This window comes from Hoplias malabaricus, chromosome 12, assembly GCF_029633855.1.
Source record: "Hoplias malabaricus isolate fHopMal1 chromosome 12, fHopMal1.hap1, whole genome shotgun sequence".
NCBI classification, from domain to species: Eukaryota; Metazoa; Chordata; class Actinopteri; order Characiformes; family Erythrinidae; genus Hoplias; species Hoplias malabaricus.
The window spans coordinates 10,277,296-10,344,097 of NC_089811.1; the positions used below are offsets into that span (position 1 = coordinate 10,277,296).

Consider the following 66,802-nt stretch of genomic DNA (forward strand, 5'->3'; position numbering starts at 1 on the left):
CTGAAGTTTCTTTTAGGTATTATCTCACAGATAGATAGAAGATAAGAACTCCTCATTTAGGTGAACTATCAAAAAATGTATTACATACATGGTGCTAATTAATATGCTTTATTACTGTGAAATCCGATGGAGTTCAACCATGAGAACATTAGTGAAGTCAGGTACTGCTGATCGATGAGGAGTTCTGGACCAAGGTTTCAATGGTTTTGGATGGAGCTCCATGAGCTCCATAAGAACGTAGTACACTACAATACCCAATGCTGGAGAGGCCCTAGCTAGACACAGAGCTTGGTATTGGGCCGATATGTGGAGAAGAAGAAAAGATGAGAAGAAACAAGAAGTCCCAAGCCATGAACATTAAAGAGACCTAAAATCAGATCAAATTTCAGTCTGATAAAAATAACACATGCTCTGTATCGGCTTTAAGGTCATTTTTCTCTAGCATGTGTCTCCTCCACACAAGTCTGACCACCAGCCATGGCACTCAGCAAAAAAATAAAAACATGTACTAAGGTCAAAAGGTCAAGTGTAGGCACAACAGCTGTTGGGCAGGCTGAGTGGGCAGCTTTCTCTGTTCTTCAGAAAAGAAAAAAAAGCTTTAATGTTTTCTCCTGGAGATTTAGCTGCTGAGTGCAGCAAGTCTGAAGAAGGACGGCAGCTTGCTAATGATGAGCTCAGAAATAACTCCTTAGAGCAGTGGTCTGCATAACACTCCTCCTGGAGGAGTAGAGACTGCACAGATCAGATACCAACCTGATAGAACTGAAAAGAATGCACTGTATATATATATATGTGTGTGTGTGTGTGTTTTATCAAGTACTCTAACAAACCTGTCCTGAAATAACACTTATTTACACTGTGACCTTATTTTATGTGTATTTGTTTCTATGCAGTTGCAGAGTGAGTTATTTGTGCATGGACCACTACTTTTATAAGCAAACATCTTTGGCAAGAGTTTTAAAAATAGCTTACTTTAAAGCTTAGAAGACTTTAAAGAAGGAACATCAGAATGCTATCTGACATTAATTAGGGATTTCACTAAAGCTTGCAAGTCCAGACATGATCTTGCAATGAAACTGTCTAGGGACGACCATGAGAAATGTTGAGCTAAATCTGGATGGTAATGTTGCCTTATTTGAGCTGGAAAAAACACTAGTGTTCCAAACCTATCCAGTCCTAATGGTTGGTGTGGGTAACATCACTGGATTCTAAACACCATCTGGATTCAATTTACAATTGGGATAAGCACCCTATGCTACACCAATAAAAGTGCTTGGGCAAGACTCCTAACACTGCATTTGCCTACCACTGTAACACAGCTGGTTCAATAAAAATGCTAGGGTTGCGTTGGGTCCGAAGCTTACTTGTAATCATTGGGCACAAGAAGGGTGCACACTCTGGTCAAGATGCCAGTCCATTACAGTGTTTTCTTGTTTGAGCCTTGAGCTGCACTATAGCGTTTATTTCTCCCTCTCCCTGAAACTAGTACTTGGCAAATTAAGAAACTAATTCAAAAAGCATCAAAACGACACTGAGGTACTATGATAAAGTAAAAAAAAAACAAAAAAAAAAACAGAATAGTTTCCTGTAGCCAGTTTGTTTTGCATATAACACTCCACATATATTTTCCACCCAGAAATACAAAGCACTACATTTTTAACTTTATTTCTGTGATTGTATTTTAAATCAATATACACTACTAATATAAATATAATTCAACTGTGTTGACATTTACATTTAAACATCCATTATTAAAAGCTTCTGATTTAAATCAGAATTGTGACTAATCATGATGCCTTTCAGAGTATTTTCTCCCAAATTGATAATAAACACTACCTAAAACCTGCGTGTTTGGACAGTGGGAAGAAACCAGTGCAGACACTGAGAGAACTCATACCATGAGTCACATACAGTGAACAGAGGCTGTGATTGAAGCCACAATCCCTGGAACCCTAACAAACTAAACCAAACTAATGCCACACATTCAGAAGCTCATTGTCCAGAAAATGATGTGGTGCTCCTCTTAATTCACAATTTCCAGAGTCATGGCCAGTGAATCATAACTAAAGTATTCAGGATTCCTAACAAGTGATCCCATTTAGGAATTTGGGAATTTGCAAAGGTTTTTTTTGATTGTTTCTGTAATAAAAGTGTCTTCTCGACAACAATAAGAAATCAAAACATCTTTCAAAACATTTTCATTCCCTTTTCATACAGGTACTGACAGGATATACTGGAGAACTGGAATAGCTTTCGAGGTTCTACAAATCTTCCGAGGTGCACTGGGAACTTCTCTGATTCAGCTTGTTCCTAACCCCTGCTCGTTTCGCTACAGTATCTCAGTGCAAAAAAAATATATATATTCTGACATACGTCAACGTTTTCCCGTGCACAGCTGCACTCGGCCTTGGAGACAAAGCTGGAATCATGGCCACCGAGTCGTAACTAACGGATACAGAATGCGCTAATTAATTTTCCAACCTCTGAGGATTGGGCCAGCTTGTCAGATTGACTATCTGTTGTTTCAGCACTCTCTTTTTCTCTCCCTTCTTCTGCTTTTCCTTCTTCTCCTTCTTCTTCTCTCCATTTTTCCCCCTTACCGATTTCATGAAAGTAAATGAGCAGGAGAGGCAGGCGGTTTGGACAGATGCTGTGGGGTGAACACCAGCATACTGATGGCTTTCTGAAAGACTTCTTCCATTGATATTGTGGTATTTTTAATGACTGATCACATTCAGGGCTGCGGAGGTTATAGGATAACATTGTCTGCGTGGTAGCAATGATGATGAGGATGATACATCATGGCTCAACGTGGCTAGTGGGCATAGAAGGAGTCTTCAATGCACCCCTTCCTGCTGGGGCTGGAACTGTATTATCATGACACACTGACAATAATACAATGTTGGCATATCTCCAAAGTACCATAGAATGTAGTTAACCGACAGAGATGTAAATTAAACTGCCCCTACACGACAGAAACAAAATTGCATTGTAAAAGTGATTTGAATATAAGAAATTGTACTTAAACATTTTGTAAATATATATTACAACTAAACTACTAAAGTAAATATTAGTAACTATAAGCATAGTTACTAATATTATTAGAGGTTGTGTTCAAGTCCTGCTCCGGGTGACTGTGAGGAGTTTGGTGTGTTCTCCCTGTGTCTGCGTGGGTTTCCTCCACTACTTCTTCTGGAGTAGTGTGTTGAAGGGGAAGGAGAAGGAGTTCATTCATTCATTAATTTATTCATTCATTATCTATAACCGCTTATCCAATACAGGGTCGCGGTGGGTCCAGAGCCTACCTGGAATCATTGGGCGCAAGGCGGGAATACACCCTGGAGGGGCCGCCAGTCCTTCACAGGGCAACATAGACACACACACACACATTCACACATACTGACACTTTTGAGTCGCCAATCCACCTACCAGCGTGTGTTTTTGGACTGTGGGAGGAAACCGGAGCACCCGGAGGAAACCCACGCAGACACGGGGAGAACACACCACACTCCTCACAGACAGTCACCCGGAGCAGGAATCGAACCCACAACCTCCAGGTCCCTGGAGCTGTGTGACTGCGACACTACCTGCCACCGTGCCGCCCCAGGAGAAGGAGTTGAAAATACATTTTTATTTAATACACAAAAGAACAGCGTCTTAACAAGCTCAAAAGAAGCTGGAGAGAATATGCCAATTCATCTCTCCCCCTTTAGTCCGAACTTCCCACTTATACTGGCTGCTCTCAGTCCAAACAAGGTCAAAGCAGAGAGAGAGAGCTGGGGGAACTCTGACCTCCAGGAAGATTTATTGTAGTTAACATTCAATTTCCAAGGACTTGGAAACTATATTTGGAGACCCAGAACAGCATTCTTATGTACCCTCAGTAACATTTGTACACGGTGGCACATTTTCATGCACAATACACTTCAGTCCAAAAACACACATTGGTAGGTAAGTGTGTGTATTGCCCTGTGAAGGACTGGCACAAACATATATATATACTTATAGACACTAATAGTTACTTTTTATTTAGTAGTTGTAGCATTATTCCCCATCATTTTAAGATTTCATCCTTTCCCCAAATGATTATTTTCATAAATGTTCATTCATGACAAAGAAATTTCAGCTCCAGCCACTAGGTGGTGTTCCACACCCCGTTTATCTACTGTGCACACATTAAAATAAATATTCATTGCCGGCCCCAGGGCCATTCGTAAATCATCTGTGCTAGTTGGAAGTTAAATGCACACTATTTTCCTCTATCTGCTTGACAAAATAGTTTAAAAAATGATTCCGTGCCCTGAAGCTAGTAAAGCACTTTGCTTCTTCTCCTGCAGTTGCAGCGGTACAGGTGTGTGATTTTGTAGAAACAAATGAGAGTGAGCTGTAGCATAGAGCTAATGCTTTGGATTCCTTCTTCATCATTAGGTTCTTAATGTTCGCACTTGTTCCATGGTTATTTATTCATAAGGCTACAGCATTTTAATGAGCGTTCCCCACTTTCTCTCTCCTGTTAACATGCAAACTCAATTACAGCAATGTTTCTAAAACGAGCGGTGGAAGCAGTGGAAGCAGTGTGTGTTTCTCTCTCTCTCTCTCTCTCTCTGTGTGTGTGTGTGTGTGTGTGTGTGTGTGTGTGCAAGTTTTGGGAGAACACTGAGGCAGCAACAACTCACTCAAAATTTACATAAAATTAGCATTTTCAGGGTAGATGCAAAGACAGATCTGGAGCCAATGTGGTGCTAACAGTTTTGGGAAATTCTGCATCGATTACAGCTTTTAGACTTTGATGATTCTTAGGGTTTTGATGTGTGAGGGAGAAGCGGGTGCTGCTGTAATGACCATGGCATCTTGGGGAAGGAGGATGCTGAAGGCAGGAACAGTTTGGCTCTAAGGCAATTTATTCCCACAGGAAGATGACATTTTGGCTCATAAACGAATGTCTATATCAGTATGTACACAGTTCCAGGCTGAAGTGATTCAAATCTGATTTTCTCCCCTCATGTGACTCAGATGTCATCTTTTTTCATGGCTGTATGAACATGTCAGATCTGATTTGAGTCATGTTGGAAAGTAATTAATTTCATATTAATTCCATATTTTATTCTGATTCTGTTATACTTTGTTTTAGGTTACTGTGAACTCTTTCAGAGTTGTTTGTCTCTTCTCTTCCTTCTCTGCTAATATGTGTTTGCTCCCACTGTCGGTGGGAGAGAGTAACCAAGTCGCGACCAAGAAACATCTATGTAAACTTTTCCATCTCTACTTTAAAATATAACATTTTTACTCTCTTCACACACGCGTGACTTTTTCTAATTCATTCTCAACAACCTCAACCAACACCTCAATCCAACAGTCACTTTCATATGTGGTTCTAGATCAGATACATATCCGTGGGCGTGTGGCATGAATGTGAATGGCCTACATCTGTGTGTTATGCAGTGGAACGTCTGTCAGCACCAGCAGCGTAGAAATACTACAATGGAGGCGAGGCTTGAGTGAGTCCCAAATAGTGCCATGTTCCCTACATACTTCACAGAATGATAATCTTAATCTACTACTAAGGCAGTAGAAAGATTTGAAACTTAAAGCTGATTATAAACAAGTTTTATAACTTGACATACAGTGTACTACATGAGTGCAGAAACTGCTATTTTATGACCTACAGTGTGCACTACAAAGGGTTTAGGAAGATGTTTGGGAGTTGACTGATCACTATGTGCAACAGTAAAAGCTGGCTGGAGTATTTTCACCTTCTAGTCCTAATCACCTACGGTTGACAAGCTGCTTGCTGTCCTCCTGAACACAATATGATGCACACATGAGCTACTAATGCATCTATTTTTCTATGTTTTCTCCACAATATGATTTTGTGGTTGGTGAAGGAGGCGACTTGCATAAATGTATTAGTGTGCATTTGTGTGCCATTTCAGAGACAAATTTGTTCACATTACAGACAGATACTGGCCACTTCCAGCTGAATCAGATCTGAGCAAATATCCAAATTAAAAACTGAAGCTTATATTAGTTTCTCTGTTTCGCCCTCTCCTCAACTCTCTCTGGTCCTTTATACCTATAAGCACACCTTTGCTAGGTGTTTCTAATTGAGAGTGTGCAACCAGTAATCAGGGCCGAAATGAGTGAAGATAGCAAAATGGTCTATAGTGTCAAAGCTCTGGTTCTTTTCTGGTATTATTTTCTCAGTTGCAAGGTGGGACTCAGCCAGCAATGTAGCTTTAAACCCCACTAATCTGCACTCTGTGCAGTGATAGATAATAACATTATACCATAGTACTTGATGTGACGGACTGGGGTTCATTTCTTCACTCAGGCAGGTTCCATCCCACAATTCAAGATTGTATACTCTCCATGTAAAGCATTGGCCAACACAACGGGCCATTCTAGAGAGGGCACACATGAGCATAAAGTCACCATCCTAGTGCCAAGCATCAAACAGAGAGGTATAAAGGCAAAACCAACATGGGACTGTAGAGCAGTGGAACTGTGTTCCCTGTAGTGATAAATTTAATCCACTATCTTTGGGTTGGACATCCAACACCAAAACCTGACCCCAACACTATAACCATGCCAATCTAATTCTTATATCCATGTTCCAATATTTAGCCATCCCAGAAGTGTAGAAGCCAATGCTGCAGCACAAGGATAACCCCCCCCCCCCTTCATAGGCCTGATCTCTGAACAAAAACATTGCATGAACAGGTGTCTGGAAACTTCTGTCCAGCAGGAAATGAATTTTGGAAAGCACACAGAGCTATTACACAGAGACTAACTGCTCCAATCCTTGTGTGTGAATTAAAAACAGTTTAAGCCCTTAAACGGGAAACACAAATCGGCACAATTAGGAGCAGATGGTATGGATAAGTGGATAAGAGGCTAGAGAGCAATAGAGAGAGAGAGAGAGAGAGAGAGAGAGAGAGAGAGAGAGAGAGAGAGAGAGAGAGAGAGAGAGAGAGAGAGAGAGAAAGAGAGAGGAAGCAAGCAAGTGAAAGAGGGCACAGCACTCATTACAGCAAAGCAAGCTGGTCTGAATGGTGGAAGAATGGAGGTGTAAATGGAGTGAATAAAGGGATGAATGGAGATGTAAATGATGGGAGAATGAAGGGATGAGTGGAAGGTTAAATGCAGGAGAAAAAAATGGGTGAATAGTGGGATGAATGGAAGGTTGAATGGATGAGCGAATGAAGAGATAAATGGAAGGATGAATGGTGGGTGAATAGAAGACCTAATGAGGACATGAATCATGGAGGAATATAGAGATGTATGGAGGGGTGAATAATGGGATGAATATATAATATATAGAGGAGTAAATGATGGATGGATGGATGAATAGAGGAATGAACTAAATCTGAATGAATACACGAATCATGGGTGAATAGAGAAATGCATGCTGGGATGAATGATGGATGAATAGAGATATGAATGATGGGTGAACAGAGGGATGAATGGAGGAGTGAATGATGGGTGGACACAGGGATGGATGAACATTCGAATAAAAGGAGGATAAAGAAATTATGATTGGAGGAGTAAATGGAGGGGTTGACGGTGTTGAAAATAGAGGAAGAAATGGAGGGATGATTGTGGATTGAATGAGGGAGTAGATGAAAAGATAAATGAAGGGATGGATATAATAGTGAATGAAAAGTAGAACAATGAAAAATGTAGTGAAGGAAGGAGTGCATGATATGGTAAGTAAGCGTGAATAGATGGATGATGGCTGGATGAAGTGGTGAAAAAAGGACAAATAGATGGTGAGTGGCTTGGTGAATTATGGATAAATGGAAGGATAAAATGGTTCAGCTGCTTGTGTATAATAAGGCTGGTTTTCCGAGCGCCAGTCTGCCTTTCTGTCCATTTCTAATGGCCTTCAGTGTCCAGGCCCAGGTGGAGAGCTGCCCTGAGTGCTGGAAAATGGACCAGAAAAAACATTAGCAATATGGCCACATGAAAAAACCCAAATCACCATATTGACGCTGGCCGCTGGCCTGTTGAGATCAGCATTGGCCGAAGGACTGATGGTCAGAAAGCTCTCTCTGGGTGAGGACTCTACCGTAGTCTTGTTTCAGATCCATCCCACATTGCAGAGGGGCCAGTGGTATAAAATGTTAAATGTGCAAATCTTAAACAAAGGTGTGTAAAGCTCTATTCGTACGGGATTAGTTGTACCTGTTATAAAGTAATTACTACTGGAATACTTCTGTAGTTTTAACCTTCCTCCTGTGTTAGCTTTCTGTTACCAACTCTTATGTTAATGGGTCGGTTTTGACCCGTGTCTTAAATCAGACATAAGACACTCAAAAAACAATTAATTATCAACCAATTTGTTGACCTTGTTAGTTTTCCTTATCCATGAAAGGATTGGTTTTAATTGTTCATTGTTGCAGACTGTAAACTGGAGATGTACACTCTACAAAACACAAACTCTAAACTGACTGGGCCTTACATGTCTGGACATGTCTGTCTTTCCTTGTTTTGTGAAACAGACAAACATAGAAGCCCCTAACTGAAGCTCGAGTGGTTGTAGGAAGAGCTGGCTGTAGACTGTTGGTGTATAGTGTGTTTATGATTCCAGATTTGGCAGCCTAAAAACCTGTTAAGAAAGTATATCCTACTTATCAAATTATTTTTAGCTGCTGCACATGAGCCTCAAAATCACCAGGTCTAATGCCAAATTCCAGCCTGAGGATTATAAAGCCCTACCTCTAACACTGTAAACTCTCAGAAACTGGTAGGTCAACCTGCTCTTGGATTTTAGACTTTCTCACCAGTAGACCACAGAACATCGTTCACTTTTACACTGAACAATTCTGTTCACATGACTGCACATCCATTCATCCCTCTAATGCTATAGTGATGTTCGCTGATGATACCACTATAGTGGGACTGATATCGGGAAATGATGAGACAGGCTGGAATGGTGGCACAGCAGGTAGTGTTGCAGTAACAGATCTCCAGGAGGCTGTGGGTTCAAGTCCCGCTTCAGGTGACTGTCACTGAGGAGTCTGGTGTTTTGTAACTTTGTTTTGTTTTGGAAAACTAAAAACACATTTTTTAGTCGACATTGGCATTGAATATATCATTTGTATATTTAAATTCGACTGGAAGTCTGAAGGGCTACACTCTCAGGATTTTGGCACCAGGAAAGGCTCATTTCAACTGCAACAGTCTATACTACCTCATCATCCCTGGCACATTTCATCTGGGAAATGTAACACACACAAAATGAACTATCTACTTCAAAGGATCCAATCAGCCAATCACTCACCATTCCTGTCAGGCAGCTCACTGTCCACCCCAGCTAAAGCTATAAAGTGGGCTGTGTCTCAAATGGATCCCTACTGCACTATGTAGTGCACTATATAAGGTACTGAAATAAAAGCTTGTACAACCACAGCAAACTATATATCAAATAATTATTTGGACAGCTTCACACACTCACCCAATCACTCAAAGCTGTAGGCAGTTTCACATACACTCACAGAGTCACTCACATACAACTGTGTACACTTTCACACACTCAGCCCAATCACACACTCAAACCTGGAGGGGGCGTCTGTGCTTCACAGGGAGACACACACTCACTCAGACACTTTTGAGTCACCAATCTACCTACAAGCGTATGTTTGGACCATGGGAGGAAACCGGAGCACCCGGAGGAAACCGGAGCGGACACGAGGAGAAAACACCAAGTTCCTCACAGACTTGAACTCACAACCTCCAGGTCCCCGGAGCTGTGTGACTGCGACACTACCTGTTGCGCCATTGTGCCGCCCTAAACATTAAACACTTTTTCCAAATGCCAGCAACTTCATGAACCTAATCTGTTATTACACGCCCCATTTTGCAGTGGACAGGGTGCAACAGACCAAGAGCCCCTGCTTTAAAGCTTATGCAACTTACACCAGGTGCTATAAACATTTGTTATGGACCACGCCCGTAGAGGCTGAAACTGTGAGGTGAACTCAGAAGTCTTTGGGGAGGAGTTTAAGGTGGCTTATGAATGCATATGAAGCTGGACCCTCATGTTGGATACATCCATCCATCCAGCCATCCATTATCTGTAACCGCTTATCCAATTCAGGGTCACGGTGGGTCCAGAGCCCCCCTGGAATTATTGGGAACAAGGCAGGAATACACCCTGGAGGGGGCGCCAGTCCTTCACAGGGCAACGCAGACACACACACACATTTATTCACACACTCACACCTACGGACACTTTTGAGTCGCCAGTCCACCTACAAACATGTGTTTTTGGACTGTGGGAGGAAACCGGAGCACCCGGAGGAAACCCACGCGGACACGGGGAGAACACACCAAACTCCTCACAGAGAGTCACCCGGAGCGGGAATACCTCTCTGCTTCTGTTTCTCTTTCTTGTTCTTTCTAAGATAGAAGACATGTTCCCTTCTTCAAAGACAATACTTTGTGGTCTATAAAACCGACATGCTCTCAGAGGGGGAACATTAGAACAGTTAGAAGTACAGATCTATATCTTCACTCTTCAAGCTTCACACTTTCACTTTCTCTTTTGATTTCCCTCACACACACACTCTCTCTCTCTCTCTCTCTCTCTCTCTCTCTCTCTCTCTCTCTCTCTCTCTCTCTCTCACACACACACACACACACACCCACACACACACACACACACACACACACAACTACAAGATTATTTGGAATGTACGGAAATGGGTTCTTAAGTGTAATGGAGCACTACCCAATATCACTGGGAAGGATTAAGGTGGTGTTTGTGTTCCAAAGCTAATTAACAAACATTTTATCTTCATAAAAAAGTCCTAAAGGTGGACAAACTCCACCCCAGGTAAACATTGACAAGAAGGGGTCTAGAAAATTCTGGAGTATACTGTAGAAATGGCAAAGAAAGACTTTAAGTTTCCTTCTTCCAAGACCATCTCATTGGACTAACTGGTTATTTAGATTGATAAGGCCTGCATTATGGTTTTGCTTTGGTTTTGTTTGGCATGGCGGCATGGTGGCGCAGGTTGTGGGTTCAATTCCTGCTCCGGGTGACTGTGTGTTGCCCTGTGTGTGTTGCCCTGTGAAGGACTGGTGCCCCCAGGGTGTATTCCCGCCTTGCACCCAATGAATCCAGGTAGCCTCTGGACCCACCGCAACCCTCAACTGGATAAGTGGTTACAGACAATCTATCTCTAATAATGAATTAATTAATTGTTTGGCATGGGATTATTTGCTCTAGTGTTGAAAATAGAACATGTAAGATATTGCAGAAAAGTCTCAAAACATGCTTGTTTCAGTCTGTGTTTAAGAGGGTTTCAGTTTCAATTTCTGTGAAGTCAGAGTTTTTACAAGATGCATAAAAACCCCCTCCACCTGTCACAGAGACTTCCTCCCTCCATTTTCCTCCCAGAGCTAAATGTGAAAGTAAAAAAAGCAATGTATATAGACAAGCAGAAATAGCTACACACAGAGCATCAGACAAATGATCAAAACACAGCATCACATTTCACACATGTGTATGTCCTGTGCCAAAACCTCCTAAGACTGAACCATGTAGAAATTTCTGCAGGACTTAAAGAAAGGATGGAAGACATAAAGAAAATATTACATAGTTTCAAAAAATACATAAAAAATATAAGTACAGATGTTATAATTTATCAGATCATGTACATGAAGATCCATGAGAACTGACATGAATCTATATCAAATATATTAAACCTTGTTCCAAGCAACAACCAAACAACAAATCAGACCAAGCCAAATATGTGAGATATGAGATTGCATGACTAGACTGGAACTGGAATTATGAATATAAGGCTTTATACATTATGTAAAAAATAAAATTAGAACGGGAATAAAATGCCCTTCAAAGACTTTCAATTTCACTCAAATAAGCTTCTTCACAAGATGACCCCACCCCAACACACACACACCACTTCCCTGTGTGTCCTTGCAGAGCTTAAAGTGAAAGTGAAAATGCAATGTACATATAAAACCCCAACGTGTGCTGCACTCTCAGAGTTTCAGACAGAAACGAACATACCTCTTGTACTCGTACAGGTAAGTCCTGCTCTAAAAGCTTCTAAAATTAACTATTTATATTTTATAAACTAAAGTAAATACAGCATTGAATGAATACTTGCTTGAAAAGAAACTTGGGGATTTTTTCAGAAGATAAAGGATTAAAAATAAAAAAATATATAAAATTTCAAAAAATATCCTGATAATACAAGTCAGTAAAAATCCCTGAATATTGAAATATGGATTATAGAATCTTACCATTATTAGAACTACAGGGAGAAGGCTAAAGTAGGCTCATTGATCATTAATAATGAACACACAATTCAAACAAAAATGTAAGGTGTAATTGTTTCTTTTGCTTTCCTCATTTACATTTAAAATTAAAGAATTGTAAATGAGGAACACTGACCTGTTTATCCGGATGACATTTAAAAATGGAGACCAACTGTTCATAGATGGAGGGGATCAGACTTTGTCCCAAATAGCGCCCTAAGTTTCTAAAACGAATACTAGTACTGTGCCAGCGCAGTCTGATGTTTGACATGCCGCCTGTAATGCACATGTTCAGACAAGAACGTATTTGTCCAAGTTAAAGCAAGAAAGTAAGGATTTAGTTAAAACCTTTCCTTCACAAAACTGTTAAACACTCGAGCTCAGGGTCAGCCTGATCAGAATCTCTGCCACATAATCAGAGTGAAAACAATGAGACTATCACTGTTAGACAATCAGACTTTTGCTTACAAGTTACAATAACTGGAGAGGGTGTCTGACTGTTGGCCAATGATTCAGATTTGAAACTCTAGGAGTCAACTCAGTTTCAGTTTGCAGTGAAGTTTAAACTTAAAATGTTAGTGTTAAATAAATAAAAAATATATCTGAACAAAATGTGGCTATATACATTCCATTATTATGGATGTTAATGTGTTTTTAAATGTAACATAACTTTTAAGCTATTTTTTTTATTAAAGTTAGTAAATAATACCTCTATTTTTAATGTAATGGACTAAAACCAAAAACTCCACTAAAATTATTTTAGTTCTCATCAACCAAAACTCAACTAAAATTAACAATAATTAGATGTCAAAATATAAGATTAAAATTAATGCACTTTTTAGACTATAACAAACTATATCAAAATCAGCTGCCAAAATGAACTCTCATGCAAGTGCAGGTTTTATTTTATAAGATCTCAGTCAGGTAATAAAAGTGTTGAAGATTCTTTAGAGCATTATGATTTCTGTCATCATTTTTGTTGTATAGAGTTATACATGTAGGGGTGGTTTCCTAGACAGGGATTAAGCCTAGTCCTAGACTGCACAATATTTTGAACTGTGATTTTTTTCATTGAAAAGAGGGTTTAGTCCAGGAAAAGGCTTAATCCCTGTCTGGGACACCACCCCATTGTATATAAAGGATAATAATATTCTTTTTTTCTTCAGTTCCACAGATTCAAACATGGCTAACAAAAGTGAGTGGAAATGATGAAATCTAAACACACATTGCCAGCACAAACACACAGATGGGTAGAGTTTATAATATAACCCACCACCTACATGAACCTTTAATGAGAACTGACATAAATCTATGTAAACATTTATAAAGGCTTATTTCAACAAATTAGATAAAATGGCGACACATCAGACCAAAAGCAAAGCTGTTAAGCAACAAATATCTGTTAGTACAAGCCTTTATAAATGCTCATGTAGGTTTCATAACCAATTAAATTAACTCATGTTGTGTTATTATGGATTATTACAATAAACACACTTTATCTTAACACTGAAATGGAAGAAAAATAGCAGTAATAAGGCTTCAAACATCTGTTATTTGTGATAATAAAACTAAAAAATAGATTAAATGGGTTTATGTAACTGGTAATCCATGGTAATCCATGCAGATAGATAGAACCAATGACAAAAAAAGTTGAAATATTTCGAGAGCATAAAGGCACTGTAGACTATCAAAAAAAAAATATATATATATATATATATATATATGTGTGTGTGTATTGTTCTACATTTTTAAGCACTAATCTATTGGGTGAAAATAATTTTCATAATAAAAAATACAGGATTAATTGTGTAATTGTGATGATGTTATCAGTATTTTCCTTATCTAGTCATAAATATATAAAATACTTATAGTCAATATAATCCAAAAAATATAGTGTGTTTGTATAGTGTAAAAGTGTTTTCCCAGTGCATCACACAAGCAAGAACTGCCACTTGTGCCTTGTCTCGATTCTTGTTCCTGATATTATGGAGCTAAATCAATGACATAAGTAGCACTGGAAATTTGGATTTATTCTGATTTGAAAATAAATATAACTAGATTAATTAGAAAGAAAGAAAGAAAGAAAGAAAGAAAGAAAGAAAAAGAAAAAGAAAGGAAAACTGTATCTAGCAGCAGCAAATTGTTTCACTTTTACCAGGGCAACACACACGCCACCATGCCAGTGTCACTGCATCACTGAGAATGATCCACCACCCAAAACATATCTGCAATATTGGGTTCCTGACCATTGAAGAATAGGGTGAAATAGAGCAAATGATGTATGCAGGGCAACAGACAGACTACAGTCTGTATTTGTAGAACAACAAAGTGCTATTTTATGGTCAGCAGAACTGAGAGAATGGATTATGAGTGTAGAAACAAAGAAGCCTGTGTATATATGTTGCTTTTTTTCTCAGAAAATAAGGCCTGCAACAGTAAAACACAGCTGAAGACCTAGAAACTAATAGAACTACTTTGAAATGAATGTTTTGAAATGAAATGAGATGAGAATATATTACTGGACTGTAATTAGGTCTATTAGTGCATTACTATTTTTGCCATCAGCTTGGTTTACAGAGTAATATGATTTAATATGCAACAAACAACAAAATTATTTTTTATTTTCTGTTCCATAGATTCAAATGCGGAACCTGGTGAGTTTGTATTTAACAATTTTGCATGGCTAGCTTTTTTTCTGATCAGGATCAAAGCAGTTAACCATCCGCAACTGATGCCTTGTTATGTAGCTTTACAAATGTGTTTCTGTAAAATGCTACTTCTAGTGTTATCACCACAAAGTGTTTGAATAAGTTTTCATGAACATTTCCATAGGTTTTATGACAACAGATAGCATAGAGAAAAGTGTAGTAATGGACTACAGAAGATCTGTGATGACACCAACCACTTATTCTGCATTTACAAAACCACAGAGGTCATTAAATAGCTCTAGTGTGCACCAAATAGATAGAGAAATTTGTGATTAGTCTTTGAGGAATGTTTCTTTTTTACACATACTGAAGACAGGGGTGGCATACATATTTAGAAAGGTTTATTGGGTCAACTACAAATTTAAAAATATATATTTCACTCTGCATATTTTTGCAGTCTTTCATATGCACTTTTCTTTGAAATAAATGTTCAGATTGACTCAACATGGACTTATTTAGATAAACCTTTAATGGTTGTATGAGAACATCCATGTTTAATGAAAATTTCCTTCTGTTTCCAATAGACTTTGTCTATGTTCTGGCTGATAAAACTGTGAAAACTGGAGATAATGTTTTCCTTACCTGTGAGGCTAACACAAGTAATGTAACTGCAAAGTGGGAGAAGGCTGGACACAAGCTGCAATGTGTTGAGGGCAAACACAAACTAAGCACAAATGGTACAAGGTTTTCCTTGGAAATCCTGAATGCTAAACCAGAAGATGAAGCGAACTACACCGTAACCTTGCAGAATCAGTCAGGTTCATCCTCTTGCTCTGCCACGATCACTGTTGGTAAGTTTAAATTTAATACAAAATTCAGATTCACTGGAAATACCATTGCTAGCAATATTATTGAACCCCAACTGCACTTATTCAAAATTCACTTATTAAGAAAATGCACAAATCTCAGCTGTCAGACAAGAGCAAATTGAATTTCTCAACACAAGCAATATAACAAGTGTTTTCTCTAAACTCAATAAAAAATGGCACTTTTAATGACTACTGCGGTCTCAGAATAATTCAGCCCCTTCATGACAAGAGCCTTTAGAAGCTGTTAGACTTTCTGCAAATGTTCTTTTCTAAACACCTTAGGCTATCCAAATATATAACCACTTGAGGTTTAAATAACAAACTGATATTTGACATAACCAACATTTTTCCAAATGCTTATTTTTATTTATTTATTTTTTAATGTATAGCCTTCAAATCATATTCTGATATCATGTATCCTTTTCAGAAATCGTTATAGCCTGCCTGTAAGTTGAAAACATAAGCTCTGACAGTCACAAAAGGCCCAGCTTTTGAGCATTATGTTCAGGGCCAATATCCCAAGAGATTAAAACTGTTTTGGTACACTGAATATTTACTTATAAATGTAACTATTATTATTATTTCATTCATTATCTGTAACCACTCATCCAGTCCAGGGTCACAGTGGGTCGGGACCCTACCCGGAATCATTGGGCACAAGGCAGGGACACACCCTGGATGGGGCGTTGGTCCTTCACAGGGCAACACACACTCACACCCACACAAACACGTTCACACCAACGGACACTTTTGACTTGCCATTCCACCTACCAACATGTGTTTTTGGACCGTGGGAGGAGACCCAAACGGACACAAGGAGAACACACAAAACTCCTCACAGACAGTCACCCGGAGTGGGACTTGAACTCACAACCTCCAGGTCCATAAAAATGCTATGAAGTTTTTATTTAAGATTTTATGAATGTTATGTATACAACCTTCATGTAAAAGATTACAGTTTTTTTTTTCACTTTGAACTTGCAAAATATGCTTGTATTGTAGGAACAATGTATCATTTTGTACACTTTGGCTGTGATTTCTCTTAATTTTTGGAAAACTCTCTTGACTTCTTTAATTCTCTTCTCTAACAAATCATAGATACAGATTTTTAGTAAATATTACATTTTTTTACATTCTTTCTCTTGAAAATGGTGTTTGTATAGTATATTGCATAGGCGCTATATGTATATTCATTTCCTATTCACTGTAATATTAATAAAAAATATACATTTCTTACAGAAATCAAGGATTGGAGAAAAATGGAAAAGAAGTTAGTAGACTGTCATTCTTTAACCTCATGATCAAAAACAAACATCAGCAAAAGCCATTGCTAGTGCAGACTATTTTACTATGAAAAAAGCCACCTTGGTAATGACACTTGTTACAAATGATTATGTACACAGTAGTTGAGGGTACAGGTACCTTTTTGTGGATAGTATATGTGTAATGTAGCCTTATAAACACTCACTATTTATTTAAATAATATAACATATTTCTTGGAATATAAAAGCAATTGTTTCTGTTTAGCATCTGATGAAATAAATATTTGACCTTTAAATCCTTATCATGAAACATGAACTGATTTTTCATTTGCTGGTTTCCCTCCAAGACAAGAGCCAATGATCAAGGCTCTGAAGAACTTTAAAATTTTCAGTGGGGAAGTTAAAGAGCTCCGCTTTCTTCTGCATGGACCAATAGGAGCAGGAAAATCCAGCACCATCAACACCCTCAAAAGTATTTTTGAAGGACATCAGTTCATCAACTGCCTGACGGGTTCAGATTCTACTGGAACGAGTCTTACAACCAAGGTGAGTCCAATTACTGTAGCAAAATCTTCTGAAATGGGGTTAAATTTTAAAGCTACAGTATATGACATTCTGCTGGTGGATAATGTGAGAGCACCAGAATCTCAAACCAAAACAACGATTCATATTCAGCCATACTTGAAATCATTTGATACATTTGAAAACATGCATAATAATAATAATAATAATAATAATAATAATAATAATAATAATTGTTATACTTATAATAATAATAATAATAATAATAATAATAATTATTATTATTATTATTATTATTATTATTAATGTTGCTGTTTATTTACAGTATGAGAAGTTCTCTATTGGACCTTTACCTTTTGTCTTCTACGATGTGATGGGTCTCGAAAGCAATGAAGGAAAGCAATCCCGTGGGGTGCGCATTGATGACATCGTCAACGCATTTAAAGGCCACATACCAGATAACTATAAAGTGAGATCAACACATGCACACACACACACACACACACACACACACACACACACACACACAGAAATATAAAGAAAAAGACAACTCTGTTGTGTTTAAGTTTGATCTTATTTGGCTTTGTGTATATTTTTCTATCATGTTTAGTTCAGGGAGGATATGCCGATGATTGAAGAACACAGAGACTACATCATCAGCCCCACCATAAACAATAAAATCCACTGCCTGGTGAGTGTCATTCCTGCAGACAGACTCTCCATGATGAGTGAAGATGTCATCAATAAAATGAGAAACATCAGAGCAGAAGCGAGTAAATTAGGTACGTTTCACTCTTTGCTGCAGATATTTGTTATTTTACAGTGTTACATTATATGTTTATACAGTTTTCCCATGCATTCTGGGAACTGATATTGGTTCCTAACAGTTTATTGATGAATTTACAACAGGAGACTGTAAGACATTCCCCACAGCCCCTAAATAAATAAGTAATTCATCTATAACTAAGCTTTGTTTAAACTGATATGACTCTCAAAGAAAACAGCACCTTGAATCAAATGTAAGGCATTTACACTTTAGTCATATACAAGCAAGTTAAAGAAATAGATACTGTCCAAATGCACTCATTGTCCATTTTATCAGCTCCACAAGTACAAGACAGTACAGTACAGGAGCACTTTGTAGTTACAGACTGTAGTCCATCTGTTTCTTTACATAATTTCTTATCCACATTTCACCCTGTTCTTCAATGCTCAGGACTCCCACAGAGCAGGTATGTTTTGGGTGGTGGATCATTCTCAGCGCTGCAGTGACACCGACACAGAGGTGGTGTGATAGTGTGTGCTGTGCTGTGCTGCTACGAGTGGGTCAGACACAGCAGTGTTACTACAGTTTTTAAACACTGTGTCCATTCACTGTCCACTCTGTTAGACACTCCTACCTCGTGGTCCACCTTGTAGATATAAACTCAAAGACAGTAACTGCAGAATTTGTGCTGCACAGTTTGTGTTGGTCGTCCTCTGCTCCTTCATCAGTGGACACAGGATGCTGCTGGCTTGGTGGACTATTCTCAGCCCAGCATTGACACTTGGCTTTAAAAACTCCAGCAGCACTGCTGTGTCTGACCCACTCGTACCAGCAACACACACTAACGCACTACCACCACATCACTGCACAGCTGCAAATGATCCCCCATTCAAATCACAAATGCTCTGTGGGGGTCCTGCAGGTCTCCTGACCATCGAAGAACAGGGTGAAATTGATATGCAGAGAAACAGATGGACTATTGTCTGTAATTGTAAAATTACAAAGTGCAAAACTACAAAATTTATGACCAGTGGAACTGATAAAAGAAACAATGGATGTAGATACAAGGTAAGTGTTCCTCCTCCAGTGATTGTTCAGTGTATTAGTACTTATCAAGTAACTGTCTCAGTGTTGTCTACTTATTAATATAATTTAGACAAAATCTCTCTTGTCTTGGTCTCTGTTTTTGATTGTTGCTGTTTGGAGACCAAACATCAGCAGCACCTCATTCGGAAAGAGTTTACTTTGACCTCTGAACTTCAACAGTATGTCAAGATCGAATATAACAGCCCTTTAGCTGCACTCAGGTTGGCTAAATAGGACAGACCTGTCAGTGCTCTTCTCCTTCAGTATCCAATTAATGAATATATTCTATTTATTTAATCTAATGTTATTCACATGATCGTTGGGGCATGTTTACTTTGTCCACCCAATCTGGAATTACACGCTTCACTTATGTATTCATCTTTGTGAACTTCTGTGCTGAACTTATATAAAGTTATCTAAAAACCACTAAATAATACAATGGGAACCAATGCTTTTTTTTCAAATGGATAAAGATCATTTTTATTGTAGTATATTTTTCTAAATATATTATAAATACAGTCAATAAAGATATCACTCTAAATAATCACAGTAACCCATCTAGGATGAGTCTTAAAGTAGTTTGACTTGATGTGTCTCCACTGCAGGAATTCCTCAACTCGTTTTCATGACAAGAGTGGACAGAGTGTGTGAGCTGACAAGTGAAGACTTGGGGAAAATCTACCAAAGCAAGAAGATCAGAGAGAAAGTGGGTGGTCTTTGCTATGCTGTGCTTTTATATTCATTTAAATTCATTTAAATAAAACAAATAGGTTAATATTTATTTAAGTTTAAATATTAAAGTTATATGTGTGGTGCTTTCTTGGATAGCATGATCTTAATTTCTAAGGTGTTATAAATAAATAAAACTGAACTGCCACTGGGATTCTTCAAGTATTAAGTCGGTAAATAGGTGGTACAAATATTAAATGCTGGGAGGGCTCGGAAAAGTGGTCAGGGTACTATAAATATAGTACATGGACAGTAGATAATTTTTAGCAACATATTTGAGATTTTGTGTTCAGATTAAACGTTCAGATATTTTGCAAAATGTGTGAAGATAAATGTTTGTTTAATAATTTTCAGCTTAAACAAAGCCAACTGCTACTGAAACTAGTACAAGACGAGTAGTTTACCTAACAGGAATTTTTATATTCTCTGACTCCTTGTCTTCTCTTTTCTACAATCAAATGCTGAGCTGTGGTATATGAAACTAATGTGCCATTTAGAGCAAAACATGGAAGGCTTATACTGAAAAACTAATGTGATTGTGTGTGTTTGCAGATTACAATGTGCAGTAATAAACTGGGTGTCACTGAGAACTGCATCTTCCCAGTGAAGAACTACCACGATGAGATCAGGGGCAATGAGCAGCTGAACTGTCTGGCTCTGCAGGCCTTCACACAGATCGTCTACTCAGCTAACGACTACATAAAGAATTGGTCCAGCAAACAGAAACAAGTCGAATGATTCTTTTTCATATAGAGGAATCACCAACAATATATCATTGCTATATATAAGATGCTAAGTGACAGATCAGTTAATTTTTGTGCTATGGTATACGCTATGATATATAAATAGTTTACTACATTATTTGAACACAGGAGCTGTCCTTCACACTGTTTGAAAATTTCATGATGAATGGACCAGTAGAAATATTCCAAAATTATCCTTACTGATATGATGATCTATTGACCAGTATCAGAAATGAATTAGGTATGGAAACATATTTCTGCATATTTATTAAGTTTAATTTCACAAAAGTACAATAATTTGCCAAAGGAAAATGTTTTTACACATGAAATATGATACATAAATACAAATGTATACAATTTAGACCTAAAATCATGCTCAGTTTATATTACTGAATAATATATTTTTTTTCAAATTTTAATAAAAAAGTTGATGGATCCTTTTTCAAGTTTCCATCTTAAATAGAACTTTATTTTCCCTCCCATACCACCTGGAGCATTACCATTCTGACTGTGAAAGCATGTCTTATTGTAACTTCTATTATTCCACATTTCCTCAAGAAGGTGCAAAAAATATTTCTTTCCAGGGAGTTTAGTCAGGTCATTCAAGATTAGCTGTGTATAGTATATTGATCACATGAAGTTAAACTTGAAAATACTGCATTAAAACATGGACTATGTAAATCACAATTTGCAAATTAATTAATAATATAATGAAATGCCCAACTGCATACACTATTAAGGCTGTTGAAATATACTCAGACTTCATTTAATATATGCCTTCTCAGTAAGTGTATTGCTTTTTAAATGTATATATAATCACAGTAAATACATACAAATAAGTTTGAAGAACAATGAGTTTGAAGAACAAAGTTTTGTTCAGATTCTCCTTGATTGCATGATGATAACCTCAAATAATATGGACTTCCACAATGTTGGTTGTTATTTGTTGTTTGTTTACTTGTGAATTTAATCAATTAAAACATTAAATCCTGTTAAACACAAGGACATTGTGATAAATCATGATTAATTGCAAGTTAAAATGCTAGTATTTCCTTGGTTTTTATTTTGGAAGGGAGATAATGCTAATAAATATGTAGAGTTGTCTTCATGACAAAGTGGTTAGAGGAAAAAATCTTTGTATTTTATTACAGCATTTCAGAGTAGGTTTTATGATACTGGGATTAGAATCTCTCAATTTGTTGAGTAAATGTTTAATGAAGAGGTTTAATCTATATTACAGCATAAAAATATTTAATCTACCTTCCGAACTCAGCAGGAGTGACACTAATGAAACTCCTAATACTTCACTGGGCTCTGAGTGAGTGAATTAAGGGAGGTAGTTGTGGCCAAATTTTGTAAAATGATTATATTTGGGTTAAAATAAATTAACATGTTAAAATATTCAGATTAATCACATGCATTAATGCTTTACTGTTGACAGCACTTACACACACTCAACAAAAACACACACATATATTTTATTTGTCCCCATATATCAATACAACAATTCAACAGGAAACAAAATATTGTAAAATCATCTCACTCAACACAACATGCAGCCATTACTCCAAATAGATGTTACCATTCATCAAATTTAAGCATAGAGAAAACTTTCCAAATATTCATTCATTAATCATCTGTAATCAATCATCCAGTTCAGGGTCACGGTGGGTCCGGAGACTACCTGGAATCACTGGACATGAGGTGGGAACACATACTGGAGGGGACGCTAGACCTTCACAGAGCGACAGATATTCACACATACATTCAGGGACACTTGTTTTTGTACAGACATTTAAAGAGAACTACAGCCATTCAAAATATGTTCAGCAGACTCCAACTGCTGAGTTACAGTGGTAAAACCATTGGCTCACATTTGAGAAACCTGGGTTTTATTCCAGGTCTGGGTAACCAGTCTGTGCTATACTAATAAGTCCTTGGGCAAGACTCCTAACACTGTGTTGGCCTACCTGTAATACTAGTAACCTTGTAAGTTACTCTGGATAATAGCATCTGCCAAATACCTTACATGTAAATGAGTCATGTAGAAGACAAAATGATAAATGAATGGATGGATGCCAAAGTGCAATATTACATTTGGTTTGAAGAACTTGTAAACTTGCTTTCACACACAATATAAGTATCTCCTCATTAACTGCAGCATTTTTTAAATTAGTATGAAATGCTGAATGATCAACAAATCATAGTTTTCCTTGAAGCTTCAAGCTAGACCAATGTTATCATTTCATATTTCATATCATTATGTTTCATTCTTTGAGTCTCCAGTAAAGTTTTCCTTGATGATTTACTCCGCAGCTGGAGAGAAGTTTCATTGACTTTAACACACGCCTCATCAAGCTGCTATCAATCTGAATTCTGTATTTTTTCTTCTACATAGATCATTCAGATTTGGCAGATCCTTGAACCTGAGTGTCCCCTTTTCCGGTCTCCGATCTTGAAAATCCCAGAAAATTATCCTCAACATATCAATAAGATGTGATTGCCAGGTGGCAGTATGGAACCCCCAGCCCTCCATTTAGCCTACTTTGAAAGATTAAACATGTGGTTTTTCACGTGTTTATTTTGAGCTTTCTCATGACTTACACAATCCTATCATCTATTCCTTTAAGAACTTTTTGTGGTACATGGACTTTAACAAATAGACACACATAGATGCACACACACACACACACACACACACACACACACACATATATATATATATATATATATATATATATATATAAAGAGGTCTAAAGAGTTCCCGGAGTATAGATTAACAAAATTAAGAACGTTATACACTGAGGGTTCACTGAATTCAGAATCTTTGCCTTATAATGGTTTGTAAAAGCCAGGTATGTAGTTCACATGTCCCAAATTGGTTGAGCTGGTTGTACTGGTGTGTGAGCTACTACATTGTGTCATATTGTTGCTGTGATACCAGTGTCAACATCGGACGCTCGCTTCTCAGATCAACTACATGTGGTCGGCCTCTGTGTGAGCTTTGGCTGGATGTTTTTTGATGGCTCTTCCAGTCTTGGTAAAACCATGATATCATGGTATGAGAGCAACCACAAATGCAGGTGTTGCTGAAACACTGGCACCACAACCTGGTGGATCCAGCTATCTGTCCATGGTCAAAGTTGCTCAAGTCACTCCATTTACACAACGCTTGAAAACGTTGCCTCCTGCTGTACAATGAACAGGACAAGTCCTGTGAGAGATGACTGTGATGTAACCATCACAGGTGCCTGCCAGGTGTTCCCACAACCTACAACCTAGGTATTCCTGCAATGAAATACTTTCATTTTGAATAGTGTGAATACTGTCACCAAAGGTTGACACAAAATGGGGTGGCATAAATATTTGGTGGCAAGGACTGAGCTTGGGACTGAGATAAATGTTTGTGTTATAACTTTTAAATAAAGTATAACACATTAAAATAGGATCAAACTACTGGCCAAAAAACACTAATTGTTAGGAGGATTGGCTGTCCATGCATGTGTGTGTGTGTGTGTGTGTGTGTGTGTGTGTGTGAGAGAGAGAGAGAGAGAGAGAGAGAGAGAGAGAGAGAGAGAGAGAGAGAGAGAGAGAGAGAGAGAGAGAGAGAGAGAGAGAGAATGTTTGAGTGTGTGGTTCATTGTAATGGACTTAGCACCCTTTCTAGATTGTGGTCCTGCATTGTGCCCAGTAATTCAGAGTCATCTCAGGAAGCAAAGCAACCCTGAAATCTATAAGCAGTAATATATAATGTATGAATTTAATCAGAATTTCTTCCCCTGCTCTCCTCCTTCACTTTTGGTTTACATAAGAAGTGAAAAAAATAAAACATAGGAAGTGCTTTTTATTTTTTTTTTATTGATGGTTGAAATTGTACAAGTGATGCTAAAATATGTTGTTGGTGACATATAAAAAGTTGAATCTTCATTCTCAGGATTCCCATTTTTTTTGGTCAACTGAAAACGTGTTGTGTTCAGGTTTGAGGGACAAGGGTTAACTCTAGGTGGGAAAAAATGCAATTCAAAGACTTTCAGTTTCAAATTCTCTGAAGTTGGGCATCAACTTGTAAAGAACCTAAAGAAACCCCTAAAGACACCAAAGGAACCCCATCCCATCCTGGCTGCCACCAGAACCACATATATACACAAACCACAAACCTCTCCCCCCAGAGCAGAAAGTAAAAGTAAAAAATATCTTGTAGATATAAAATCCCAGATAGAGCTGCACACACAGGCAAACAAATCTCACACAAATTCCTTACTAATAATAACATTGTCACGGTTGGGCAGGACAGAGAAGGGAGGTGGACGTAAATGCAAGGAATCTTTATTTAACAGAACAAAAAAACAAAACAAACACGATCAAGGGGAAGAGGAAGACTGACAAACAACCGAGAACAGGGGTAGACATGGGAGACGCCAAGAAAGAGAAACACACATCTACACACACAAGAACCGACCAGGGAACACTGAAACAAAGGGACTATATATACACAGATCACTGATAAGGAACACCCGGGGACAATAACGAGAGGGTAGGACTACAAAGGAGATTCAGACGAGATGGTGGAGCTAAGGCAGGACTAGGGCAGAGACAGGAAGAATAAACAGAGCCATGTGCTAAATGAGCACATGGCTGGGAAAACAAACACAGGACGTGACAAATATAGTCACACCTGGGTTTCTTTGCTCAACCTGTTTCCACCACAAACCTGAATTGGACTAACCAACTAAGATAATGATGATAAATTTTCACTGTTGTCATTTTTTTAATATGCTGTTAACCCATGGAGCCATCTCCAGCTCACTGTTTCTCAGGCCTCAGCTAGGAGCAGGAAAAAAAATACACTGTGTAATATTGTTGCTATGATACCAGTGGCAACATCAAATGCTCACTTCTCAAATCAACTACATGTAGTCAGCCTCTGTGTGAGCTTTGGCTGGATGTTTTTTGATGGCTCCTCCAGTCTTGGTAAAACGGTGATAGCATGGTATGGGAGCAACCACAAATGCAGGTGTTGCTGAAACACTGGCACCACAACCTGCTGGATCCAGCTATCTGTCCATGGGCAAGTTGCACAAGTCACTCCGTTTACACAACACTTGAAAATGTTGTCTCCTGCTGTGCAATGAACAGGACAATTCATGTGAGAGATGACTGTGATGTAACCATCAACTGGGAGCACTGCACCAGTAATCATATGCTGCCTGCCAGGTGTTCCCACATCCAAAACTGTCTTTGGTCTGTCGTCATTGCCTGTGATCCGCCCACTGTCCAACAGCACACAAGAGTAAACACAATGTGATTCAGCCATGTAAATGAGCAAATGGACAAACATAACGTTGATCCAACATGATGACTTTTAAGATGGTGGCCATGTTCCAGACATAGCATAAAAGACAGACTCCTCACCATTACACCCTGGGGTATTCAGATGTCTTTTTCACTTTTGTTTGTGAAATAAAAGGGTGTCCTGTGACTCATCTTGTACCATAAAGCTTTTACATGCTAAAATGCTAACACAATCATTTTTCTCCTCAATATACAAAGCTATGTGCTAGTTTGGACATTATCTAAGTCTAACTTATCTAACTACAAAGTCTGGCTGTTGCCGTTAACTCATGGAGCCGTCTCCAGCTCATTGGTTCTCAGGCCTCAACTCCAGAAATACCTCAGCATGTCCACAAGTAACCAGTCAGAAGCCAAGGTCACTTGACAGCACCAGCAAATCCAAAACAGTAGAGGACGAGACTATTTATGGTGGAAATGGAAACTAAAATTTAAATGAAAACTAAATGCAGGGAATACAGCAGTGGCTCTTCCACTTCTTGATATTTGGTAGTGTATGCACTTAAATTAAGTGATGTACATTTGATTAGTGTGTTTTAAACTAAGGATGTGTGAAACAAGAGTGTGTCACAAATGGGTTAAATGTGGAAGACATTTTGTTGTACAGTTTTACAATGACAAATAATTGCACATACACACATAGTACATATATAATTTAGATCAAGGAGAAAGTGGGTTGTTTATGCTATACAATACCTCGCTGATATGTCAATTACTTTTTCCTAGAAAATCATATTTTCATAGTTCTCTAAGTAGTGTTTCTTGGATAACATGGTGCTAACGTTCTTGGTATTCTGACTAAAATAAACTTAGATACTTAGAACAGAAATACTTAGATACTTATGATTGTAAAAGCGTAGATAGCAAAAAGTATCTACAATTTGTGACAGAAAAAGATTTCCTTTCTTCTATGTCATGTTTTGCTCTCTTTGCTCTACTGTGGAATTTGAAGCTTCTGTTCTGTTTGCTAAGCTACCACTGCCTGCTAATTTTGCTGTACTTTGTGACTTAATCAGGACAAATCATGGAAGGATTTAACTGATGAAATAATGTGACTGTATATTAAATAATAAACTGGCGGTCGCTGAGTATTACACCCTCTCTGTGAAGATCTAGCACAATGAGATCATGAGCAAGGAGAAGCTGAACAGTCTGGCTATGCAGGCCTTCACACAGATTGTCCATTCAGTTGATGACTATGTGAAGAGATGGTCAAGGGGTCAAGAACAAGTTAAATGATTCTTATTTATGCAGAAGAATAAAAATCAACATGAGAGTGTCACCATTCATATAATTGGTTTGATTTTATCATTGTGCTATGATTTGCACTATAATGTATAATATGTTTGTAGGGAAACAATGTTACTTTTATAAATAGATTATTTTTAAATGAAGATTATAAATGTGAAAACTGAAGTACTAAAATGCATGTGAACTTTAACTAGTGGTTAACAGTATATTCTGGTTTTAAAATTTAGTTTTTGTTATTGATCCTAAACAACATATAAGTTGAGGTAACACCAGTTTTTCTCACTGACACAGCAATATAAGAAGAAATATAAAATGTTTTGAAAGGTGAATTCTAAATATAAATGCCAAAATGTTTTTCCACCTTAGACCAATTTTATTTCATTGCTAATAATGAGCATAGTGACACTATACACATTTTTACAGTTTTGCATGTGCAATTTTTGCCCACTTGTGTTTGATACAAAATGGCAGATGCTCAACAGTCTGTGGTTGCCATTATCTGATACTTCTCTAAATGACTGGCATGATCTGGAATGCATGCAGGCAAGTTAGAGACACACAAATTGCATCTACATAGCCATTGCCCTAAATCAATGGCATCTGACAGCTTAAATGTCACACTGATTTAACAGTGGGCTCCAGCCTTGCACTGAAGGGTTTGAAATGGTATGTAGGGTATTCCTGCAATTAAATACTTCCATTTTGATTATTGTGAATACTCTCACAAAAGGATGACACAAAATGGGGTGGCATAAATATTTGGTGGCAAGGACTGTACTTGGGACTGAGATAAATGTTTTTGTTATAACTTTTAAATAAATTATAACACATTAAAAAATGATCAAACTATGTCAAACTATAATATCTGCTCTAGAGTCCTGGGATTGTGGGTTCGAGCACTGACTTGCGTGAGTGTGAGAAGTGTTCTACTCATGTCTGAGTGGGTTTTCTTTGGATGCTCCTGTTTCATCCTCCTGGCCAAAAAACACAAATTGTATGGAAAATTGACTGTCCATGGGTGTGTGCGTGTGTGTGAGCGAGATAGAGAATGTGTGAGTGTGTGTTGCATTGTAATGGACTTAGCACCCCATCTAGCATGTGGTCCTGCATTCTGCCCAGTGATTCAGAGTCATCTCTGGAAGCAAAGCAGCCCTGAAGTGTATAAGCAGTAATATACAGGGTGGGCCATTTATATGGATACACCTTAATAAAATGGGAATGGTTGGTGGTATTAACTTCCTGTTCGTGGCACATTAGTATATGGGAGGGGGGAACATTTTTCAAGATGGGTGGTGACCATGGTGGCCATTTTAGATCCAACTTTTGTTTGCAAAAACACACTGATAGCAATACCGCAGGAGAAATGCTAGCACAGGCTTCCAGTATCCATAGTTTCAGGTGCTGCACATCTTGATGGTATGGTGTGGTATATGGGGTACAAAGATAGTGGGGCCATTTTTCATCAATGGAAACCTCAAGGCCACTGGATATGCAAAATTGCTACATGATGTTGTGTTTTCCTCTTTATGTATTGAAGCTGGCACGTTCCCTGAGTTTGTCCAGCAAGATGGTGCACCACCACATTATGGGTGTCAGGTCCAAGCCTTCCTAGATGAACAGTTTCCTGGAAAGTGGATTGGTCATCGTGGGCCCCCAAGGTCTCCTGATCTGACCCCCTTAGATTTTTATCTTTGGGGTCATCTAAAGGCAATTGTCCATGCTGTGAAGATACGAGATGTGCAGCACCTGAAACTATGGATACTTGAAGGCTGTGCTAGCATTTCTCCTGTGGTATTGCTATCAGTGTGTGAAGAGTGGGAGAAGAGGGTTGCATTGATAATCCAACACAATGGGCAGCACTTTGAACATGGTGGTCAGAAAAATAACTCATGAAAGAATAAAGTTACGTTAAAACCATTTTTTTTCTTGTGAAATTCCCAACAAGTTTGATGTGTCAATTGATCCTCTTCCCACTGAAAAAAACAAAAGTTGGATCCAAAATGGCCGACTTCAAAATGGCCACGATGGTCACCACCCATCTTGAAAATTTTCTCCTCGCCATATATTAATGTGCCACAAACAGGATGTTAATATTACCAACCATTCACATTTTATTAAGGTGTATCCATATAAATGGGCCACACTCTATAATGAATTAATTGAAACAGGATTTTTCCCCTGCTCTCCTTTTGTTTCACTTTTAGTTTACCTCCGAAGTAAAAAAAAAAAAAAATTAGGCAGATTTTTGTTTTATTGATGGTTGAAATGGTACAAGTGATGCTAAAATATTTCCTTGGTGTCATATAAAGGTTTAAAAATAGGAAAAAAAGTTAAATCTTCATTCTCAGGATTCCCCTTTTTTTTTGGTCAACTGAAAATGTGTTGTGTTTAGGTTTGAGGGACAAGGGCTAGGTATAGGCAGGAAATAAAATGCAATTCAAAGACTTTCAGTTTCAAATTCCCTGAAATTGGCCATCATCTTGTAAAGAACCTAAAGAAACCCCAACCCACCCTGGCTACCGTTACAACCACATACACACAAACACACATCTCTCCGCCAGAGCAAAAAGTGAAAGTAAAACTATGATGCATATATAAAATCCCAGATAGAGCTGCACACACAGACGAACAAATTCCAGCTTCACATTACACATACAGGTAAGTCCTGTGCCAAAATCTCCTAAGACTGAAAATGTATATTTTCATAGCTTAAATGAAATAAATCATTTATGAGAAGAAACTGTCTTTGGAATTTCAGATGGAGTTAAAGGCTGAAATAAATAAATAAATAAAAAAACTAAACAGTTTTAAAAATTCATTTTATAATTATAGATTTTATATGCTTGCAAATCAGGTAATAAGTGTTTAGAATTTTTCAGACCAGTTGGATTTCTGTCATCATCTTTATTTCATAGAAATATACATTCAGTATATAACAAATAACAATGTTCTTTTCCTTTTCTGCTCATAGTTTCAACCATGGGAGGCTCTGAGTCCAAATCTTGTGAGTGTTAATGATGCAATATATATTCAAATGGCTAGCACAAACTTATAGATCGGTAGTGTTTATAAACCTAAACAGCACCTACATGAACCTTTCATGAGAAATGATATAAATCTGTGTAAAAATGTTTTGAGGATTATTCCAAAAAAACAAAATTGAAAAGAAAGCAAATTTGACCAACAACGGACTTTTGTTAGTAAATGACTTTATGAATGCTATTGTAGATAACCAGTGAATTAAAGTTATGCAGATATTTATTATGGTTATTACAACACTCAAATTACAAAAGGATTTTATACTCACACAAAATCTCCAGCTGTGAAATATGGTGTGGGAACATGAAAAATTTTTATATTATAAATTAAAGAAAAAAATGCAGAACCATTTTAGCTGGAAGTCATTATCTGAAGCTTTTGCATTTTATATGTATTGTTACTTTGTTGTAAATAATGAGTGCAATAGAAGTAACACCACAATTAAAGTACACAAGTATCAGCTTATCTTTGTAACTAAAAGAACACCCCCTCAACACTGGAGGTAAAAAATAGCCTAAAACCAATGTAAAGAAAACCTATAGCAATAGCATTGGCAAACAACAATGGCACTGTAGCATAACATTCACAAAGAATTAGCATAGCAAACACAGTATTTAGCATTAGAGCTACCATTCAGCTTCCATAATATGTACAGCAATTACACATGAGAAAAAGGGGTGCAAGGCAGGAACACAGCCTGGAGTGGGCATCAGTCCTTCACAGGGCGACACACACTCACGTGACCTGTCACCAATCCACCTACCAACATCTTTTTGTAAACCGGAAACCGGAGCATCCACAAGATGGATTTGTGTGGGTGAACTTGTAAGTCTGTCAACCAGAGGATTTTGCTGTTGTTAATGTTATTGTTAATGATGCTAAAAAAAAAACTACTGAGTTTAGCATGTTATCATATTGTATTCACGTAGCCTATATTTGAAGATTATGTATTAATACCTTATTTTCACTATCACTGACACCAAAATCACCATTTAAATCATGTAAAACACAAACCCAGAAACACTGCTTTGTCTGATCCAGAGAGTGTGTGTGTGTGTGTTTTTTTTTCTTTCTTACAGAGAAATTTAAATCAAGATTCAACAATTAATTATTTAATTAATTAATTTTTACTTTTTCTTCCATGCTTTCAGCTACAACATCAAGTTCATCATCTTGTGAGTTTATATGACCAAATTTTGCATGGTTAGCATTTTCTGATGAGGAAGTTAATTGGTTAACCATTAGCAACTGATGCTTTGTAATGTTGCCATCCTTTAAAATGTAACTGGTAATGTTAGCACCATACGTTTTTGTATATGACTTCGTACATATTTACATATATTTTATGACAATAGATAATAGACAATAAAACTTTTTTTTTTTTGTAAAATGATTTACATGATTTAATTTTCCATAGATTGTCCACCCCCAAGAAGATCACCACCACCACGGTCACGAACGCCACCGCCACCGCCACCACCCCCAAAACCTGGTAAGTTTATATGATACAATTTTACATAGCTACCAATATTCATGATGAAAGACATAAGTTTATGCAGACAGTTCATACATCTACACTGACTGAAGATGTCAGTAAACCATGCTCCATACGTCAACCATAGTTGCTCTGTGATCAGTTAGGACACCCCACACTGTTTCTGCATATAAAAACAACCTGAGACCGTCTTGGCAAAATGAACACAAATGCCCCGAGAATAAGCTACAAATACTCTTCCCTAGATTCACCCTACCGTTTAAACAATGTCTAATTGTTTTACTGACTGGTTTAATGGTTAATGATAAGGTTGATATATTTCCTCAAGCTTTTGCTGTATACATACCATTGACCTAGTTTGCACTAAAATTAAACTGACAAAGTTCTCCACAAGAGGGCATAAATATTGTGTATTATTAATTCATTCATCATTTATTTGTTAATTTGTCAAATAGGTTTATTTTGTATCACTGAAATAGATTCCATGAAACCACGATTATTCATGATTATTCTATAAGGAATGTTCAATGTATCAATGCTGAAGAGGATCACTGTAAAACAGAACAAGAATGAAACAAACAGGTGTGGCAACTACAAGGGTTGGCTTCTATTTCTTAGATTTATTTTAACCCAATTCTACATCATCAGCAATACGTATACTACATCACTTCCATTTAAATATGATGAGAGAACCAAATAAATGAAGAAGCTATTTTCCCTTCACAGATAGGCTTTCTAATAAAACAATCTGTGGCAGACACTAGTATTAAAAATATACTCTTTTATGAATAATAAGAGACAAATACATTAAAACTTTAGTCAAAAGGGAAAATAACAGCTGCATTAAATTGACAGTGTGTTATTTTCTAAATTATTTGAAATACATAGTAAATATACAAGTTCAAGCTTGAATATGCAAACTTACCAAAAGGGACACACCCTCCCAACTAACTATCACTATAATGCTAACCTCACAAGAAACCTCATGCACAATTGGGAAGGGCTAACTTGGAAACATTTAGATTATGGCACTCAGTTACAAGCTCAGTTATGATGCAAAATTATTACACTCAGTTACCAGCAAAATATAGTTTAAATGCACTGTTACAAAGGGTATTGGAATAACAAACCAAGTCATATTAACAGTACAAAAAAGAGAGAATAATGAACTGCTAAATTAACTCTATAACTTATAGAGCCCCTAAAGTCCTATGGTGGAAGAATATTATTTAGAAACTGAATTCATTCCCTCAGTTTAGTAATTTATTCCCTCAATTTAACAATCCATTCCCTCATTATTCAATAAAATCCAATTTATCTGGTAATTGTAAATTTTTTTCAAGAATGAATGTAAAATAAAACCATAAAAAATAAGATCAGTGCATACAGAATTACGTCTGTGTGATGGCAAATAGATACAAGATGGAGGTAACATATGAAAGCTGGAACAGCCTTCTTTCTATTGGATTAGTGTAATATGTAAATACTAAGACAATGAGGAATCTGTATCAAAGAAATCATGTGCCGAAAAAATAAAATGCAGAAATATGAAAGGGAATATGAATATTATTAATTTTTTCAAGTAATATAATATATAGGTCATATAGGTTCTCAGGATTATGAATTGATAAAGTATTATTCAGTCAAGTGTTCAGATTTCTGATTATTATTAGAAATATTTGTAATATAATCCTTGATTTTGAAATTGAAAAAAACATGTTTTTCACTTGTACTAAAATATGTCTGTAGTTATATAACTTGTATGTAGAAACCTGGTAACTCTGTATTCCTGAGATTATCCTGGAATTAACAAGACCTCATGTGACTGTCTACAACATTCCTATCAAATATAATTCATTATTTATCTATTACCACATGGAAATAAAATAAAACCTAACAGGGCTCTTACAGACACTGTCCAGGTAACTAACATAAAATCATGCAATACCTTATGCCAGTCGAAGCTTTCATTTGATGCTTTATTCAAGGAGCATTTTGTGGAACAATACTTGACACTTTGACACTTTAATCTTGCAAAAAGGACATATATTTACAAAATTAGTAAGTCCATTATTGCATGTTTGAACTTAATATCTCCCAATATGGTTTTTCATGTCCATAACACAATCCGTGCAATGTATCTTTGTAACTAATTAATATTTACAAAAAATATACAACTCCAATTGAAAGAAAAAAGTTCCAGTGTTCATCTATTTCATACAATATAAATGAAGGGAAGAATATGAAAAGAATGCAAGTCTGGAACCACAGGTGGTTCCAAGTATTTGCTTATCATGCGTGAGGCTTGTTTATTGCACCTGTACTTAACCTTAAACAGGCTGTTTATTTTTAATAAACACAAAGCAAGGATTAAAGTTCATTCAAGCGCCCACTGTCCCACCTCCAGCTGAATGGATGCAACACTGATCTTGCTCAGCTAAAAACTTGTCAGATTCAAAATGATGCCCATATTCACTCCCTCCTCTACCTGAAATACTAATATGTAGATGTGTAAAATGTGGTTGTAACATGTAAATAAGGAATGAACATGAGAAATCAAACGCATTTCCTAACACATAGCCTCTGTCATGTCTGTCATGTCAGATACAGAGCACATCATTAATGTGTAAAGCTGCTACAATGCACTATACAATGTGCAGAATGTTTACCTGGTCCTCACTTGCTGCTGTTAACCCAAAATTCTTAATGGTGGCCAGGGATTTGCTGTTGTCATAGAACATCTGTTTTCCAATGAAATGTTCTTTCTGTTTCCAATAGAATTTGTTTATGTTCTGGCTGATAAAGTTGTGAAAACTGGACAAACTGTCACCCTTAGCTGTGAGGCAAACACAAGTGAAGTAACTGTCAAGTGGGAGAAGTCCAAAGAAAGACTGCGATGTGTGGAGGGCAAACACAGAGTATACACAAATGATAAAAAGTTCATGTTGGAAATCAAGAACGTTAAACAGGACGACGAAGCCAACTACACCATAACTGTGGAGAATAGCTCAGGTTCTGCCTCTTGCTCTGCCATGATCACTGTTGGTAGGTTTACATTCAATAAAAAACTCAGATTCACTGCTAATACAGTTGTACGTTACATTTTACAACCTAATCAATCTAAAGTGTTGTCTCCAAACGCAATACAAATGACATTTTAATGACTGCAGCAATGTCAGAATAATTCAGCTCCTTCATGACAAGAGCTTTTAGGACTTAACAGAGCACTCTTTTTGCTGATATGACCTTCTTCCAATGTGATGGTTAGCCAGACACCACCTTCTGGAAGAGTTTATGAGGAATCTTAATACATCATATATAATTCCAAGAATAAAATTGGAATTCTGAGAATAATGTCGGAATCATTCAGAGAATAAGTTCAGAATATTTAGAGACTTTTTAGATTATTATTTATTATAATATTTAGGCTGATGGACTCAAAGTCTGTGCACCATAGAGTGAGTTCTGAAAGAAGCAGTCAATGACGTGGACATAATTATTTATTAAACGCATCCACATGACAACTAACCACGTCAGTGCAGCCACAGACTGCAGTGCATATGCCTTTAGTTTATTGTATGAGTCCATGAGCTGTAACACGATGGAGCCTTGTGTTGGAGCTGTAAGGTTTAACTCATCACAATTTCAGGTTAATTTTACATTTTTACATAAATCTCACAGTTTGTGTTTATAATGCATTTTATATGTGTTTAGTGTACATTAATTGCCTCCTGAAAGAATTAATTCAGTAAAATAATAAAATATTTATTGAATTTCTTACAGAAATTGGCAGTTGGAGAGGCCTGGAAAAGGAGTAAATGCACTCTCATTCTCTAATCTCATGTCACACAATCAAAAACTAGCAGCTGCAACAGCACTCACTGACTAGTTTACTGTCTTATGGCTAAAATAGCCTTTGTGTTGATGTATGTTTTAAATGTTTATGTACACTATAGCTGACTGTGCAGGTAACTTTTTATTCTGTATACTGTATGTGACATGTAGCTCTAAAATCACCTACCATTTGTGTAATGAATATATTATATTTCCAATATATGAGGGTTACATATAATGTGCAGTATTAGACTTAACAAACACCTGACTTCAGATTCATGTAAAAACATTTGAATCCTTCTCTGGAAACATTGCTTGTTTTTCTCCAAGCCAAGAGCCAATGATCAAAGCTCTGAAGAACTTTAAAATCAGCAGTGAGGAAGTCAGAGAGCTCCGCTTTCTTTTGCATGGACCAATTGGAGCAGGGAAATCCAGCATCGTCAACACCCTCAATAGCATTTTTGAAGGACATCAGTTCGTCAACTGCCTGGCTGCTAATGCAGACAGTGGTGGAACGAGTTTCACAACCAAGGTGAGTCCACTCCACTAACCCAGTACAATTTCCCACTATAATCAGTCAGTTTCATTCAAGATTTCTCATCAGAACTAAAGGACACATCAAGTGGGGGTTGCCTTTTATGTCTGTGATGATACACATTGTGTTGCTGCTGCAGAGTTCCAGGGTCCTGAGGTTGTGAGTTGAATGAACGTGTCAGGTCACTGGCTGTGAGGAGTTCTATTCTTCCTACAACAGTCCAAAAAAGCATTTTTGTTAGGTAGACTGGCTATGCAAAACTGTTGATAAGTGTGAGTGTGAGATATGTGAGTGACTAGGAGATGTCCTGTGATGGACTGGTGCCCTATGGGCCCAGTGATTCCAGGTCAGCTCTGGACCCTGAACAAAATGAAGAAATTTCAGAAAATGAATGAATGACAAATGCACTGTGGTTCAAAAAAGTATCAAGATTATTATTATTATTATTATTATTATTATTATTATTATTATTATTATGATACCATAACCCTGAATTGTATAAACAGTTACACAAAGCCATTATTACTATTATAGCTGTTAATGTTGTGTATTTCCAGTATCAGAAGTTCTCCATTGAAACTGTACCTTTTGCATTCTACGATGTGATGGGTCTGGAACCTGGTCAATCGCATGGGGTGTGCACTGATGACATCATTCAGGCTTTAGAAGGCCATATACCAGATAACTATGAAGTGAGATCAACACACACACACACACACACACAAACACACATACACACACACACACACACACACACACATACACACACACACACGCACACACACAAATAAATTAAAACAAAAAAAAAAATCAAAAGAAAACAATTAACCTGTGTTTCAGTGTGCGCTGAATTAACTTTTTTTTTCTCTCTCTCATGTTTAGTTCAAGCAGAATACCCCAATCTCAAAGACTAAGCACAGAGACTACATTAGTGAGCCTGGTATAAACAATAAAATCCATTGTCTGGTGAGCGTCGTTGCTGCAGACAAAATCTCCATGATGAGTGAAGAGGTCCTCCAGAAAATAAGACTCATCAGAACAGAAGCCAGTAAATTAGGTGAGTTTAACTTTCCACAGTCCTTGGTTCCTAACAATATGCTGTCAAATCCACAGTGTTACGGCTGGACAAGCCAGTCCAAACATAAGATGGACAACCCCTTTCCTCCCGTCTGGCCCAAGACAATGCACAAGTAACCACTGTAAATACAAACCAAGGCAATTTATTTAACATGCAGCAAAAACATCAGGGATAAGTATATGCCCAAAAATAGCAAACAAACACCTGTTATACAATTATAAGTAAACTAACAAAGGAAAATACAAAATAAATTACAATACCAAGCTATCTCACTTACTACCCAAACCAGGAGAAAACTTAATTAAAAAGAAATAAAGTGCCTCATCCCCTGCAAAGCTGCAGGCTTGTAATCAAAAAAAGATAACTCACAATAAATTAATGGAGCCAAATAAGAATTGTGCTTTACACAAAAACTGAGGGTTACACCATATAATATTAAGTGTTGTGTCTGGCTAACAAAAAAAAATTGAGTTATAATTCTCAGGAGACTGAGAGCTTTGGTGAAACATGAACTCTGCACTGTAGTAGCAGGCAGAATAAATATGTCTAATCAAAATAATTACAGTATCTGAAGCAAAAGGAACCTGTCCCTGACTTGATCTCTGTGTGTCTCCACTGCAGGAATCCCTCAACTGGTTTTCATGACAAGAGTGGACAAGGTGTGTGAGCTGACAAAGGAAGATTTGGGGAAAATCTATCAAAGCAAGAAGATCAGGGAGAAAGTAAGTTGTCCTTGCTATGCTACATGTTGCTGATATGTTCATTACATTTTATTTTAAGAAAAATCATAGTTTTCTTTATGTAAGGTCCTAGTTATGTAGTAAGTAGGTTCGAAAGTGGTAGTAACAGCCCTGGATAACATGATACTAGTATAACAAACTGTTCTTATCTGACTGGGTAAGTAAACAGATATCTGAAGTAATGATCCTAGCTGGTCACTTTTACTAGATATAGATGGAGATACCATAACTTAATTTGGTATGCACAAAGGGTGTATTTACATTTATATCATCCAGTGATTAAGCAAAGAAACGAAGCATTCATATTCACACAATTCACGCAAAGTTGAGTGTTCGCAAAAAAAATGTAAAGAATTTGACCATTCTCACAATAACAGTTCATTAAGTTCTTTGTTTGGAGGAATAGGAACAGGTGTGGAGAAAAATAGGCATAAGAGTAGTTAATTACTATGAGTGGTGAGATGTTGAGATTCTTCTCTTCAGAGGTCCCAAAACAAATATGGCCGCACATGGAGATCCTTGAATGTCTCCCCTTCAATCAGCCAAAACACCAATGACTCCTCATGCCCAGGGTATGCATCAGTGATTGGAGTAGGCCAGTAAAAAAAATCCTTCTACATGAACATAGTGCTATAAGCTCCTTGTACAAATATATCACAGTAAACATAAAAGTGTAACCAAATTACTATATGTGTAAATCTTAACCAATAATGACAGTCACTCTGGAGGCAAAACAAACAAACAAACAAACAAACAAACAAACAAATAAATACAAACTAACAAACAAACAAACAAAATGGGATTTCTCAAAGATAGCACTTTATACAGGGAGCTTTAACACAAGTTGTTTGTAGCTTGCTGCTCTCTCTAGGACGGCCCCTCTTCTTTATTTATTCTAAGTGTATTTACTCTCTGTAGCCATCTAACGGTTGGAGTAATGAACTATACACAAGGTCATTTCGACTAACCAGCTTAGGGTTACACAAGTTTCCAATGTGTTCTAAATAAATGACACTGAAATGCCAGAGAGATTCTAAATGTTAACTCAGTAAATATGTGCTACAAGTATTTAGTTCTGGCACAGCTCAGAAATATGTTCAGAGAACTGTAATTACAGTATGTAGACTGTAGAGAATTTAAGCTATATATTTGAGCCCATGAAGAGGTTTAGGTTCCAATTCATATATACTTGTTTGTTTTATGTTTGTGCAGTTTTCAGCTCAAACAAAGCAAATTTATAATTAGACCTGGTACTGTAACTGGTCTCTAGTGCTAACACAGCTAAGCTACCATTTAGAGCAAACCCTTTGGAGCAGCTTTTGAGGTAAAAGCACAACTTATATTCTCAACTTTATAACTGTGTGCCTCAAGGCATCAAAAATAGCGTTTCTAAAAATAGCTCTAATTTTGGTGTGGGAGTAATTCAGCATGCACAAACACCTAAAACGTGCTCCTTCTAAATGCATGTTTATTCAGCTATTATAATTTTTTTAATTAATCTATTTATTTTTTTTTGCTCAAACACATGAAAGACAAGAAAATGTGTTTACTTTCAGTTTCATTTTTCATCCATATGACATCAACACACGCTGTCTCCAGGCGGAAGGATTCATTCAGCAAAAACATGCAGTTATTTTTATTTTTACTACTATTACCTATTTAGAGGGTTTCAAAGTTTTTGTATGAGTTTTCACATCAAATAACATTGGATCATAAGACATAAGCTAAAAAGCTTAAATAATAATTTATTGTGTGTTTTTCTAAATAAACAAGTATTATTTCATTGTATTTTTAAAAGATGATTATAATAATATTAATGTGAACATTAAAATTTATGTGAAAAAATCTATATAAAAAAACAAAACAAAAAAACAAAATAAAAACATGCGCTTGGTAAAAAGTTTGGTCAATACACGGCCAATTTCAAGAAAAATCAAATATCAGTTAACGTTTAAACCTCGTGTGATTACATATTTGAATAGCCAAGGACCTTTTAAAAAAAAGATATTGAATATGACTATGTCACATAATAACTGCTTAAATGCAACTGAAAGAGGCACTGACAAAAAAAAAAAAACCCTTAATAACCAAATCCAAAATAGCAAGGGTCTATTGTGTTAAACTGGTGATATATTTGATGACTGTGTGTTTACAGATTACGGTGTGCAGTAATAAACTGGGAGTCACTGAGAACTGCATCTTCCCAGTAAAGAACTACCACAATGAGATCAGTAGTGATGAGAATCTGAACTGTCTGGCTCTTCAGGCCTTCACACAGATTGTCCATTCAGCTGATGACTACATAAAGAAGTGGTCTAGCACTCAGAAACAAGTCGAATGATTCTTCTTCATACAGAAGAGACTTATGAAGATCAGCATTAAAGAGTCACCACCCAAATATCCATAAGACACTTGCTGACAGATCAGATTAATCTTTGCTGATGCATATATGCATGTATGGTGTATACTGTAAGTTTATAAACAAGGGTTATCTTTTAACCATAGGAATAGATCACCATAATTCATCTTGTAATGCTATTTTGCAGTATATACTCTCAGTAGTAATCAATAGGACGACTAGGTTTCTAAAAGTGTGATGTTAAATATTAACAGTAAACTTGTGAACTTTTATTTTTGTTTTAGAGAATATTCCAGATTTAAGGTCTCTTTGTTTTCTGTTACTCATCCAAGGCCATGTCTACTCACTGACCTACTGATGAGTGAATTAATGATGAGTTTGGTGTGACTCTTTTCAATGGCTTAGTTTGTCACAGTAGCTCATGATGTGCTCATATGTGGTGCCGTCTGAGGACTCAAAGGAAAAGTAAACACTATTTTTTTTGGCCTTGATCTAGATTGAAAACCAAAATCATCTGCAATTTTTACAATGTGCTCATGAAGTTTGTCCAAAAACGTTGAGCCCTTTTGTCACGCCTACATCCCAGGTCTCCAATTCCCAGAATGCACCCGTCAGTCACATGACTACCCACCGGTCTCCCTCGCCTGAATTCTAATTACACACACCTGTTTGTTTCCCTATTTATACCCCTTTCACTGAACTGTTCTCTGCCGAGTATTGCAGTGGTTTAATCCCAGCTTACAACGTATTCTCTTGTTATCAGTCTGACGATTTCTTGTTGCCTGCTTCTTGCCAGTTATTCCGGTTTATGTCTCCTGCCTTGTCCCTTTTGGTACTGTCTGTATTTTTCGGTTTTTGAACTCTGCCTGATTTTCGACTACGGTTTTCGCTTATCCTCTGAGGTACTGTTTGCTCCCTGTTTTGAACCTTGCTTGCCTTGTGATTACTCTGTTGGATGACGTCATTAAAAAACTGTTTACTGTGTTCCGCGATTGTCAGCTTTCTGTTCTGTTCTGACACCTTTTTCTCCACTAATGAACTTATTTGTATGTTATTTGCATAGATTTGATATTATCCTTCTTTTAGTGAGATATTTTAAAGTAGCCTATTTTATAAGTTTGACACTTTTTTTCTGTCAAGGCCCTTCCCATCTCCTCTTTTTGTATTTTTGTCTGTTACATCATTTAAAAAATGTCACAAATCAAAGGTCCTTGTGTTTTACTTGCCTTTTTCCAGTACTGGTACTAACCCCATTCACAGGTTGAGGTATGTATCAACCACTGTCAGCAAACCATTAAGAATGAAATTCCATTTCTGTAGTTAATAACCTGAATATATTGCCAATCTTCACAACATAGGTTTAATTACTCAAAAATGGCACAACCTTTTCTATATAACACAGGTCATATGATTTGACTGGAACTTGCCGTGCAATGCTACTATCAGGTCATCTCATTTACATTTACAGCATTTAGCAGGAACTCAACCAGAGCGACTCACATGTGCTTAATGTTCAGACAGAATGTGTATCCTAGCTAGTACAAATAGGGTCCAAATTCCCTCTGAGCTCAGATGCTTGTCAGAACAAGGGCCAGTGACCTAGTTTGTGTACATACATAAAAAGAAAGGAGTTAAGTGTAGATAAGTGCAAAAAACATGATTTGTACATAATTTACTCAATAACACTTTCCAATATTTCTACTTATACACTGACACTTGTAAAATGTGCACAATATTCAATCGTGGAATTTCATGTGAATTTATGATTAAACAGCATAAAAAATCAGTCTTAGAAAGTTCCCCTAAAAACATAAAACTAACACTAAATCTAAATGTAGAAATGGAGAAAAGTTCAAAATGGAAGTGTTTTGTGTGCAATGCTATCACTAAAAGATAACAGCACTGCTTTTCTACAGGTGCTTAAAAGAGAGTTAAGTGTATTTAGCAAAACAGCTAAAGCTCGGAGTGATACCTACAAATTATACCAAATCCTAATATATACAATTTAAAACATTTGTAGAGTGCTCTTTTAGGAAATATTATTATTAATTTTGAAGCTCTTGCCCTAAAATGGACAGGCGCCAGGGTATGTTCCAATCTGGATTACAGACAATGAATTAATTAATATAAGGCTGTATAGATTATGTAAAGAAAAAAAACAACCCCACTATAAACAAATGCATTTCAAAGACCCTTTCAGTTTCAATTTCCCTGAAATCAGGTTCTTTACAAGATGACCACGCCCCCTCATACGCATACCCTTCTATGGTCACCCAGAGCTTAAAGTGAAAGTAAGCATGCAGTGAACATATATTCACCCAAACAGAGCTGCACACTCAGGAGTCGAACATATCACTTATTCACATACAGGTAAGTCCTGCACCAAAATCTCCTAAGATTATTCATGTATATTTTCATAAACTGAAGGAAATACAGCACTTGCATTAAAGGAAACTATTTTGCAGAAGTTAAATAAACAAGCAAGATCCATGAAATAATGACAAACAATGCCTTGCTGTGCAAGGCAAATCACAAATCAGATTTTTATTTATATGCTAATGACCTAAAAAACCTGAATATTGAAATTTGAAACAACATCTTACATTTTTTAAAACTATGGGGAGAAAAGACTAATACATTAATCAAAAACACAAAACTCAAATAAAAACTGGGAGGTTTAAATAGCTTCTTTTGCTTTCCTCTTTTAGATGTTAAAATTAAAGAATTATAAGTGAGGAAAATTGACCTGTTTAAAAACAGAGCCAAACTATCCGTAGACAGAGTAGCTTGGGCTCTGTCCCATATAGCAACCTACTCCCAACATAGTGCAGTTCTAAGTGCAGATTCTACATCTAAAGCCCTCTTTGTATGGAATTAGTTTTACGGGAGTAGCTGGGGTAATGTCATTTTTCCACAAGATGTCAGTACTCTTCATGGTGGATTCGCACTGGATAAGAAATCTCAGTGTAAACAACAGAGATGGTAATGGCTACTTCACACAGTGTGAACCAGACACATCAGAGTGTCACAACTGTTCAGAGAACAGCCTAAAAGTCTCTCTACGATTGTATATTCTAGTCCTTCATAACAGATAATGCATGAGAAGATGGCCAAACCTTTACTAATACTTCACACAGTTATTAGAACTAAAATAAACAGTTTAGTGGTAAGTTAAAGAGTAGAACATATGTTCATAGTAATATGTATGGAGATTGCTATTGTGCATGAAACCTATCTACACCTACCAGAAATGTGTCTTCACTGAGTGATTTTTCAGGTCGTTTTATGGATTTGATCGTGATGAGTCATTCAGCCGCTGAGCTTTTACTTAAACCATATATTTCATCACTAAATGCCTCCTTCAGCTCCTCCGTTGTCGAGAAAAAAATCTCCCTTTCCCTGGGATATAATGCAGCATTCCCCCACATGTCTATTCGGATGGGATTAATATAACCTGGGGTTGTATTTACTGCTTATTTACAGTAGGTAAAAGGCTCAAGAATCTTTCCTGCAATGGGAGTGCACACTCTAGAAATTTTTTTGAAATGGGCACTTTGGACAGAATTAAAACTACTGAGATACCCAAGTAATAATTACTTTACCCTTATGTCCACAGGTTAAACTAATCCCCTTATGACTACAATTACTACACCCAATGCCTGATATATAGTGTGCAGTATTCTTGTGGGTGCAGAAACCTATTTTATTTTACACTACAGTGCGAATGTAGATGTTTGAGATGCATGCAGCCTGTAGCTTACATTTTCAGACAAGAACTTCTTTGTTGAACATAAAGCAAGAAAAGAATGTATTTAGTTAAACAATAAAACATAGTCTTTACAAATCTGTTAAACACTAAAGCTCAGGGTCAGCTTGATAAGATTCTCCACCCCATAAACAGATTGAAACCAATGAGACCATGGCTTATGTTTGTACAGATGCAAGTTGTTCAAGCTGAATAAAAACGCAAGAGGACATAATGTGTTTTGGAGGACTGAATCAAATGACAAACTAGACATGGATTTTCTTACTTCATAGTAGTGTAAATATGCCGCAGGAGAGCAGTAAAAGAGCTGCATGTGTCAAAACCTCGCCTCCTTTCTAAGAGTTAGGTTATTAGTGTAGGGCAACCTGTCTTTTGCTTGCAAGTTAAAAATAACTAGAGAAGGTGTGTGGATGATCATCTGGTGTCACTCTTATCCACTATTGGCCAATGATTCAGAGTTGAAACTCTAGAAGTCGACTCACTCTCCGTTTGCAGTGCATTTTGAACTTAAAATATTAATGCAAAATGTATCTGAACTAAATGTGGCCACATTCCTTTAATAATTTTGGATGTTAATATTTACTGTAATGTTAAAATTGTTGTTTATGAAACTTAATAATAATAAATAATCCGTCTATTTTTGTTTTTATTTAATGGACCAATAAAATGTTTTTTTTTTTTTTTTTCATGAACCAAAATGAAAATAAATTAACAAGAATTAAATGACAAAAAGGGCGGAACGGTGGCGCAGCAGGTAGTGTCACACAGCTCCAGGAACCTGGAGGTTGTGGGTTCGATTCCCGCTCCGGGTGACTGTCTGTGAGGAGTTGGTGTGTTCTCCCTGTGTCTGTGTGGGTTCCCTCCGGTTGCTCTGGTTTCCTCCCACAGTCCAAAAAACACACGTTAGTAGATGGATTGGCCACTCAAAAGTGTCCGTGTGTGTGAATGTGTGTGTGTGTCTGTGTTGCCTTGTGAAGGACTGGCGCCCCCTCCAGGGTGTATTCCTGCCTTGCGCCCAATGATTCCAGGTAGGCTCTGGACCCACCGTGACCCTGAATTGGATAAGTGGTTACAGATAATGAATGAATAAATGACAAAAATTAGACTAAAACAAACACATATTTTAGACCAAATGTATGATTTATATGAAATTTATTTATTTTTAAAATTAGCTGCCAAAATTAATACTCATGCAAGTACAGATTTTAAGATTTCAGCGCACTTTGATTTCTGTCATAATTTAGGGGTGCATTTCCTCGACAAGGATTAAGCCTAGTGCTGGGCTACACAGCATTTTGAACTGTAATTTTCATTGAAACGAGGATGTTGTCCAGGAAAAGGCTTAATCCCTGTCTGGGAAATCACCCCATTGTATATAAAGGATAATAATATTCTTTTTCTTTTCAGTTCCACAGATTCAAACATGGCGTATATCAGATGTGAGTGTAAATGATGAAATCTAAACACACATTGCCAACACAAACACACAGATGGGTAGAGTTTATAATAAAACCCAACACCTACATGAACCTTTTATGAGAATTAACATGAATCTATGTAAATATTTATAAAGGCTTTTTCCAACAAACAAGAGGTGAAATGACATCATATCTGACCAAAAGCAAAAGCTGTTAAGCAACAAATTTCTGTTAGTACAAGCCTTTATGAATGCTCATGTAGATTTCATAACCAGTTAAAGAAACTCATGAAGTATATATTAGGGATTATTACAACAAACAATACTTACTGAGGTAAAATGTATGAAAATAGCATGAATCAAACTTCAAATATTTATTTGTGATAACACTACTAGTACTACTACTATTTTGGCCATTTCTAGAAGAAAATACACTGTACAATAAAGATGTTCACAAGTCACAAAATACAGTCTGAGTCAAACCAGGAGTCTTTAGGCTAGAATCTGAGACAAGTCACAAGCCTTTAGACTAGAATCTGAGTCAAGTCAGGAGTCTTAAGGCTAGAGTCCAAAACAAGTCTCAAGTCAATATAACATACAGAAAGGTAAGTGTACTTTAAATATAACTGCTTATACATTCAGATTCAATGAAAAAACACTTTCACTATTTTTGACAAGTCTGAAGTCTATTTGTATGTGACTTAAGTGTGACTTGAAATAGAGTTGCTAATGCTGGGATCACACTACACGGATTTGGCCAATTTTGACATGATTTGATCATATTTGACAAATTTCCAGCAACTGAACTGAATATGTGTGTAGGAGATGAGGAAGAACAGCGATGTGGCGTCTGGGATGCCCCACAACACCCAGTCAAAAAGTCTAGCATTTTAGATATTTTTTAGCCTAACATATCCTATGTTCATTGGCAATGAGCAATAGCAGGACAGAGCTCTTTCTGGAACACATATGTAAACATGGAGAAGAGGAAGAGGGAGGCTCTTTTGACCTGGGTCTCCCGGCATTACTTGAGTGCCCATCTTTCTTGAACAGATGTCTAATATCATAAATAATAAATAAATAAATAACAGGGAAAAAGAAAATATTAAATGTAGAAATTAATATGAAAGTATAATAAACACAAATGTAAAAGAAATGAAAGAAATGGATACAAACATAATATAAAAGGTTTAGAATTGATAGATAGAATGTTTAGTCCTTTGCTGGAGCTTTTTGTTACTTATCATGTTCTTATATGCTTAATCCATTTCAGTATTTGAACACCTCTTCAAAGGTCTGGACCTCCAAGGTGAGTACATGAAGATCACTGTGTACAGGGAAGGGGTTACTGGGACATATTCCTGTAGCCAGGCTTTGGGGTAGTGTCTGATGATTTGAAATCAGTGGCTGGGCAGACTATATAATCTGGCCAGGCTCAAACCAAAAAGACAATATGAGAGAGAATCATGTGGACCCACTACCATTAAGATCTAGATTAGGGGTGCGGTGCAGTGCCCATGGGGCACAGGGTGGGGGTAAAGTGGCTGCTGGAAGCAGAAACTGGCTGACTTCTATGCACAGTCTGAGCTCTGGAAGTCCTAGAAGTGTTGGTGTCTCTCCTACTCAGGAGTTGCACAGGGTTAGATGCACCAAGTGTGTGCTGAGATACTTAGTCCCCAAGCAGCTATACAGTATTTCCTGATAAATGAGAGGATCACCTTATTGTGGCTTTGACTTACAGAAAGGAAAGCTCTGACTGCTGTGTTCATATCATCAGCTAACAGGCTTAAACCTACAGAATGATTTCAACTCTCACCACCAAGAGATTGTTTCACATGTTCCAGAAGAGCTAGGCAACATGGAGTCTGAATTGACCCTTGTCAAGGCCTCCATTGTAGAACCATTTGCATATAGTTGTAGTCAGAATCTTGTTGGTGCCTGTTATGATGGGCAACCAAGAACCTGGTGGTGGACACCAGGTGTCACCTCTATTTTTCTTTCTGGTCTTCTACACGCATTTGAGCATGTTTGCAGCCAAGTGTGAAGGGGTCGGAAAGTAGATCAACACCTCCAATTCTGAGGTCATGGTTTTCTCCCAGTAACAGGATTGTTACTTTGGCTGTAATATAATGAGTGAAATAACTGGTGAAGTGCACTAATATCAGTTCAGCTATTTAATCAGCTTTAGAAGTGCATAGTAAAAAAAAAAGAATTTGGCACCTTCTATTAACACTGGATTTTTGTTTTTAAATAAATCAAATGAGATTAATAGTAGAAGTGAAATATATTGAGTTAATTATGCTGCAAATATTTAACAATTGTATTATCTGATTTAAGATCTTGTAAAAAGCTTTGAGGAATGAGTTAATGAAAGAAAGAAAGAAAGAAAGAAAGAAAGAAAGAAAAAAAAAAGGAAAACCATATTCAACAGCAGCAGCAACAGCTCTGAGAATGATCCATTGCCAAAATCATACCTCCTCTGTGATGGTCATGTGGGGTGGTCCTTACCATTGAAGAACAGGGTGAAATATAGTGAATAAAGTATACAGGGCAACAGATAGACACCCGTCTGTAATTGTAGAACTACACACTGTATGGACAGTGAGTTTAGAAATAAAGAGGTGGTCATAAAATGTATGCCTGTGTATATATTGTTTACAATTGTCATAAAATTATACCTTCAAGAGGAAAACACAGCCGAAGACCTAGCAACTAATTGAACTGCATTCAAATTAATATTCTGAAATGAAATGATATAAGAATATATCACTGGACTGGAACAAGGTCTCTTAGTAAATTATTATTTCAGCCATCAGCATTTGTTTACGGAGTAATATGATTCAGTATGCAACAAATAATAAAATTTTGATTGCTTTCTGTTCCACAGCTTTAAATCAAGGACCTGGTGAGTTTATATTTAACAAATTTACATGGCTGTTTTTTTTTCTGATGAGGAACATTCATAAAATTACACATCACTTTCAAGACAACAGACATAACCCTATGCACACAGTTGTAAAGTTCTATTCTAGAATGTTTTACTGACAACTAAACTGACTATATACATATACAAATAATGTTATGTAGCTTTACAAATTTGTTTCTGTAAAACACTACCCCTAGAGCTATCACCAGAAGGTATTTAAGTAAGTTTTCATAAATGTTTTCATATGTTTTATGACAACAGATAACATAGATGAAGTGTAGTAATGGATTAAAGTGGATCTGTGATGACACCAACCACTGATTATGCATTTATTAAACCACTGAAATCATTAAAGAATTTGCTGTCACTAGTTGTTGTTTTTTTTTTTTTTTTTTGTATGCAAGTCATGGGACTGGCTTGCAACTAACTTAAGTTAAGCAGACAGAAAGTTTTCCATAAGGGGGAGCTATTGGATAGCTACTCAAATAAAAGTATTATGCATCACAAGGATAGTGGAATTTTGGTTATACTTTGTGGAAATGTTTCTTTCACATGCTGAAGATACAGGGGTTGGACAATGAAACTGAAAAACTTGGTTTTAGTCCACAATAATTTATTAGTGTGGTTTAGGGCCTCCTTTTGCAGCAAATATAGCATCAATTCATCTTGGGAATGACATATACAAGTCCTGCACAGTGGTCAGAGGGATTTTAAGTCATTCTTCTTGCAGGATAGTGGCCAGGTCACTACATGATGCTGGTGGAGGAAAATGTTTCCTGACACGTTTCGCTCCTCCAAAACACCCCAAAGTGGCTCAATAATATTTAGATCTGGTGACTGTGCAGGCCATGGGAGATGTTCAACTTCACTTTCATGTTCATCAAACCAATCTTTCACCAGTCTTGCTGTGTGTATTGGTGCATTGTCATCCTGAAACACAGCACCGCCTTCAGGACACAATGTTTGAACCATTGGATGCACTTGATCTTACTGGTGAAATGTGCAATTAATGAAGATTGGCCACCAGACTGGTCCAATTTAGCTATGAAACCTCCCACACTAAAATGACAGGTGTTTCAGTTTCATTGTCTAACACCTGTTGGTATTGCATTAGTATTTAAAAAGGTTTATCTGGTCAACCATTGTGAAATATTTCACTCTCCATTATTCTCAGTGTTTTTCTATGAATTTTAGTTAATTTTCAAATTCACTCAATATGGACTTTGACCAGTGGCGGATGCTGGTCTTTCAAGGAGGGAAAGCTCAGTTTCGGCCTACATCATAAAATGTGTCGGTTTATTTATACGTAAATTCTACCCTCCGTTCCTTTTCAAGGAAATGATCTGTGACCCTGTCGTACCAACAAGGCGTCTTTTCCAGGGACTTGACTAGTGTCCTCTCAATGGCCAGCAGCGCTAGGCTGCTTAAATAGCCTTGGCCCATGTGAAGTGTGTCCGCCTGTGCTCCCACGGATCTTTACACCAAGGGATCACTGATTCGCTCATTTCGCTGTCAATCAAAAAGGGATTCAACCTCAGACAGATCATCCAATCATCATGCAGAAGCTGAGCGTCCGGGCCAGCTGAGGCCAGCCCACTGCCCCATAGACCCCCAGAGATGTTGAGCGTCCGATGGGCGGGACAAAGCCCAGCATTTATCCAATGACTCATGTCATTTCGCTGCACTTCGCTGCTTTGCTATTGAACTCTGTGGATGCTCAGCATCCACACTGTTTAAAGGACCGTGAAGCGGGAATGATTAAAAGAAAAGCCGCGTCTTTACCAGTGATAAGAAGCTGATTCTGAACAAAAGTTGAGCGTGTTGTAGTGCATATTTATTCAATGACATGTACACACAACAGTATACATTTGATAACTTATTTTTTTACATTTTAGGGGAAGCTGAGCTCCCATTGCAGTCTTAGAGCATTTGCCACTGACTTTGACAGTTGTATTAATGAACATTTCCTTCTGTTTTCAACAGAATTTGTATATGTTCTGGCTGATAAAACTGTGGAAACAGGACAAGATGTTACCCTTAGCTGTGAGGCAAACACTAGTGACGTAACTGTGAAGTGGGAGAAGGCTGGGCACAGACTGCAATGTGTTGAGGGCAAACACAGAGTAGAAAAAAATGGTAAAAGGTTTTCCTTGGAAATCAAGAACGCTAAACAAGACGATGAAGCCAACTACACCATAACCGTGGAGAATAGCTCAGGTTCTGCCTCTTGCTCTGCCATGATCACAGTTGGTAAGTTTACATTCAATACAAAATTCAGATTCACTGGGAATGCAAATGAAAAATTATTCAACCCAAATCACAGATTCGGTTTATTAACAAAATAGACACATTTCAGCTGTCGAACAAGAACAATTTAAATATCTCAACACAAATAATAATACAAGTCTCCAAACTCAACACAAAATTGCACTTTCAATGATTACTGTGGTCTCAGAATAATTCAACCCCTTCAAGACAAGAGCCTTTATGACATAGCAGAGCACCATTTTGCTGTTATGACCTTCTGGCAGCAGTTTCTGGAAGTGTTCCTAAATAATTTAATTCCATTCATCATTGACAATGGCCTATAGCCACTAATACCCTTCGGTTTCTGTATTGCAAACACCTTCCTCAAATTAAGATAAAAAATTATCTTTTGCTGAGAGCCACGACCATGCTTCACTATAGCCAGGGTGATCTACCCCTGGTGGTACCCTATACTTCATGCTTCCTGCCTTACTGTGCAAAATTAAAACATGGTGCCTGCTGCCACCAATCATCTCTTTAATTATTGGCTTGATCAGTCCAATTCAAGAGAAATAACAAATAATATATTCACGTTTTTATTACATTTTACACAAAAATCCTGTTTTTAATTGTTGTACCAATTTTCTGGAAATGGTATTTGTATATAGTGTATTGCATATGTTTTTGCTTTACATTAATTTACTTCTTAAATAACTAATTGGGTAGAAAAATAATTATAAAAATAATTGAATTTCTTACAGAACTCGGCGAATGGAGAATATTGGAAAAGGAGTAAGTCCACTGTCATTTTTTAACATCATTCCACATGATCAAAATTAAACATTAGAAGCAGTCCTTGCTAGCACAGACTATTTACTATGTGTTATGGCAAAAGCAGCTTTTGTGGTGATGCCTGCTGTAAATGATTACGTACACTGTCGCTGAGTGTACAGGTACCATCTTGTTCACCACAAGTGGACTATGTATGTATCGTAGCCATATAAACTCACACCACTTATTTAAAGAATATAGTATATTCCATCCATCCATTATTTGTAGCCGCTTATCCAATTTAGGGTCGCGGGGGGTCCAGAGCCTACCTGGAATCATTGGGCGCAAGGCGGGAATACACCCTGGAGGGGACGCCAGTCCTTCACAGGGCAACACAGACACACACACATTCACTCACACACTCATACCTACGGACACTTTCGAGTCACCAATCCACCTGCAACGTGTGTTTTTGGACTGTGGGAGGAAACCGGAGCACCCGGAGGAAACCCACGCGGACACGGGGAGAACACACCAACTCCTCACAGACAGTCACCCGGAGCGGGAATCGAACCCACAACCTCCAGGCCTATAGTATATTTCCTTGATTATAACAGTAATTAGTTGTTTCTGTTTAGCATCCAACTGAATAACCATTTGACCTGAGATCTGTGTAACAAACTTTAAATCCTTATCATGACATATGAAGTGATATTCCACTTGCTGGTTTTCCTCCAAGACAAGAGCCAATGATCACAGCTCTGAAGAAATTTAAAATCAACAATGAGGATGTCAGAGAGCTCCGCTTTCTTCTGCATGGACCAGTGGGAGCAGGGAAATCCAGCATAATCAACACGCTCAAAAGTATTTTTGAAGGACATCAGTTCATCAACTGTCTGGCTGCTAATTCAGATACTACTAGTGGAACAAGTTTCACAACAAAAGTGAGTACACTCATAAAAAAGGTATTTGTTCATATATAAGTGCATATTATAATTTTATTCCCACTCTTGTCTGGACATTACACCCTCAAACAAAAAGAGTTGGGAGAATATGGCAATGCAAATAATAATAATAATAATAATAATAATAATAGCAATAGAACTTTAAAAAGATAGACAATTTAAACCCAAGGTATTTCAGTTTGTGTCTGGACAACCTCATTTCATTTGGTAATATGCATAAATTCCTGCATTTCTGAGCTGCAACATATTCTAAAATAATTTGGGACAGGGAAAATTTAGGATCAGAAATGAGGTTAAATAAAACTAAATAATGATGTGATTTCAGACAGATGATATCAACAAGTGTTTATAATAATTTGGTACAAAAGCTGTCACTGCAAAAGGCTAAGTGTTTGAACAGCAAAAATGGGCAGAGGATCACTTTCAGAAACACATGACAAACAAAGGATATGAGTATAGTATCATTAAACAATTCAAGGAACTGAATCAGGAGGAATTTCCGTGCGTAAAGAGCAAGCCTAAGCTGACCTCTGCTCCCTCAGATGGCACTGCATTAAGAAGCTTGTTCATCAACAGCTGATATAATTTAAGATGCTGTCCGGATTATTGTCAGTAAGGACTCCAGAAGTCATGATCTTTCATGGATCTGTGTCAGTACCCTTGCATTTTTCAACAAGGCATTTTAAAATTACATACTGCACATATTATAAAGACATGGCCGTGGAAGAGGTTTTTCCTGCAATTTTGACCTGTCCTCTATAGAGAATTAGTGGAGAGATCTAAAAAAAGAAATATACAAATGGCACTTTAAAACATGTTTGCTTGTAGAATGGGACAAACCAACACCTGAAACTTTCTAATATTTGTATTTTAGAGCTTCAATATATGACATTCTGCCAGTGGATAGCGCACCAGGATCTCATACCAAAACCAATCTGCTCCACAAAAATCAAGCCTATTTTAGCCAGTCACTCATGAAAAAGGCATGGTCTTAATGATTCCATGTAGACTCCGGACCCTGAAAAGTGGCAACAAAAAATGTATGAATGAGTAATGCACTGTATGTACATGCATTATTATTATTTATTATTATTATTGTTGTTGTTGTTGTTGTTGTTTATTTCCAGTATGAGAAGTACTCGATTGGATCTTTACCTTTTGTCTTCTACGATGTGATGGGTCTGGAAGGAGACGAAGAAAAACAGGCCCGTGGGGTGCGCACAGATGACATCATCAATGCATTTAAAGGCCACATACCAGATAACTATAAAGTGAGATCAACACACACACACACACAAACAAAGAAATAGAAACAACAACTTTGTTTGAACTTATTTGTGTATATGTTTCTCTCATGTGTAGTTCAGGGAGGATATCCCAATGATTGAAGAACACAGAGACTACATCATCAGCCCCGCCATAAACAATAAAATCCACTGCCTGGTGAGTGTCATTCCTGCAGACAGACTCTCAATGATGAGTGAAGAAGTCCTCAAGAAAATGAGGGACATCAGAGCAGAAGCCAGTAAATTAGGTAAGTTTCACTTTCCGCTGTGAATATATGTTTTATAATATGGTACATTTCAAGTTTATACAGTTTTCTCATAAATTCTGGGAACAGAGATTGGTTACTAACAGTTTACTGACAAATTTATAGCAAGTGACTAAGACATTGCCTGCACTCCTAAATAAATGTTTAAATCTTGAAAAACGTAAATAAACAATGACAACAAATCTAAGACTTGTTTATGCTGATATTGTTTTAAAGTTTTAAACTCTTAAAGGAAACAGCACTTTTAGTCAAGTGCAGTTTTGTTAAGTATTTACAAATTAGGTGTATTTGATCAATCAGTTTGGTCAAATACATGCAAAAGCAAAAAACACATAAAACATATAAGACAATAAAACAGCCTGTTATCTGCACTCTGATTGGCTAAGAAAAACAAACCTGTCACTGCATTTCTCTTTCAGTATCCAATCAATAAACATATTATATTTTAAATAATCTAACATGTTTCACATGTTACTTGTCGAGTCATGTTTGGTATGTACACATAGTCTGGAATTAGACACTTCACTTATGTATTCATCCTTGTGAATTTGTTCAGGAAAAAAAAAAATTCTACTTATTGTAGCATTTTTCACACAGCTCCAGGGGCCTGGAGGTTGTGGGTTCAATTCCTGCTCTGGGTGACTGTCTGTGAGGAGTTGGTGTGTTCTCCCCGTGTCTGCGTGGGTTTCCTCCGGGTGCTCCGGTTTCCTCCCACAGTCCAAAAACACACGTTGCAGGTGGATTGGCAACTCAAAAGTGTCCGTAGGTGTGAGTGTGTGAGTGAATGTGTGTGTGTCTGTGTTGCCCTGTGAAGGACTGGCGCCCCCTCCAGGGTGTATTCCCGCCTTGCGCCCAATGATTCCAGGTAGGCTCTGGACCCACCACGACCCTGAATTGGATGAGCGGTTACAGATAATGAATGAATGAATGTAGCATTTTTTTTTTTATATATAAATATATGATAAGTACATGCAAAGCAGATACCAATCTAAATGACCACAGCAACCAATCCAGGAGGAGCTGTCTCTTCTACTGAAAGTGATTTCACTTGATCTCCACTGCAGGAATCCCTCAACTGGTTTTCATGACAAGAGTGGACAGGGTGTGTGAGCTGACAAATGAAGATTTGAGGAAAATCTACCAAAGCAAGAAGATCAGGGAGAAAGTGAGTTGTCCTTGCTATGCTGTGCTTATATTTCAGATTCCTAGAAAAGGATTATTTTTTATATAGTCCTTTAGGTACAACTCTAGTTAAGTATTAAATAGTTACATAACTTTCTTAGATAACATGATGCTTGTTTCCAAGCTGTTCTAAATAAGTGACACTGAAATACCAGAGAGTTTCTAAGTATTAATGTGGTAAATGTGTTGTACAAATACTGAATGCACGAAGAGCTCAGTGATGACCAGAGGACTATAAATACAGTGTGGACAAATGAGAGTATTTTAACCATATGTTTGACTTTATAAAGACCTTTTCAGATTTATTCATATTTAACTGTCAAAGTGTGTGAAAATATATTCCCATGTGTGTAATTTTCAGTTTAAACAAATATATAATAATACAGTACTACTACTGAAACTAGCCCCGAGGTTTTAGCACAGCAGGAGTTTAGCAAACAGGATTATTTCACTTCTCTGACTTCTTTTACTCCTTCTTCTACAGTCAAACACAGAACTGTGGCATATGAGGCTACCTACAATTCACAGCTAAACTTGGTAGGTTTAAACTGATGAAGTAATGTGACCTTTGTGTGTGTTTGCAGATTACAATGTGCAGTAATAAACTGGGGGTCACTGAGAACTGCATCTTCCCTGTGAAGAACTACCACAATGAGATCAGGAGCAATGAGGAGTTGAACTGTCTTGCTTTGCAGGCCTTTACACAGATTGTCTACTCAGCTAATGATTTCGTGAAGAAGTGGTCAAGCATTCAGAAAGTAGTCGAATGATACTATTATTTCTAAAATGTGTTGTTGGCATTAAATAGAAAATGGACAAATATTTTTTTTCAAAACTCCAAAACATTTCAACATTCAAACATTTGAAATATTTTCTTATATATGTTCAATTGAATTCAGAGTTTAAATGATTTGCAAATCATTGCGTTCTGTTTTTGTTTACATTTGCTCAGGATCCCAACTTGTGTGGAAATGGGATTGTACATGAGGTGAACACAAATATATATATATATATATATATATATATATATATACTTCAATTTTAGCATTCTAGAGCATGGAGCATGATTGTTACTAGCAAATTATGTTCTATATTCTCATACTTATTCTCATACTCATGAGATATTTCAAAAATATATTTTATTAACATTTCCCACTTTGTTTTTTGTCCCTGTCCTAAATATTTTGTGCTTTTGACCTTTAAATAAAGCCTCAAATGTAAATAATACATATCAAAGATTCTCGTCTTTATTGCATTTTTACCTGTGGTGGTATTACCCTTACTGACATATTGGTATGTCTGTTGACTAGTATCAGCAACGCATAAGATATAGAAATCTATTTCTCCAGTTAATAAAAAATACTTTTAAAAAATAAGAAAATATTGTGTTTCATTACACTATAGGTACAAAGATTTGCCAAAATAATAACCCTTTAAATTTTTCACATATTAATTAATTATATTTAATAATCATACAAAAGATAAGACATAAAGTATCCTATGCCAATCCATTAGAGCTTCACATAGAGCACACTACACTCTCATCTCACCTGCAGCTACAAAATTCCTGTTGTTGAATCCTACCCCTCAAAACTAAGGTTGCTGTGGCCGTTTATGATCCGATCAGCAACCAGCTATCTTTAACAACTATGGTTACTCATTGAGTGCAGCACATGAGTACACAAACCACCCACTGTATTACTAGCTCTTCACAGGTGTCATCAGGTAGACACCTCCCTCATCTGTGTTTCACTGAATTAAGCCCTCTGCAGAAGGCTCAACAGTGAAATCTGGCATCCCAGATCCACCAAGCCAGCTATACGGTCCTCTTTACCATCAACAACGATAAATCCACACTGGCCTCCCTGGTAACTTAGGCTGTACCCAGCCCTACTGGCACGTTAATGCATGCTCAGTGCCACCACTTCCATGTGAACTTTACGTGCTACATAACCAATAATCACAGTAGCATCTCTACAGTGCATTTCCCCAAGTAATATGCGCTCTCCTTATTCACAACCACTAACTAGACCTTTCAGCTCTTTCTGATAACTCCTGCACAGCTGCCCTTAGTTTCTGGCCCCCGATGCCAAACTACACAAGCAGGGAAGTGTCCAACTTGGCTACACATTCCCTAACACCTAGCTCCACTAGTCTTACATATGAATGCCACCTGTGTTCCCTTACTTCAGTCATTAAATCTGGGTACTTCAGCTTCTTCCCTTTTAATGCTTCATCTACTGCATCCTCAAATTGGACTGTTAACTCTATGAAATAAACTATCAGTTTATTTTAAGAGTAGAGCACCATGTCTGGCCTCAGTGTTGCTAACACTATGCACTCTGGGACCTGCAGGTTTTCACCTACGTCCACCAGCATTTTCCAATTTTGTGCTTCACCCCATCAACCAATATTTATAGCCTACGCACATTCTCTAAAACATTCCCCCTCACGCACAAATCTAACCATTTTATTACTACAGCCACTTGTCAGTGCTGTAAAAAATAGCCTTTAGGCGTTTGCTGTCTAACAAGCATGCTAAAACCCGTAGCACCTGATATTGTCTCTCTGTATAGAATGCATAGAATGCTGATAGAGAATGCTTCAGTGTGCCAGTTCCTGTACATAATCCACAACTAGGGTCTTCACCTACCTAAAATAATATTTTGTCACATATTACATACTATGTTTAAGCAGATTTAATATGTGATTAATACATAGCATTTTATTTCAAATATAGCCCCTGTGAAAAAGTCCACCCAATCATTTGGCTGCATAGGACATCTCTAAATCTCAGCACTGGCTCCTGAATCTGTGTTTGTCCAACTCTATTTTGGACTCTTAAGCCTATTTATTTTGTAAGGTGCATTCCCTGAGTAGATGCCCCAGCAATGACTCTAGATAAGAGTGCATGCTAAACTCTCTGTGTTAGATATATTTTATCTTTATTGCTTTCTTGTATCTTGTGCTAAAACATATGTGCTTATGTTTTAGTTTTGTTCTCTCTGCTTGTTAAAAACTTTGGAAGTTTTTTGTGTCAAAGGCCATCATAATTAGATGTAATAATAATAATAATAATAATAATAATAATAATAACATTGTTTTCTGTACTGTCTGACTGTATTAATTATTTAAACATATAAAATATATACTTGACACAATGTTCTTTAAAGGCACTTCCATTTCATTTTCCATTAAATCAGGATCTTTACAAGATAATGTTCAAAGTACGCAACTCTCCGTCAGAGTCCTCCACTCTTCCTGCAGAGCTGAAAGTGAAATTATAACTAGAAAAGAATAAGGTAGTGAACAAGCCAGATGAATTATCCTTATTGTTTTATGGCTATGGATAAATAATTTACAAACAGCTGCCGCACCTCATCCTGATGGTATTGGTCAAAAACTGAACTGTACCTTATGTACAGCCGAGCTTCAAGCAACTCCTTCTGGTGACACAGAAGACAAGCATCAAGACTATTTTCTGTCCTGGCTTCCTATTGGCCTTCTCTGTCCAAATAGCAATCTTTCATTGTCCCCTGCTGTTCAAACTATAGAGTCATTGTTTTAATAAGCAGACTGAGGACTCTTGTCTTCATGCATTATTTGAATTGTCACTAATCCTGCACTTATTTAAATGTCTCAAATAATCCCCTTTTTAAATGTGGTTATTTCTGTTTATTAACCTTCCTCTTGTGTTAGGGTCTTGACTGACCCATTTTTTAGGTTTTAAATGCATACAAGTACTCCATAAATTTGTTTATTGCATCAAGATTTTTTGACCTTGTCAGGAATTTCTATTTAAACAAAATATTTTTTACTTTAAGTTTTACTAAATTATAAAATGCTCTTGTTAAAATTATGGCTTTTCTGTTGTTAGGTATCATTTTAAATCAGAAAACAAAAACAAGTGCCAAATCTGGAATCATAAACACACTATACACCAACAGCCTACAGCCAGCTCTTCTTACAACACCTTGAGCTTCAGTTAGGGACTTCTATCTTTGCCTGTTTCACACAACAAGGAAAGACAGACATGTCCAGACATGTAAGGCCAAGTCAGTTTAGAGTTTGTGTTTTGTAGAGTGTACATCTGCAGTTTACAGTCTGCAACAATGAAAAATTACAACCAATCCTTTCATGGAAAAGGACGCATAACAAGTTAAACAAGAGGTAAGAAACTAATTGGTCTTCTGGCTGAAGGTCAAAACCTACCCATTAACATAAGAAATGGTAACAGAAAGCTAACACAGGAGGAAGGTTAAGCTTATTGAGCTGCTCTGATTTATAAAAGTTGCTATAAAATGTATTTAGTATTATTCTTAACATACATATTACTAACAAAGATCTTCCTCTTCTTATCAATCCTTCTCATGTATGAGCACAGTACAGGATTGCACTTAACGTGTAGTTATTTTGTATGGCTCACCTTCTAATCTTCAGCATTGACTCATATCTATATGAATCTTAGTTCAATGGCATTTGGATGTCATCCAATCCCCTGGACCTAGTTTGCATTTTAAAAACACTTGCAGTTCCAATTTCTATGAAATCAGGTTCTATACATGATAATGTTTAGAGATCTCCCCTCCACTGTCCTCACATGACAAAAGATGAGAATACACATAGAGCATATTAATACAAATGCAGCAATAGCTGCACACACAGCATCATAGACCAGCACATATAAGCAACAAACATGAAATACAGATAAGTCCTGCACCAGAACCTGCTCAACACTGTACAAGCTATTTTTGCATAACCTGAAGCAAACACATTTTGTACAATGATTTAATATAGAAAGAAAAAAAAGAATGATGAAGAAAGATTTTAAATATTTCAGCTGTGTGTGGTGGGAGCTTTAAAATTTTAGTCTAAAGCATAACTGTCCCTGCCTGTTGATCACAATTTCAGTAAAAACTCTCAGCCCAAACTTTATTTGTAAAAGCAACATTCTGTACATTTACTGCTTCTGCCACCAGTACCAAACAATATCTGAAAAATTTTTCACGGCATGTGTGTTTGTGTCATCAGCTTGACATACAATTCTGATGCAGTATTTAAGGAATAAAAATATATTTTCTCCTGTTTCAAAGCTTAAAACATGTCAGGATACCTGTCACAAGGAAAGTTTAAATTGTTTGATCCAATGGCATGGCACAGCTACCAAATATCTGATGGGTTGCACACTTAACATTACACATTTTTTTTTATTATTGATAAATAGATATTGGTCTTATCAGATCAAAGTCCCAACATTAATCTGCTTTAACACATTCCAGTCTTGCTGCCTTATGTCTACACTGAGCATGATTTTATACACTGCTGTTGGTTGTGGAGATAAGGATTTTTATACCATTTCAAAATGTGGTAATAACACACTGGATGCAGATACACATAAAAATGTACTTCAATTTCAGTAAATACACAATACTTCACATTTTCTGAAAAGTTAAAGCTTTACAAATTAACAAAATTTGCTCATATATTAAAAAGACATCTGAAAAGATGTGTTTTGAGGATTGATTTAAAAACAGCCAGGTCAGTACAGACTGAGTGATGAGTGAGAGAAAGAGAAAAGAGAGGTTTGAGTGATGATTTAGACAGAGAGAGAAGAGTGAGAGGGAGAAGAACAGTCAAGATTGAATAAGGAGTGTGAAGAAGAATGAGGAGCGAGAATGAAGGAAGGGTGAGGAGAGGGGAGAGAGGGGTGAGAGAGAAGAGTGCAGAGTAGGAGAGAACAGAGGGGTGAAAGAGAAATATGAGGAGTGAGCTGTTGGTTTCCAGTTAAACCATTGGTTGCTCTAGTGAATAGTTTGATTTCATTTAGAATATGTGAACAAATTCCAAAAATATTTTTAAAAACCCCACAGGCTATGAAGAGTTGAGAAATGTCCTGAGTGCATTTTGTCTCAGTACAACCACAAATCATTAACCACCAGTAAGAGCACATTGGAGACAACATGTGTGAAATTGAATTTCCAGTTTCCAGGTTTGGTCTGTTTAATATTTGCCCATAATTTTCTGCTTAAACAAATAAAATGCATAATAGCTACTAATGCACATAGCCATTAGTGCTACTGCAGCAGGAGGAGCCTATCAAACAGAATATTCTCTTTTATTTGACTCTTTGTACTTTTTATTCTAAGATCAAACTGGGGTGTTTGAAGCTGCTGGCCTGCTAAGTTACCATTGTCTGATACTTAAGTAGTGTGATGGTGTGTGTTTGCAGGTTGCAGAGTGCAGTAATAGGCTGGAGGTCACAGAGAACTGCATCTTTCCATTGAAGAATTACCATGATGAGATCAAGAGCAATGAGAAGCTGAACTGTCTGGCTCTGCAGGCCTTTACACGGATCATTCATTCAGTTGTTCAGACTATGTGAATAAGTGGTAAAGCGGTCGGAAAATAGTTGATTTTTCTTGGTGTCAGATAAATTTGATTGTTGTGCTATGATGTTCACTATGGTGTAAACCCTAAGTGTGGTAGTAAAAATAAGCTTAATTAATTCTGTTAAGGCTATCTATATGTTATATTTGATCTATATCTGCATGTAAACTTCAGTTGGTGTTTAACAGAAAATTCCAGGCCAAAGATCTTGTTGTTTTCTGTCATTGATCCTAGGTCATGTATAAACTGGGGTAACAAATCCAGAGTCAAGTATGGTTTTTAGTGTGACTCTTTTTCCAAAAAGACCATGTAAATGTCTGTTAAAACAGATGCTGAGGGATAGTCAAGCCAGTTCAATAGTGCAAGTGTTGCTGATAAGAGGGAAATATAATATATTTTCACTAGTGGACTCTCTGAATAAATGGCTAAACACAGTTTTACAACTCAAATTTTAACACTATACTAATCTCTGCAGTTTTGTGAGTGGAATTTATGACCATTCTTGATTGACTTTAGCTGCTCAATAGTCCCAAAGGAGTAGCCCATCTTGATGGCATTGTACAGTACCAGTCAACAATTTGGACACATCTTCTCAATAGTTATTGCTGGAATAGGGCTATCCACAGTTTTTAACTGTGTACCAGCTCTACCTCAGCTCAACACAAGTTTTGGTCTCGAACACATTAAGAAGGCAAGCAGTTCTACAAATTCTCTACAAAACTCCTGACAAGGTCACAGCTGTTCACTGAAAACCATTCCAGATGATGACCTCATGAAGCTCATGAGAAAATGCAGAGAGTGTGCAAATCGGTCATCAAAGCAAAAGGTAGCCACTTTGAAGAATCTAGAGTATAAAACATATTCTGGTTTGTAAGAACCCTATATATATAGCTATTTAGCTACTCCGTTTTTTTCTCAGTGCCTCTTTCAGTTGCATTTAAACAGTAATTATGTGACATAGCCATAATCAATATGTTGTTTTATTTTCCAATGACCCTTTGTGTCACGGGGGCGTGAAGAGTGGAATTACGGATGCAGACACACTCGCTACAACACAGACAGTTTGATATATAAATAACACAACAAACGAACTTGACGATAAACACGAAATAACATTACTTAGAAACATAGGAAACAGGCAGGAGACCGAACGAGGAACGAGAAATGAGAAACGAGCTAGAGACACGAAGATTACAATAATAATAACAATATAAACGAGTAGGAAAGACTATGGCTAGAACAGAGCAAAACAACAACACAAACGAACTAGAGGGTAAACACGAATGGGGCATGAAAGGAGCAAGAGAGACGAGCAAGAACTAGGACGAAAACACAACAAAACATAACACAAATGACCGATACCAGGAAGTGAGGGAAGAGGACTTAAATACACGAACTTAACAAGAAACACCTGACACAGATAATGAGGGTGAGGCGGAACAAAAGGTGGAGCTAGTGTGGAACGAGGGCGGAGATAGGAAAAACAACAAACATACAGAGCCACATGGAAGGAGAAAACAAACAAGAGAGTGCCAAGATGTGACACTTTGCTACTCAAATATGTAATTACTTGAGGTTTTCATGCTGACCGATAAAACAATTTTTCTATAAATTTGTCATGTTTTGACCAAAATTTTACCTAGCGCTTGCTTTTTGTCATATTTCTCAATGTAGCATGAAACATGAAAACATAAGCATTTTTGATGCTAATTTATTACATCTCATATTACTGTGACAAAATAAATGTGTAGCATCAGATGGACATATTTTTTCTTGATATTCTAAAGTCTGGGATGTATGACTGATAAAGATCTGACAGTCACAGCAGGCCCAGACTTTCAGGAATTTAATTCAGGGCAAATATGGGCAATATCCCAACAAATAAAAAACATTTTGGTACTTTGGCAGTTTTCTCAGATGCTGATAATAATAACAATTATTATTATTATTATTATTATTATCTTTTAAAACATATGATGATATAATACTTGTTTATTTAGAATACAAACAATAAAGAATTATTTAAGCTTTTTAGTTTATATTTGTTGATCTAATGCAATATTATTTGAAACCTACAAAAACCTTGAAAAACGATAAATCAATAATAGGAATATGTTTTTGCTGATGACTCATATTTTTCTGCCTGGAGACCCGTGGGTTGATGTCATGTGAGTCAAAACGAAACTGAAAGTAAACACCGTCTTTCTTGTCCCTTTGCATTTATGATTATAGTGAATATGAAGAATCAGAATCAGAATCCTTCATGACAAGGACATAACACATAGATTTTGAAGGAGCGCCTTGATTTTTAGTTGATTTTTCACACTTGATTACTCCCAGAGGCTTCACAGCACTCCGCTTTTTAACGGTATACGGAGCTCACAGACGAGTTCAGACATTCAAGAACTATAAAGCTAATTATATAAGTTGTGCTTCTTACCCCGCAAAATGTGGAGTTCGGGTGCAATGAGTTAACACATTTTTGTTTACTACATAATCCCATATATGTTCCTTCATAGTTTTAATAGTTTTAATGTCCATAGTTGTAATGTTCTTCCATATTAATTTACAATGTAGAAAATGAAAAAAAAAATGAATGAAAAGATATCCAAACCTTTGACTGGTACAGCACATTCACAATATGTGGGTGTTACAGCCTGTCTAGGTAAGCCGCAACATAAAGTAAAAAGAAAAAAAAAAAAGTATATATGTCTCCCCCAACTCCTCACACTTCAATCCCACCAGACCAAGGAAACTACATAGGTTCACCAGACTTCAGTCTCCAAATGTTTTATTTACTCCAAGATGATAATGGAAGCAAAACTTCAGGAGTGGTCTAAGCCTAAAATAAACAAATCCCATTCCACCCAACATATATAACTTACCTACCCAAAACAATAAAGAAAATAAATACAAAAACATTACCTAACTCCCTAACATAAACAGAATGCAATTCAACCCCTTTAATGAAAAGAAATAAGGCTACACCCCCTACAGCTTCCAAATGAGTAGGATAACTATTAGGTTAACACGACATTAGACAGCTGACTCACACACAATAGCATGAGCTGAATCACAAACAATAGCATGTTCACAGATGAACATACACAAGCCTTCGTCTGGCAGGAAGAAGCAATGACAAGGAGGAAGAGGAGGAGCTCCATTCCGTCATCCAGCAGGGCTTTATATCTGTTCCGCCTTAAATCTGTCAGCCAACCAGAGCACGGTTCCAACAGCAAATCAGCAGCAGCACCTGTGGCATTTACTCAGAGTAGAGAAACAACACATAAGTCACTAGACGTAACAGTGGGAAATGGCAAAAAACAAAGGAAAACCTCCCTGAGTGGGTGTGTTTAAACATTTGACTGGTACTGTATTTCTCTTTAAAATCCCAGTGGATTAATCTAATTTACACATATGCAAGTAACTAATGATGTGGGCACAGGTGCACCCCCTACCAAGACAGGCTTTTATATGTCTTGATGATAACAATCTGTTCAGTCCCTTCCATATTGTGCGCAGACAAGTAGCAAAGTGAAACAGGGAGACATCTGATCAAAATAAGATTTTTTGCTGTGTTTCAGAGCATCAAAGTTCAGCCAAGTTTAGCAACATCTCTGCATGAGTTAATGTATGGTATTGCTCTTGTGAAGTAGGGTTTGAGGGTGCATCCTGTGATAAGTAACAGTGTTAAAAAACACTTCTAAGCCTGTGTAAGTATTTACTACAGTAGAATCATGGTTATTATGCAATGTCATCTGAAAGCTTGAAAGTCAAACTAATTCTACCATGGTTTCCAGCCTTGCCACACATGGGATGAAATATTCTGAATGTTAATATTGCAATGAGAAAAATTATTTACATTATATATATATATAGGAATACGTTTTAGCTGCTCCCTTCATGCCTTTTATATACAACAAAATACAGCAAAGTCAATCAAAGAAAACCAACATTTTATCTAACTTACTAGACAGCATTTTTTAAATTGCAATGGTAACTGAAAAAAAGAAGTAAGACATGATGAACCCTTAAAGCAGGCAGAGAGGCCCGAAGTTCCTTTTCAGATTTTCAGCTGTGTGTAAGCCACTGTAACAGACATAATGACAGGATGGGTGTATTCTCTTGGAGGAAATCCAAGGTCTGCTATTTACAGTGTAAGTTATGCTCTCATAATCAGTTTGTTGAACTGAGTGAATGAAATGCACTCATGTCTCTACATTGGTCATATGATCATTTTAAAATAACACAAGGCGTTTTAAAAAATATGACATTTTAACACTTGCAGTGTTAATGTAACAATAATAATTTAACACTAGTTAAATTAGGACTAGTCTGAGGCCATGGTTATCTCCCGGAAACAGATGGCATGCTCCCTTCAGGTAAGGGGTGAGAACCTGCCCCAAGTGAAGGAGTTCAAGTATCTCAGGTTCTTGTTCATGAGTGATGGGAAGAGGGATAGTGAGATTGACTGTAGGATACGTGCATACCGTTGTGATAAAGAGAGAGCTGAGCCATAATGCAAAGCTCTCAATTTACCAGTCAGTCTACATCCCCACTCTCACCTATGGTCATGAGCTCTGTGTAATGACCAAAAGAACGGAATCGCGTATACAAGCGGCCGAAATGAACTTTCTCCGACGGGTTGCTGGGCGTACTCTCCGTGATTGATTGAGGAGCTCAGTGACTAGGGAGGAGCTCAGTGTAGAGTCACTGCTCCTTCGCGTTGAGAGAAGTCAATTGAGGTGGTTCGGGCATCTGATCAGGATGCCTCCTGGACGCCTCCCACTGGAGGAATACCAGGCACGTCCTACTTGAAGGAGGCCCAGGGGTAGACCCAGGACATGCTGGAGGGATTATATCTCCCGGCTGGCTTTGGAACGTCTTGGGATCCCCAGGAGGAATTGGTGGATGTTGCGAGGGACAGAGACGTCTGGGCTTATTTGCTCGCCCTGTTGCCACCACGACCCTGAAATGGAAAAGCGGAAAAGAAGAT

General features: G+C 37.2%; 3 protein-coding genes across 3 annotated transcripts; all 3 read left to right on the top strand.

Moving 5' to 3' along the window:
• The first annotated feature begins 12,003 nt into the window (after positions 1 to 12,003).
• LOC136664187 (interferon-induced protein 44-like) lies at positions 12,004 to 21,997 on the top strand. The gene is made up of 10 exons (XM_066641283.1): positions 12,004 to 12,054; positions 13,455 to 13,483; positions 14,925 to 14,942; positions 15,521 to 15,787; positions 17,045 to 17,075; positions 17,415 to 17,613; positions 17,915 to 18,058; positions 18,200 to 18,371; positions 20,047 to 20,147; positions 20,723 to 21,997. Exons 2-10 carry the CDS (start codon positions 13,471 to 13,473, stop codon positions 20,906 to 20,908), a joined length of 1,131 nt encoding a protein of 376 aa, XP_066497380.1. The 5' UTR covers positions 12,004 to 12,054; positions 13,455 to 13,470; the 3' UTR covers positions 20,909 to 21,997.
• Positions 21,998 to 30,151: 8,154 nt separating this feature from the next.
• On the top strand, positions 30,152 to 41,695 carry LOC136664149 (interferon-induced protein 44-like). The gene is made up of 11 exons (XM_066641227.1): positions 30,152 to 30,171; positions 30,485 to 30,517; positions 31,704 to 31,727; positions 31,970 to 32,044; positions 34,826 to 35,092; positions 35,831 to 35,861; positions 36,212 to 36,413; positions 36,974 to 37,108; positions 37,299 to 37,473; positions 38,116 to 38,216; positions 40,390 to 41,695. Exons 2-11 carry the CDS (start codon positions 30,493 to 30,495, stop codon positions 40,573 to 40,575), a joined length of 1,221 nt encoding a protein of 406 aa, XP_066497324.1. The 5' UTR covers positions 30,152 to 30,171; positions 30,485 to 30,492; the 3' UTR covers positions 40,576 to 41,695.
• Positions 41,696 to 42,897: 1,202 nt separating this feature from the next.
• On the top strand, positions 42,898 to 56,610 carry LOC136664047 (interferon-induced protein 44-like). Its single transcript, XM_066641069.1, has 11 exons — positions 42,898 to 42,963; positions 45,767 to 45,798; positions 47,050 to 47,085; positions 48,664 to 48,681; positions 50,686 to 50,952; positions 51,711 to 51,741; positions 52,460 to 52,664; positions 53,813 to 53,956; positions 54,048 to 54,219; positions 55,302 to 55,402; positions 56,004 to 56,610. The coding sequence occupies exons 2-11, from the start codon at positions 45,783 to 45,785 to the stop codon at positions 56,187 to 56,189; spliced, it is 1,176 nt and encodes a 391-aa protein (XP_066497166.1). The 5' UTR covers positions 42,898 to 42,963; positions 45,767 to 45,782; the 3' UTR covers positions 56,190 to 56,610.
• Positions 56,611 to 66,802: the final 10,192 nt, after the last annotated feature.

What these genes read in the sequence shown, in the direction of transcription:
- LOC136664149 (XM_066641227.1), top strand. Translation starts at nt 30,493, where the DNA reads ATGGGAGGCTCTGAGTCCAAATCTT. An exon ending in GCCACCACCCCCAAAACCTG is followed by an intron (nt 32,045 to 34,825) that starts GTAAGTTTATAT and finishes TGTTTCCAATAG; the next exon opens with AATTTGTTTATGTTCTGGCT. An exon ending in GCAAGAAGATCAGGGAGAAA is followed by an intron (nt 38,217 to 40,389) that starts GTAAGTTGTCCT and finishes GTGTGTTTACAG; the next exon opens with ATTACGGTGTGCAGTAATAA.
- LOC136664187 (XM_066641283.1), top strand. An exon ending in GAACGAGTCTTACAACCAAG is followed by an intron (nt 17,614 to 17,914) that starts GTGAGTCCAATT and finishes GTTTATTTACAG; the next exon opens with TATGAGAAGTTCTCTATTGG. An exon ending in GCAAGAAGATCAGAGAGAAA is followed by an intron (nt 20,148 to 20,722) that starts GTGGGTGGTCTT and finishes GTGTGTTTGCAG; the next exon opens with ATTACAATGTGCAGTAATAA.
- LOC136664047 (XM_066641069.1), top strand. An exon ending in CTCTGCCATGATCACAGTTG is followed by an intron (nt 50,953 to 51,710) that starts GTAAGTTTACAT and finishes AATTTCTTACAG; the next exon opens with AACTCGGCGAATGGAGAATA. An exon ending in TGGAGAATATTGGAAAAGGA is followed by an intron (nt 51,742 to 52,459) that starts GTAAGTCCACTG and finishes TTTTCCTCCAAG; the next exon opens with ACAAGAGCCAATGATCACAG.